This window comes from Ascaphus truei, unplaced genomic scaffold (assembly GCF_040206685.1).
Source record: "Ascaphus truei isolate aAscTru1 unplaced genomic scaffold, aAscTru1.hap1 HAP1_SCAFFOLD_325, whole genome shotgun sequence".
NCBI classification, from domain to species: Eukaryota; Metazoa; Chordata; class Amphibia; order Anura; family Ascaphidae; genus Ascaphus; species Ascaphus truei.
The window spans coordinates 312968-385056 of NW_027456235.1; the positions used below are offsets into that span (position 1 = coordinate 312968).

General features: G+C 42.5%; 2 protein-coding genes and 10 non-coding genes across 12 annotated transcripts; 10 read left to right on the forward strand and 2 right to left on the reverse strand.

Annotated features, from left to right (window-relative positions):
- Positions 1 to 6771: 6771 nt before the first annotated feature.
- LOC142483392 (olfactory receptor 5G29-like) lies at positions 6772 to 7701 on the reverse strand. The gene has a single exon (XM_075583469.1). It carries the CDS (start codon positions 7699 to 7701, stop codon positions 6772 to 6774), a length of 930 nt encoding a protein of 309 aa, XP_075439584.1.
- A 14674-nt stretch (positions 7702 to 22375) lies between these two features.
- On the forward strand, positions 22376 to 22516 carry LOC142483396 (U4 spliceosomal RNA). Its single transcript, XR_012797334.1, has one exon. It is a non-coding gene; the product is annotated as a U4 spliceosomal RNA (small nuclear RNA).
- A 1850-nt stretch (positions 22517 to 24366) lies between these two features.
- LOC142483397 (U4 spliceosomal RNA) lies at positions 24367 to 24506 on the forward strand. Its single transcript, XR_012797335.1, has one exon. It is a non-coding gene; the product is annotated as a U4 spliceosomal RNA (small nuclear RNA).
- A 1854-nt stretch (positions 24507 to 26360) lies between these two features.
- On the forward strand, positions 26361 to 26500 carry LOC142483398 (U4 spliceosomal RNA). Its single transcript, XR_012797336.1, has one exon. It is a non-coding gene; the product is annotated as a U4 spliceosomal RNA (small nuclear RNA).
- Positions 26501 to 28349: 1849 nt separating this feature from the next.
- On the forward strand, positions 28350 to 28493 carry LOC142483399 (U4 spliceosomal RNA). Its single transcript, XR_012797337.1, has one exon. It is a non-coding gene; the product is annotated as a U4 spliceosomal RNA (small nuclear RNA).
- A 9797-nt stretch (positions 28494 to 38290) lies between these two features.
- LOC142483395 (uncharacterized) lies at positions 38291 to 46477 on the reverse strand. The gene is made up of 5 exons (XM_075583472.1): positions 46175 to 46477; positions 40141 to 40245; positions 39645 to 39734; positions 39044 to 39106; positions 38291 to 38946 (listed from the first exon to the last, which is right to left on the reverse strand). Exons 1-5 carry the CDS (start codon positions 46263 to 46265, stop codon positions 38513 to 38515), a joined length of 783 nt encoding a protein of 260 aa, XP_075439587.1. The 5' UTR covers positions 46266 to 46477; the 3' UTR covers positions 38291 to 38512.
- A 10485-nt stretch (positions 46478 to 56962) lies between these two features.
- TRNAV-CAC (transfer RNA valine (anticodon CAC)) lies at positions 56963 to 57035 on the forward strand. Its single transcript has one exon. It is a non-coding gene; the product is annotated as a tRNA-Val (tRNA).
- Positions 57036 to 59970: 2935 nt separating this feature from the next.
- Positions 59971 to 60043, forward strand: TRNAV-CAC (transfer RNA valine (anticodon CAC)). Its single transcript has one exon. It is a non-coding gene; the product is annotated as a tRNA-Val (tRNA).
- Positions 60044 to 62978: 2935 nt separating this feature from the next.
- Positions 62979 to 63051, forward strand: TRNAV-CAC (transfer RNA valine (anticodon CAC)). The gene has a single exon. It is a non-coding gene; the product is annotated as a tRNA-Val (tRNA).
- A 2935-nt stretch (positions 63052 to 65986) lies between these two features.
- TRNAV-CAC (transfer RNA valine (anticodon CAC)) lies at positions 65987 to 66059 on the forward strand. Its single transcript has one exon. It is a non-coding gene; the product is annotated as a tRNA-Val (tRNA).
- A 2935-nt stretch (positions 66060 to 68994) lies between these two features.
- Positions 68995 to 69067, forward strand: TRNAV-CAC (transfer RNA valine (anticodon CAC)). The gene has a single exon. It is a non-coding gene; the product is annotated as a tRNA-Val (tRNA).
- Positions 69068 to 72007: 2940 nt separating this feature from the next.
- On the forward strand, positions 72008 to 72080 carry TRNAV-CAC (transfer RNA valine (anticodon CAC)). Its single transcript has one exon. It is a non-coding gene; the product is annotated as a tRNA-Val (tRNA).
- The last annotated feature ends 9 nt before the right edge of the window (positions 72081 to 72089 follow it).

Sequence of the window (72089 nt, forward strand, 5' to 3'; positions counted from 1 at the left end):
ATAAACCATCAGTAGCCAGTGTAGCCCAATGCAGGAGAGTGCCAATCCGGAGCACCCCATCACCCTTGTGGGTATGGCCCAGAGTTGCAGCTAGGTTATTCACTTCCAACTGAAGTGTTCCACCGTGGCTGGTCTGCTGGACAACATGGCAACTATGATCATTATGAGCCCTCAGTTACAGGGAATGTTTCAGGTATAAATGGCTTGCCCAATTACATGTTGTTGGCCAATGACCTAAGACGGCTTGTATGTTTTTACGCTGCCCCGGTAACCCAAAGCCACACTCAAGCAGAGCAGGAGGCTCTTGCTGCCCCACCCCATAAAAACAAAGATACTCCCAGGGTAACAGAGTAACCCCAACCTGGTGTGCCGGGGGAGACCACAGAAAAAAACCAAGGAGAGCCCAACCTGGTTATCCCCCCCATTCCTGACGATGTGACAAGGGGTGACGGAATGGAGAAGAGCTGCATTTTCATAGAGACCTGGCAGTCTGACCCGAGCTAAGTGGGCATGCGGCAATGTGCTACTGAGTCTGCCTCTGAGCTTGGGGAAGATAGGCTCCTGTTAAAGCAAGGGCTCCTGTATAGGGAACAGATACATGATAAACAGGTGTCTGTCAGTTTATCATCCGCCAGATATATTTGGTCAACTTCTGTGCTTGGCCCGTGAGATTCTGCTAGCAGCCCGCCTCCTGCAGACTTTTTACTGGCAAGGAGTAGAACAGGTGGTAGCAACCTTCTGATGCACCAGTGACATTTGCCAGTGACTAGGCAGGCATGGACATCGAGCGAATGCACCGTTGAGGCCGCTTTTGGCGATTGGTAAACCCTTCCCCAACCCTTCCAGTGGGTTGCAATATTGTGTTGCACCTTATGATCCTGAGTCAGTCAGGGAAGAGGCGCATTCTGACCACAGTAGATCCTCACTGGTCAGGGGCCACATGGCGGTCCGATGGCACCCTGAAGCAGATGCTAGGAGTGTGCATTGAAAGAAAAGGAAGGGACTCAGAGACTAATCTACAGCACCTAGTCTTCTCCCCATTTCAGCCTCTGTACCTGTATGGGTAAATCTGTTCCATGAGGGCTAAGAGGGGGATACCACCACGAGTGATACCTCAGTGGTTAAGAATGTTATGTAGCTGAGTGAGTGGTTAAAGGATCTCATGTGGTTTGCACAGGATAACTTCAGGGCGACTCAGAACATGTAAAAGCGCTGATATTACCTGAATGCCCATATCCAAGAGTTCATCCAAGGCAGCAGATCTTGGTTCTGAAGTCCACTAACCAGATCAAGTACTAGAAGATCCAGATCCATCGACAATAACTAATTGGTAGCCCTAGATGAGGAACAGATTAGGTAACAGACCTACTACTAAAACATGTTCAAAGCATATTATTCAATGCCTAGCTAAGCATCGGGAGATCAAGCAAGCCAGGCTCTGCCCAATCTACTTGGAGAAGCCCAGGAGGGGGTATATGTGGATGAGGAGGGGATAGGGAGCCTGTTCACTGTTCACCAACAGGCACAAGTGAGAGAGATATTAGGGCTGTACCAGGACCTGATTACAGACAAGCTGTACAGGACCCACCTCTTTGATCATTCGATCAAAACCAGCAATGATTAGCCCCTCCGTAAAGCTGTCTATTAGGTTTCTGCCATGGTACAACAAAGTATCGAGAAAGATACTGAGGACATTCTGGTTCTAGGGGTCCCTGGGCATCGCCAGTAGTCCTGGTTCCCACAAAAGATGCAACCAACCCGTTCTCTGTGAACTAATGGCAGACCATAATTGATGTGCTCCCCATGCCCACCATGGATGAGCTCCTAGATGAGCTTATAGGGGCCAAGTACCTGATGAACCTTGGATCTCAGCCAGGGGTTCTGGAAGATCCCCCTGATCCCAGAGGCGCAGAAAAAGTCAGCGCCTAGCATCCCAAATGGCTTATACGAGTTCTCCCTAATGACATTTTGGATGATGAATGCTCTGGCCACTTTCCAGTGCATTGTAAATAAGATGCTGAAAGGGAGGCAGGGGTATGCCAGAACATATTTGGATAACCTGGAGGTGTCTAGATGGATTTTGGAAGAGCACCTGCTGCATGTAACTGTGGAACTAGACTGGATCAGGGAGGCTAAGTTGACCCGCAAAGCCACCAAATGCCAGCTCAACATGTCCAAGGTCCTCTACTTAGAACACCGTGTGGGCAGAGGGCAGTTCAGGCCAGTGCCATTTAAAGTAGAGACCATCCTCTGGTAGCCGAGGATGGCCAACTACAATAGGAAGTTCCCTCACCCCCTGTTACAGTGCCCTAGCCGAGCCCTTTACTGACAACATAGAAAAGGCTCCCCCGAACTTTGACTATGTCGCTGGCGTTATCACACCTGTTGTGGAAGCCCCCGATTGTCATGGAAGACCAGAACTTTTAACACATAAATTCCCAGATCCTTTGATTGAGCAAAACGTGAGATAAAATAAATTGTGATTTATTTACAGATGAGTAGAAGAGAGAAGGAGCACAGCTAGCTACAGCCAAGATGCAAAAACATGAATAAGGGCAACTCCAGGCAAAGGAAAAATTATATTATCCTTTATTAGACAGCTTAGCAATGGTATAGGACAATGCACCATTAGGTCCCCATTCTACCCTGGGAAGATTATTTCTGCTATTATGTAATTGTTCCTGGATATTGGATTTACTTCAAAGAGCTTATGTTTTTGTGAGCTTACTGTGGTGATGCACCAATATACCACATAACCTATGATTTATTTACAGAATGAACATACACAGCTTGATCTACGAAATATTGGTCAGTTTAATTTTGCCAAGTTACAACAGATCCAATCCTGATCATTCTTCCTGTAATTATACAGGTAAATAAGAATTTTAACCCAGGGAGTTTTAGGACCTGCTAACGGTCATGCCTTAATTGTCTAGCAGGCTTAAGACGCTTTGGCCAAAGGATTGAACTAAATGACCCTTTTTCAAGAGAATATATAGATATTGCACTGTGTATTTTTGTCACATTGGAAGTAGCTCTGGGCATCTTTGTCTGTTTTTTGTTGTATACATTTAGCCACGCACACTAGCAAGCCTTTGGACACATATACATATATATATATATATATATATATATATATTATGTGTTAATGTTTGGGGTTTCTCAGAGCTTGTTGGGTATCTGTGTGTTTGTGTGCTGTTCTTCAATTTAAGAATTCCCTGGGTCTTATAGTGATCAACTTGCCATCCAAACAAGTCTGGTTTGGAAGTGGGAACGAATGATAAAAAAACCCTAATTTAAAATAGCTGTATTCTACAATGGTTAATGTGTTCAAGGAGAACATTTTAAAGGAGGCCTGTCTGTAACAGGGAGGACGTGTGCCGGCTATTGGTCTGACTCCTTTGTCAGGATTTGGGTTCTATGCCACGTAGGGTGTCTTATGTCTTGGCTCTGGTTGGCTGGGGCTATAAGCGAGTTAGTGGGACGTGGCTGTTCAGATTGGGCTACGTCGGTGGAGTCCGAATCCCCTTAGCACCCTCATACGGTTTTACCTCCTTCTAGGTGTATCTGCTGGTCTATTGGATTGGGAGATATAGGGTTCTTGAAAGCCAAGGAGCCAAAGACAAACCCTTTTCTCCTTGTAATCAGCAATGACTTTTAGTAATTTGTCCTTCTGAAACGTAGGCTGGTCCTTCCTATACGCAAGGCCTCAACATATGCAGGTCCTCCCTATACGCAGGTCCTCTCTATACTTGTTTAATTGATTCTGTAGCTTCACTAATGAGTCCTGTGAGCGATCACCCCTTACGGTCTCTGTGTGCTGTGTCTTTCCTTTGTCTATGCCAGTTTGTGCCAGGGTGTGCTCTGACTGATGACTCCTCTGCAGACTGTGCGGTGACATAGCGGGATCACACCACCTCTATATATTCACATTTATTTTGGAACTGTGTTGCCTATTTAGCTGGTATTGAGAGATATCATGTTCTCTTTCAATGCACTTTAATGTGAGTCTAATTATATAGATACCCATCATTGTACCCGGGTACTGTTACTATCTTCTGTGAGGGACCTTTAGTTTCCCGGATGGATAACTCATTTTCTGCGGTACTTAATATTATAGGATTTTTCTTATATTGTGAGGCGTCTACGCTCTCACTGTTATCCAGGGTTTAAATGTTTTTTGGTTAGTACGCCGTTGCCTATGATAAAATAAATGATCATTGTTATTGTTGATACATATCACAAGTGTGCCCAGTTTTTGGAAGATTTCAGTGCCCCGCAATGGGATAGGAGAAAAGAGGAAAAAAATCAGGTGTTGTTTATGGCCTACATGTCTTTGTTTGTGTCCTTGATAGAATAAACTTTTTTTATTTTCTTTGGGAACATTTCTCTGCAATATCATTTTTTCAATGGAAAAGTAGTGCTTGGCCTTTGTCCTCTTTTCTCCTACTACCAATGACAAGCGGATGCACACCACGTACCCCAGGACAAGTGGATGCACACCAAGTACCCCAGGACAAGTGGATGCACACCAAGTACCCCAGGACAAGTGGATGCACACCACGTACCCCAGGACAAGTGGATGCACACCAAGTACCCCAGGACAAGTGGATGCACACCAAGTACCCCAGGACAAGTGGATGCACACCAAGTACCCCTGGACAAGTGGATGCACACCAAGTACCCCAGGACAAGTGGATGCACACCAAGTACCCCAGGACAAGTGGATGCACACCAAGTACCCCAGGACAAGTGGATGCACACCAAGTACCCCAGGACAAGTGGATGCACACCAAGTACCCCAGGACAAGTGGATGCACACCAAGTACCCCAGGACAAGTGGATGCACACCAAGTACCCCAGGACAAGTGGATGCACACCAAGTACCCCAGGACAAGCGGATGCACACCAAGTACCCCAGGACAAGCGGATGCACACCAAGTACCCCAGGACAAGTGGATGCACACCAAGTACCCCAGGACAAGCGGATGCACACCAAGTACCCCAGGACAAGCGGATGCACACCAAGTACCCCAGGACAAGCGGATGCACACCAAGTACCCCAGGACAAGCGGATGCACACCAAGTACCCCAGGACAAGCGGATGCACACCAAGTACCCCAGGACAAGCGGATGCACACCAAGTACCCCAGGACAAGCGGATGCACACCAAGTACCCCAGGACAAGCGGATGCACACCAAGTAGCCCAGAATAAGTGGACTTTCATTTCCAGATGGTGCACATTCATATGAGTCTATCATTACTTATTCATTGATGTGTTTATTCCTCTGGACACCAGAGTGTGTTAAATCCTTACCATAGCAATTTCAGCATGATCTGTGTTTTTGAGCATCACACAAGTGTTTTTTCCCCCGCAATGGGATACTCTGTACTATTATACGTACTTTATCTTCCATGGGGCACCCCTCATTGATACACAGGGGTTTTTTTTAATACACTGGCGACACACTTTATTCGAGCTCGGCTAGTCCCACAAATTCGGGTATACTCGGGTGTATTGAGGTTTGTGACTGTTTTCTGCCCGAGTGCATTGCGTTATTTTCCAGGCAGGGATTGAAACATTTTATTCCCGCTGGCTGCAATACTGCACAGTACATATATATATACTGCATTACAATTCATGAATTTATGCCATCTGGTAGACACGCAAAGCATTGCAGCCTATTAAATCCTAATCATTATCATTTAACAGATCAGCCGCCCGTCAGCCAGGCATGAACCCAGGCTGGGAAGGCAAACGCAACGGGGCTTGTCAGAGGTGAGGAGCGGCGCATTCCAGGTATCTGCCAGGTACATACCGGGTATTTGCTCGAATAAAGTGTGTCGGTGCAGTATATAGTTTATTTACAATTATTCTGATTGTCGTGCCCCCTTTTTGCATTTTTTTCACAACTCAGGTTTTAGCAAAAACCTAAATCAATAACAAGGCACTAAAATATTTTCAGAAACAAAACCGCAAACAAAACAAACACACATATTGTTAAAAAAAACAACAACACACCCGTGGAAGTGCCCACCCTTAATTAATGCGCTTATAAAACAAATGTGAAATAAATGAATATATTATAAGATTAATCATTGTTCATGTAAACTCATATGAACACACAATAAATCTGACATTCATTGGTCATTAAAATGATCATAAACATATAAATGTACACTGTTATGAGTAAAAATTTTAAATATATTATTAATCAGATGATAACATACAATAACTTAACAAGTGGGTACAGTAACATGTTAGCCCCGTCCCCTTTTAACACGCGGCGAAGTGCGTTGGAAAAGTGTCTGCTCTAGCTGATGTGTGTCGCTACAACGCGCTAACTGAAAAAATAATGGCTGCTACATTTGTATCCTCCATTAAAAAGGTTCTCCATTTAAATTATGTACAGTAGTTACATTGTAGGCGAGGTTGAAAAAAGAGACACGTATCCATGAAGTTTAACCTGTGTTACATTTTAATTGGCTGAGATAATGATTCTATGTTTATACTTATAATGATCCAGGTGGTCAGTGAGCTATTTGGCAATTTGATCTCAAACATTTCCTTAACTCCAGATTTCTCTCTGAATCAACAGGCTTCCTGTGTTTAACTTATCTAACATATCCCTGTACTCCTTTCCTTTCTAAAACAATGTCTAACCTTTTCTTAAAGATGTTTACTGTATGTATCTGCCATGGGTGGTAAGTTAAATAAATTCATATTTACTCTCCGAGGAAATGAGACCTGTTTAGCTTTGTTACGCTTGTCATCCAGTCTTGCTAACCAGTTTCCTCAAGGCTGTCCTAATCTCATGGCTCCTCAGGCTGTATATTATGGGATTAAACAACGGGGTCACCACAATATACAGCAAAGATACAAATTTATTGAAATTGGCCGAGTGTCCTCTTGTTGGGACCTGATATATGGTGATCAATGTTCCATAGAATAAGGACACAACTGACAGGTGGGAACTGCAGGTGGAGAAGGCTTTCTGTCTCCCACTGGTGGAAGGGATCCTGAGGATGGTGAGGAAGATACTGACATAAGTTACAATGATGAAGATAAATGAGAATAGGATTATCGGACCAGTGAAAACAAGATCTTCTAATTTCAAAAAGGATGTGTCTGTGCAGGACAATACTAGAAGGGGTTCAAAATCACAGAATACGTGGTCAATGACATTGGAGCCACAGAATTGCAACATACCTAACTGGGTAGTTATACATAGTGCTATTGTGGATACCAAGAACCAAGACCAGAAAACAAGATGATACTGGAGCCTGATGTTCATAATGGAGGTATAACGCAAAGGGTGACAGATGGCCAAGTATCGGTCATAAGACATCACTGTAAGAAGGAAGCTCTCTGTAGTTACGGAGACACCAAAGATATAAAGTTGAGTGATGCAGCCATTGAAAGAAATGGTGGTCCCTTCTTTCAATATACCATGGAGCATGTTGGGGACAATAGTCGCAGAAATCAAGATATCAGTTGCAGATAGATGGCTGAGGAAGAAGTACATGGGAGTGTGGAGTGTATGACTGGTTGACACCAATACGATGATCAGGAGGTTTCCAGTTAATGTCATAATGCAAATCCCGAGAAACAGAAAGAAGATGGGAAACCTGAGGCTCTGAAGATCCTTAAATCCCAGGAGGAGGAATTCTGTAACTCTTGTCTGGTTCTCCACACGCATTGTGATCAAATCCTTCCCCCTTCCTGTAATATGCCAAAGGGAAAGACGTTATAAGGAGTCTGTCCAGTAACGGATAATTGTCATTATAATGGGAACGGAGGAGATACGATAACAGGACCACGAAAAGGGTAATGCTAGGATCACTGACTGGTTAGAACAAGTAAGGTAAATATTATATCACAAAATACAGAGTATGGCAGAAATCTTGTAAAACTATTAAATATTAATAAAATAAAATATTGATTGAGGTCACATTTGAAGGAAACCCCTTTGTGGGATACAAATTTCATGCATAAAAATACCACCACAAATAATGTAACATTTTCTAAGATAAATACAGTTTCCTTAACACTTAAATATTTAATAAAAAAGCTTTCATTAAGAAGACAAAGGTTTCAATGTTGTGTTGGAGCAAAGATTGTGCAAAGAGAGTTATTTTACACTTGTGTGTGTTGGCATCGGAAGGAAACCAGGAGGCCCCCAGTAGTGTAAGGACACTTTGTTGGAATGTGTTATACAGAATACAATGCGCTAATACAAGTACAGGATCAACTTCAAAATGTCTTGTGTGACTGACATGTAATAAGGATAAGATGCAAGATTATATCATTTATTCCACTCAAACTGTCAGTCCCACTCAGTTCATCCCCGGAGGATCGAGTGCTCCAGGAAGGACTCATATCTTCCATCTATCATACTACAAAGAATTCCTCCATTGATTCCATTAAGATACAGTTTTCCAAAATGTCCCATTTCCCCTTCTTCTCAATCTTGGGTCCCAGAGTATATTGACATATTTAAGTGTTTCCAAATAAAATACATGATGTGAATTGTGCTATATTTCATTTGCTTCAGTATATCACACACAAGATGGAGGCACACAGTTTTAGGTGCATAAAAGATTGCTGAGCTTTGACCAAATAACGTTTTGGGGACACAGCCCCTTCCTCAGATAATGGGTAGCATTTATCTGAGGAAGGGACTGTGTCCCTGAAACCTTATGTGGTCTGCTACAAGCATGGAGTCACGTCTGAGCAATCTTTTATGCACCTAAACCTGTGTGCCTCCATCTTTTGTGTGACATACTGTGTGTGAGCCCTCAGTTGGAACATTGGGGCTTGGATGAGTTAGCCAGCACCTAGACTTGTACACGGTTTCCCTTTTTTGGCAATTTGTGTACCTGTACCTATCTATATAGGCAACTTAATTTGCGTTGTTTTTAGGAGAATGTGATAAAATACTGAATATTCTATTTGCTGCATATTTTACAGTTGAAGAATTAAATCAAAATTCATGTGAATGCGACAATCTGCCTGAGGAGACAATGGGGGCTATGCACTAAGCTCCGAGCTTTTGCGCTGGCCTGAAAAAAAATTGCACGTCCGATAAAAAGTGAAGCCGGAGCGCAATTCACTAATGCCTTGAGCCCATTTTCTATCGGACGTGCCAAAAACTGCTTTATCGTGCGTGCAAGGTTTTTCCCTCAGCTAGCGCACTGAAACTTCACGTACGATAGCTGATAGAAAATAAAAGCCACATGTAACATTTGCATGGAGATTTGGCATCTCCATGCAAGGCTATTACAGGTGATTGTACACAAAATAAATACATTTTAATAATAACATGAAACATGAGCAGGGGGTCTCCGGAGCTGAACCACATTGGTTTCAGCCTCTGGACCCCCTACTTCAGGAGATACAGGACCCGTTATGAGGTGCCAGTATCCCCTGCACTTTAAAGCTTCCGCGTCACGTGACCGGAACATTTACATTCTGCAGGGGATACCGGCACCCCATATTGGGGCGTGTATCTCCTGAAGTAGGGGGTCCCCGAGGCTGAAACCAATATGGTTCAGCTCTGGAGACCCCCTGCACATCTACACTACTGTCAAAACACACATATCAATAAACAATAATTCCTTACTGTAGCGGCTATCTGCTATGGTAATGAAGCTGCATTAATGTACATTTTAAGAATAGTGTGTGGGAGCAGGGGGTCCCCTGAGCTGAAACACATTGATTTATGCCTCAGGGACCCCCTGCTTCCTGAGTTACAGGCCCCGGTATGGGGCATCGGAGGCCAGTGTCGCGCCATCTTTATAGCGTCCAAGACGCGACGTGGATGCTATAAAGATGGCGGCGACACTGGCACCGATGCCCCAAACCGGGGCCTGTAGCTCGGGAAGCGGGAAATCTCTGAGGCAGAAATCAATGCGGTTCAGCTCAGGGAACCCCCTGCTCCCGCACATTATTAATAAAAATACATTAAAGCAGCTTCATTACCTTAGTGGCTATCCACTAAGGCAATGAAGGGGTTAAGGCACAATAGCATGTTTATTGGGGACAATTGCCCCCAATAAACAACACACATCCCCCCCGCCCCCTAACACATACAGTACAGGAATGGGCAAAAAGACTATTATCCACATATGGATAATAATGCATTTTCCCATTTAAAAAACATATAAATCACAATAAATACACTAAATACATATTACACTTACCTTTTCTAGGCACACACGGTGAAGGCCGTCCTCATCTTCATCTTCATCCTGCCCATGTCCCTCCGGTGCTGCAAAACATACAAAAAAATCAAAATAGCCAATGTATTGTCCCCTCACCCCTTAATCAACTTAGCGGTCATTAACCGCTATAGTCTTAAGGGGTTAACCCACCCTCACCCACCACTCGGAAGGCATAAACACCCTCCCCTACTACCCACCCCGTGAGGCCTAACCACCCACTACCCACAAGGAGGCCTACCCAACCTGGCTTGGGGACAATACCCACTTCCCCCATCCCCATTAACCACAATAAACAGCTCTATATTAAATAAACACTACATAACCCACCCCCTGTGCCCACCCATAAATACCTGATTTATTCTTTTACATACATAGTTAATACCCCAGGCCCACGGGAGTCCACCGGTGGGCCTGACGGGTGTCCGCAGGCCCCAGTGGCCCACCAAATGGTTTCACACAGGGTCTGGAGGCCTACGGGCGGTCCCCGCCAGGCGCCGTGGTCCACCAGGTGGTCTCCGCGGGTCACCGTGGGCCACAATGGGGTCTCCACGGGTAGGCCCTTGGGTGTCTGAGGGGCCCGGGCAGACCCACAGGTGTCTGAGGGGCCTTAGGTGGTTCCCACGGGGGTCTGGAGGCCCTCGGGTGGTCCCTACGGGTGCGCGGTGCCCCCACAGATGTGGGGACACTGGTTCTTCCCTGCAGGTGTCCCCCGTGAGTCCGCCAGCCTGGTACCCGTGGGCGTCCGAGGAGACCTCAGGTGGTCTCCAGAGGTCCCTGCAGACCTAAGGAACCAACCCTGTATGTAAAAAAATAAATAAACCTGTCCTATATATTTAAATACATAAATACCCCCCCCCCCCAACAAATACAGTACAGTAATGTGCAAAATAACTTTTATCCAGATATGGATAATAGATTATTTGCCAATTATTAAACACATAAATCAGCATAAATAAATTGAGTTCTACTTACCCCCTGGTAATGATGGGCATCCCTTACCCCCTGGTAATGATGGGCATCCGGTCATAAAACGGCCTCCATTGGCAAAAAAAAATATAGCAAATATTTTCAAATGCCAGTTAACCCCTTAATCACCTTAGCGGATAATAACTGCGAAAGTAATTAAGGGGTTAACCACCCTGCCGCCATTCATTTGTACAGTGGGTCATATATCCTTTTTTCTTTGGACACTATTTCCTTTATCTGTTGGTTACTTTTATTAATATTATTATATTATCACGTATATACTTTAGGTGTTTATATTAATTATTTACAGTTATTCACAATACTTAATAGCGCTATTCTTTTTGTGTGTTTTTTCAATATATATATACATTATACATACATACAAGAAAAAAGGATACGTCCAAATGTCTCCACTTAGTGATGATCTGGAGGAGGAGAGAGTCCCAACGATACACTGACCACAGGAACTCCTTGCTGCTTCAAAAGAAAGTGGTGTAGGCACCCACCATATATCTAGAAAAACAAAACACAAAAAAGCGCAAGCTCCATAGTGCGTAACTGTGTACAAATGAGGGTACATTTATTAAGAGAAGTGTCCCAAGGAGATACACTAACAAAAGGTTAAAATAACATATACATTGGAGAGAATCTGTATGGGGCATCATCCACAGGAGTGGGGGAGAGGGACTTTGGTCCGTGATACTGAGCACCTGGTTTGGCTGCTTCTGACTCCTGCCACGAGTCCTGCAGCAATTCAGCGTCTCTGATGCTTAATAGAGCTTCTTTTGACGGTGCAATAATGGAAGCACAAGCAGACCAGCTGGAAAAAGTGCAGAAGAACACAGGACCTCCTCCCACACGACCGCCTGAGATGACGTCACCCCGTGATATATATTTGTTGGGAGAGGAGCTATCATTTTTTTTTTAAAGCTGCTGGTTTAATTTGATTATGAGATTCAGATTTCATGTTTTTATTTATACATGTTTATGTAATCCTTAACCATTTATTTGTATATTGGTGTTATATATATATATATAGAGACCACCTGAGGTCTCCTCGGATGCCCACGGGTATCATGCTGGCAGGCTCATGGGGGACACCTGAGGGGGAAGAACCGGTGCCCCACATCTGTGCGGGCACCACGGACCTGTAGGGACCACCCGAGGGCCCCCAGACCCCTGTGGGAACCACCCAAGGCACCTCAGACACCTGTGTGTCTGACACAGGGCCCCCCAGACACCCGCGGGCCTACCCGTGGAGACCCCATTGTGGCCCACGGTGACCCGCGGAGACCACCTGGTGGACCACGGCACCTGGTGGGGACCACCTCTAAGCCTCCAGACCCTGTGTGAAACCCTTTGCTGGGCCACTGGGGCCGGTGGACACCCGTCAGGCCAACTGGGGACTCCCGTGGCCTGGGGTATTAAACCTGTATGTAAAAGAATAAATCAGGTATTTATGGGGGGGCACAGGGGGGGGTTATGTAGTCTTTATTTAATATAGTGCTGTTTATTGTGGTTAATGGGGGTGGGGGAAGTGGGTATTGTCCCCAAGCCAGGTTGGGTAGGCCTCCTTGTGGGTAGTGGGTGGTTAGGCCTCACGGGGTGGGTAGTGGGGGAGGGTGTTTATGCCTTCCGAGTGGTGGGTGAGGGTGGGTTAACCCCTTAAGACTATAGCGGTTAATGACCGCTAAGTTGATTAAGGGGTGAGGGGACAATACATTGGCTATTTTGATTGTTTTGTATGTTTGCAGCACCGGAGGGACATGGGCAGGATGAAGATGAAGATGAGGATGGCCTTCTTCGTGGGTGCCTGGAAAAGGTAAGTGTAATATGTATTTACTGTATTTATTGTGATTTATATGTATTTTAAATGGGCAAATGTATTATTATCCATATGTGGATAATAGTAATTTTGCCCATTACTGTATTGTATGTGTTAGGGGGCAGGGGGAGGGGGGTGTATTTAGTTAGAAATATTGTTTATTTTTTTGGAGGCACAACATTGGTACCGCAGGCCCGCGGGGACCCCGGGATGGCCGCGGGGACCCCTGAACTCCTGTGGGGACCCCCGCTTGGTCAGCGGGGACACCCGCGGGACCCCCGGACTCCCGCGGAGTCAGCCGGGGACACCCACGGGGTCAGCCGGGGACACCCGCTGGCCTGTTGTATGGGTGTTGCGCCTGTAAAAATGTAAACAAAACATTTTCAAAGTCTAGCTTTTTTATAACATGCCTTTAGCTGGTGAGCTTTTTTCAACGCAACTTTCGCGTATGATAAATTTGCGTAGCTTAGTGAATCCCGCAGAGGGGCAGAATTTAGCGCAAACAGCTGATCGTACGAGCAAAGTTGGACTTTGAAAAATTTCTTGAAAAAAGTCAGTTTTAGAGCGCAAAGTGCCTGTTAGCCCGGCTCTGTGAATCGCGTTTGGCGGAACATCATGTTCTAAGAGCACTTTGCGCTCTTAAAACGACTTATCACAGCTTAGTGCATAGCCCCCAATGACTCCCTGTGACCTTCCACAGAGAGCGGTATATATCTCAGGAGCATTGGAAGTTATATGAAGAAGTGGAAATGTATTTGTTGAATACCATTGATGTACCAAACAAGCTTAAATATAAACAATATAGTCCATATTTACTGAGCGATGTCACTCCATAAGATAGCACTGCTTAGATAATATGCCCCTTTATAACCCATTCAGGGAATTAGGCTGTAAGGGGTCTTCCAGCTGCTAATGTGTAATGGAGCAGCATGTCTTAGTAGACATGGCCATACGAGTGTACAGTACGCAGACTAGTAAGGGTTATATAAAGGTTCTCACTGCCATCCTGATAATTACAGGGCTTCTTATAAACAGGATCCACCTGAAGGTAACATATCCCCCCCCAAGAAAAAAGATAAATGATTGCACCAAACATGTAGGGGCTGGTGCTGCAGTTACATTAAGGGGCAGAAAGAGGAGGGAGATAAGGAAGAATATACACGGTCTATATCTATATCTGTGTGTCTGTTTCTCACCTGTCCGCCTAATACAATGTATTTATGGTTAATACTGCGCTGAGTGGCCACCACCTCATGTCCCTACCCCATATTGTATTACGCTGATGTATATGTTAGCACCTGACCTGTCTAAGTGTCTGTTTTTCAACTGTCCACCTAATACAATTACTCAAACTTCCCCAAACCTCTGGATTACCCCAAATGTATATGATGAAGTTAAACAATGGAGTCACCAAAGCACAAACGGTTACTTCCAATGAATCTTTATTGGGTGGTACCACAAACTCAGCTATCATTGTCCCATAAAATATGAACACAACGATCAGAGGAGAAAGGCCGGGAGAGGAGAACTTCTGTGTCACAGAGGTGAGGGGAATCCTGGAGACGGTGAGAATAACTGATAGATAACTTGCCACAATGAATATATATATATGAAAAGAACATCACAGAAACGTAGGCCATTATAGTTTCCATCTCTACAACCCAAGTGTTTGGGAAAGAAAAGTTCAGAAGTGGTACAATATCACAATAGTAACGATCAATTATCATGGATCCCCAAAACTGACCATGATACCTGTATATGAAAATCACTACAATCCATGGTGCTAAAAATCCTAAAACCCATGGCCTGATATCACTAATGTCCACATATCGGTCATAGGACATCACTGTAAGAAGAGTCCGCACTTCCCCGCGTAATGTTATGTAGAGGTAAAACTGTGAGATGTTATCAATAACAGATATGGAGCCTCCACCTCTCTCTGTGACATGTAGCATGTTAGGGACAATACATGTGGTAAGTATCATGTCAGATGTGGACAGACTTCTAAGTAAGAAGAAGATGGGAGAGTGTAACTGGTGCTCCGATGGCACTAATGCAGTGATCAGGAGATGTCTATGTACTGTCACATAGTGACTAACAAGGGACAGGCAGAAGAAAATGGTCTTCAGGCTGAGACGTCTCTGGAATCCCAGAAGCTGGAGCTCTGTGACTGTATCCAGGTTCTCCTCATCACACATCGCCTGATGGTAGAAAGGGGATACATCCTTATAGTGCGTAATATACTGTTATTGTTACATCTCACATAGAAACAAACAAAGTATATTACTGCAGGTTACAAAGTAGGGGGCTGAGGGGGGAGGGGGAGGGTATTACTTATCTAAGTTTCCAAGTGGAAAAACTGGTGAAGAAAATGGTCCAAACAAACAGTCCCTTATTAAATCCCATTTAATATAGTGATGCTGTTGGCTTTGAAGCATTTGAATTAGTCCTTTGTATTTTTCATATTGTAGCCATCCAAACATACATGGTTACTGTACATTTTACTTTAAGACTAATATAAATATTTGGTTTCAGTGATAATCTAGGTGGGACCATTCTAATAAGTACAAAGCGCAGTGAAATATATATTGTAATGTATTATACCATAAAGTGTATTAAAGATCTATACGTGTTCAACAAAGACCTTAAACTTTAGAAAGGCAGATTTTAATAAACTGAGGACTAATCTACAAGGAATACACTGGGATGATGTTTTTGCAGGGAAAAATGTAGAAGATAAATGGGCAGTCTTTAAAACATTGTTAGAAAAGCACACTCATCATTACCCTTGGGTAATAAAGACGAGACAACGACTATTCTAAAGCTTGCCTTAAACTAGCCCGGTTACATTCTGGGTACATGCTGGGTGTAACTTGGCTAGTTTAAGGCAAGTTGAAGGCATTTCTGCATTGACTAATGACCCATCGGATTAACATAGCAGGGGACCCTGGCAGTCCCATTCAGTTTGAAATGGACTGCCAGAGACCACCACTGTTAATCTGATGGGCCATTAGTCAATGCAGAAATGCCTTAAACAAGACCCAGCATGTACCAAGATTGTACCTGGGTCTTTTTGGCGATTGCCACTGATTTGTGTTAGAATAACCGTCGGCGCTACAGTAAGTATAAAAGAAATAAGTCAAAACCAATGTGGCTAAATAAACAGGTAGGGGAGGAAATGGACAAGAAGAGGAAGGTATTTAGGTACTTGAAGTCAGAAGGGACAGAGGCATTGTATCAGAATTATAAGGAATGTAACAATAATGGCAAAAGGGCAATCAAAATAGATAAAATGGATAATGAAAAAAGGATTGCAATAGAAAGTAAGGTCAACCCTAAAATGTTCTTTAAGTACCTTTATAACAAAAAAATCAGAAAAGAAAATATAGGACCCTTTCAGTGTAAGATGGGCAGGCAGATTATTGGAGATAAGGGAAAGCAGAGGTATTAAACAAATTCTTTGCCTCTGTGTTTACCAGGGAAGAATCAAGTTCAATAGTAGTGCCGCAGGAGGAAGCCACAACCTCCATATTAATGAACAATTGGTAACTAAGGACTAAGTTCATAGGCGGCTTGATCAAATTAAAGTAAATAAGGCACCTGGCCCCGATGACATACATACAAGAGTTCTCAAGGAGTTAACTTCAGTAATAGCTAAATCATTACATTTTATATTCAAGGACTCCATTTCCACAGTCTCAGTACCAAAAGACTGGCGTAAAGCAGATGTGGTGCCTATATTTATAAAGCGAGCTGGATCATAACCGGGAATTACAGACCTGTAAGCCTGACTTCAATAGTGGGGAAATTACTTAAAGGTATAATACGGGATAATATTCAGGAATACCTAATGGAAAACAAAATTATTCGTAATAGTCAGCATGGATTTATGATGGACAGATCATGCTAAACTAACCTTATTTGTTTCTTTTAGGAGATAAGTTGAATTTAGACCAGGCAATTGCAGTTGATGTGCTCTATTTAGAATTTGCAAAGGCTTTTGATATGGTTCAAAAGGTTGGTGTACAAAATAAAGCAAATTGGATGCAGGAAGCAGACATGCACCTTGATTGAAAACTGGTTGAAGATAGACAACAGAGAGTTGTCATAAATTTAACTTTTTAATTTTGGGCTAAGGTTATGAGTGGAGTACCTCGGGGATCAGTACTGGGATCCCTGCTTTTTAAATTTTTTATTAATGACCTTGAGGTTGGCATAGAGAGCAAAGTCTCCATCTAAATTGTGTACGGTAGTAGAATCAGAGCAGGATGTAATTTCTCTCCAGAAGGACTTGGAGAGACTGGAAACTTGGGCAGGTAAATGGCAGATGAGGTTTAATACAGATAAATGTATGGTTATGCATTTGGGAAGCAAGAATAAACAGGTTACTTACAGGTTAAATGGGGATATATTAGGGGAATCCTTGATGGAGAAGGATTTAGGAGTGCTTGTAGACAGCAGGCTTAGCAATAGTGCCCAATAGTCATGCAGTAGCTGCAAAGGCAAACAAGATATTATCTTGCATTAAACGGGCAATGGATGGAAGGGAAGTAACAATAATTATGACCCTCTATAAAGCGCTGGTAAGACCACACCTTGAATATGGAGTACAATTTTGGGCACCACACCTTAGAAAAGACATTATGGAACTAGAGAGTGCAGAGAAGAGCCACTAAATTCATAAAGGGGATGAACAATCTGACTTATGAGGATAGGCTAGCTAAATTAGATTTATTTATATTAGAAAGAGGTGTCTAAGAGGGGAGATGATAACTATATACAAATATATGCGTGGACAGTACAAGGAGCTTTCAAAAGAACTATTCATCCCACAGGCAGTACAAAGGACTCAGGGCCATCCCTTAAGGTTGGAGGACAGGAGATTTCACCAGCAACAAAGGAAAGGGTTCTTTACAGTAATCACAGTTATAATGTGGAATTCATTACCCATGGAAACTGTGATGGCAGATACAATAAATTTGTAAAAAAAAAAAAAAAAAAAAAAAATTGGAGAGGGATATACAAAATAAGTAAACATGAGAAGGATGCTGATCCAGGGATTAATTCGATTGCCAATTCTTGGAGTCAGGAAATAAATTATTTTTCCCCTTATGAGATATAATTGGATGATATTTCACTTGGGGTTTTTTGCCTTCTTTTGGTCAATATACTGTAAGTATATATATATAGGCAGTGTTCGACAAACCTATACATTTGCTCGCCCCGGGCGAGTGGATTTAACCCCCGGGCGAGTAAATATTGGCCCAAGCAGCACACGTTTGGTAGTAGGTGGCGAGTAGATTTTTTTGTGTGGCGAGTAGATTTTTTGGTGATTTGTCAACCACTGTATATAGGATAAAGTATCTGTCGTCTAAATTTACCATTGGTTGAACTTGATAGACGCATGCCTTTTTCAACATCATCTAATATGTAACTATGTAACTATGTAACTATGTTATGACTGTAGCATTGCATAATGTACATTGTATCTAGCAAAAACTACATAACTTATTAATTAAATATACTGTACATGTATTGTATGATCAAAAATTATCATATCAAATGTATCATATTTTAAACAATTAAAAAATTATACTGTATCATATACTTTAAACACACTTAAGGACACACTTGAAACCCCACGTAAATCTTAATATATCTTCCTAGAAATCATGATTAATCCAGTGTTTTACTAACCTCTATAAAAAATAGCTAGGTTAATTTTAACAATCTGAAGTGATACAGAATATTTATTATAGAGACTATTGTTAAAATGAACATTTTTACTTGTAATATTTTCCAGATGGTTAGCCTGAAAAATCATTTCTGAACCTGCGCTGAACAACGTGCGCTGATCTTGGAAGTCTCCATATTATATGGTTTTTAATACAATATACTGAGAATAGATTGTGCCATCATGGACTCAGGGGGACAGAGATAAAGCCAGCTGAGGCCATCTTCATCCCTCTAATAAGACTTCTGTATGTGATGCTCTATGCAACAAGATATTGTCCTTTGAACAAAACAGTAATATGTGACATTAATAGCATTATAAACCCACCTGCTTCATTACAAACACGGAAATAACCTATGAATAGATAACCTATGAATGTCTTGCTGCCCTTTTTCCATCTCACATATTATTTAGAGAACTTGGAGGCACCAGGAAAAGCAATTCTGTTATGTAACCCTTACCTCTTATTAAATAAATCTCAATCTCTTCCTATTCTTGTTAATTTACCTCGATCAAAGCACGGTCAGAGAGTCACCAAGCATCTCACTTAATGGTACTAACTCCCATCCAGAGCCAGGACATGGTGTTCTTCTGGAGAGGAGAAAATGCTTGGCGTATCCATTGCAAATATTCTAATTGGAAAAGCAGAGAATTGATGGTGAAAATGTGGGATTTCTTAGATACTTTTAGCCCTTAAAAGTTCTGCCAACTGGTTCTCTGGGAATACATTTTGGTAAAAACAACGATAATGTATTTTGGAAAGTTTTGCACATGTGTATGTACAATCTCCAGCACTAGGTAGAATATCTTAACTTACCACAATTCCACGTCGGTGTTACAGGACAGCAGAGGTTACCGTTCAAACATCTCACATTTCAATCCTAATGTGTGGCAGATTTCCCTACAATGCTGGAACAATGTTCACATGGGAAGAGTAGAGGAAATGAAACAATGTTACAGGTAGCCTTTAGTTGGTCAGTGTAACTGCTGGGTCTTCTGCTCCCATATGGAGAGTGGTGGAAATGCTCACAAGGCTCACATATTTATATTCTTTTATTACAGTGTAGAGATTCTGTATGGGACCACGTGGATCTCTGCACTGAATCCCATAATGGCCAATTACAGATGAATCCATACACACGTTTGTACGGAGTTATTATCGTAATGTAAGTGGGGACGAGGGACATTATTTGTGCTAACATAATTATGATAAAAACATTCATATCTCACGATGATTAACCCATATGAGATTTGCACTTTGATTAACCCCCTGATAAAACCAACACATCAATGGATATTAGTAATAAAAACATGACATCATTTTTGTTGGAAAAGTTTTGTTATATTAATATTAATTTAACCCATATGGGGTATGGTGACCATTCTGAGACATTGCGAGGGATTGGCCCAAATATTGGAATTCCAATAATCCTTTATACTATTATAAACAGGCAGCACTCTATAGTGGTGGTAAGTATCTATACATTGATAATGAACACGTCAGTCTTTATATGTACGATGAGTATTTGTACACTGCTTAAGAACATGCTGCTCTATATAGTTATAGAGAGTATCTCTACCCAGTCCTAATGAACATGCTGTGTTATATCATGATTATTTCCCTCTTTTTGGGGCTGAGCACATAACGCATTACGCATTAAACATGTCCATGTCATTGGGTCACATTAGTCCTATGTGGGACTGACCCTTTTAATACTTTCATTGTGATTAGGACACTTGGGTGACTCTTTAACCCAGTCACAATATTGCTATTACAGACTCCTTTTCATGCTACTATGTGCTTCTTTATACTGGCCCTCCCTCTATACTAGCTTACTCTATTCTCTGTGCAATATCTCATTATTATCGCTGCCTGCCTGCGACCTCTGCCTGTGACCCCGTTTAAGTCTTTGCTTCTGCCTCACTGTTCCGGCCACAGAGATTCACTCCTACAACAGCTCTCCTTTATAAGGCCCCGTGACAGTCACTTCGCTCGTTCAGGGGAGCTAAGCCTTTAATCAGTGAAACGGGTTAGCATAAATACTGTAGGTCACTTTGCTTCACGTAGTCAGGATTCTCTAGACGGCCTATCCACACGGGTCCCCCACATTTGACAAGGCCAAGGAGGACATACTGTAGATCTCTACCTCTGATCTTTTGAAAAGCTCTGCCATCTCCTTCAGCTTCCCGAGGTCGATTGGGTGAAGTTTAAGTTACCCCAGCTGAGCATGAAGATGGCCGAGGCATTACCGGGAGATTGACATCGAGGAGAACAGAGTTATTCGTATAAGCTAGAGTTTGAGTGTCTGCAGAGAGAGTTCGAAGACACCAACATAGAGTTTGTGAACCACATGATCCATTACCTGAAGCAGTGGGTTGCCAGCAATGAGGCTTTTACTGCTGAGATGTTAACCCAAGGTATGATGTTTGGTCTTCGACTGCATGCCTGCCACTGCCAAGTGAGCAGTCTACATGGCCGATGGGTTTCTTCTGGCTCGCCCCTACCTCCACTGGCTGAAACCGAGGACCTCGAGCTCTGATTTGTGAGGCAGCTGCATGACTGAGCCACCACAACCCGAAAAGACATCCCGGCTTAACCACTGTGCACAATGTTTCACATGTTCCCAACTACTGAGTTCTAGCATGACCGAAAGTGCTATGAGTGCAAGGCATGTGAGGATTGACTGCCCAGCCACAACTTGATTAGCCAATTCAAGTCCAGGAGCCACATTTGCTAACTCATACCAATCGCGTATGTTGGGGGTTCAATGTGCCATGAACCATCTGTAGCCAGCGCAGCCAACTGCAGGAGAGGGTCAATCTGGAACACCCTTGTGGTTGTGGCCCAGAGTGACATCTAGGTTGTCCACATCCAACCGTAGACCTGGGCTGTACCACCCAGGCCAGTCTGTTGGACAACATGGCAACTATGACCACTGTGAGCCCCCAGCCGAACGCGCTAACCAATTGCACCCACAGAGACCTTGTGTGTTTTGTCGAAAGTGGTTCTAATAATGTTCATAATTCACGAACCATGTTGATGATATATTTCCCTACCAAACCTACAATGAATGAGTCCATACTATCTGCATGACGAGTGTGTATATCTGATATGATCTCGTTGGTGTTTAGAGGGGGTTACCCACCCGGGTACTGAAGATTTACATGTATAAAAGCAAGTACATGCCATATCCCTGAGCTACTGAAGTTGCTCATTTGATCTGTATGGATTTTATTTTTGAAGTCTAAATGTGTGACTTTCACATTTGACATGAATATCACTGCGAGAAAACATTTCTTTTTCATATGAGATCATGTTTTCGAGCAACTTCCAGTAGGTTTGAAATAGCAATATTCAAACATAATTGTTATTTCACAGTCAGGTCACTGGTAAGAGAGGAGAGATCATGTATTTGGTCCCAAATACACCTCTGGCTGAAGCGTTTGCATGCAGATACACTGCAAGTGGTTGTTTGTGGAACTGCAAGAGAGTCTTTCTAGTTCACAGTTGAATTACTATATTAACTCCCACAATCCATAGCACTGAACCAGCTCCTGCATTTGCTAGCCACCAGTGTAATGAGGGCTTCTTGTGAGCTGGTGGTTACTAAGCCAGTACAAAGTTAACTTTGCGCAGTGGCAGTATCATAGCCAATGAGGTTTATCCGAGGTGTGATTATTGCTAGTTGAAAACTTTTCCCAATACCCCGCTGTGATGACTTGCTATATAGTCAGCATTAGCAATTTTTGACAGTCTCACGAGAGACTGATCTTTGTGTCTAAATATAGATCATGCTGTTCTTTAGGAAACTGTGTAAAGCTGGAACCAGGCAAGATGATAATCTACCCCTATGATAAAAGTATCACTAACAAGAGAATAAAATGCCCTTATGGAGTATGACGCATGGAAAAGATTAGCCAAACATTTGTGGAAGACTGTACGGATTACCGCGCTCCTCCTCCCTTTACAAGGGTAACTGCTGCTGGTAAAACCAAAACAAATCCTGCTCTCCTACCAATTTGGGCTCAAATATACTAGTGTCATGTTTACATTTGCAAGGTACGTCTGTTTGACAAAGGAGTCATTTGGTTGCATCTTTTGACCAAAACATGATTCCAGCCTGCCCACCTCATCAAGGTCTTGAGCAAGAACCTAAACGGAATATATGTCATTTCTTAATGTCCTGTGGACTAAACTTTGTGAGATACGTGAAAATGCCCTGAAGACTGGCATACAAATGAAAAATGTAGGAGGAGCCCATGGAATAAGTATGCATTGTAAAATAATTCAATAATAATTGTTATTGCGCAGTCAGGCTTTCAGGTCAAACCAATGAAACATATACCTAATGATGAAATTAGTGTCATGTATAAGGATATGTTAGAGTACTGAGTGTTATCACAAGATTGCAGGTATTAACTGTTAACGCATCTTTCTATCTATAAATTGACATATCTATCACATGTGAGGCAATCTTAGGTGTGAAATAATTGGACGCTCTCAATGACCACACTCGACCTATTGTCCCCAGATGTTTCCAATCCCATCTTGGTTTGCAGATAATCCTGTGCTCTTCACTAGGATCCATCTATCACCAAATGTTTCTATTTCCACCACAACAGAAGCAGTATTCATATAGTTCTTGTTCTGGCATCCCGTTTCTCAAGCAACTTCACTTAATAGATACCAACACTGATGCATAGAAAAAGAAGTCTTTTGTTTAGTGCATGAAACGACAATTAGTCATCAGACATTCTATTTTAAAATCTCATTAAATGTCTTGAAGGAGATAAGTGGGTATAATATAATCAGGGATGTGAATGTTTTCGGGGTTTTCCAGGCTACTTGATTCCATGGGCAGAACTAGTCAAGAAAAGAGCTGTCGGGTGGAAAACAGACGTCCTTGGGTGGGCTTGAACCACCAACCTTTCGGTTAACAGCCGAACGCGCTAACCAATTGCGCCACAGAGACCTTGTGTGTTTTGTCGAAAGTGGTTCTAATAATGTTCATAATTCACGAACCATGTTGATGATATATTTCCCTACCAAACCTACCCTGAATGAGTCCATACTATCTGCATGATGAGTGTGTATATCTGATATGATCTCGTTGGTGTTAAGAGGGGGCTACCCACCCGGGTACTGAAGATTTACATGTATAAAAGCAAGTACATGCCATGTCCCTGAGCTACTGAAGTTGCTCATTTGATCTGTATGGATTTTATTTTTGAAGTCTAAATGTGTGACTTTCACATTTGACATGAATATCACTGCGAGAAAACATTTCTTTTTCATATGAGATCATGTTTTCGAGCAACTTCCAGTAGGTTTGAAATAGCAATATTCAAACATAATTGTTATTTCACAGTCAGGTCACTGGTAAGAGAGGAGAGATCATGTATTTGGTCCCAAATACACCTCTGGCTGAAGCGTTTGCATGCAGATACACTGCAAGTGGTTGTTTGTGGAACTGCAAGAGAGTCTTTCTAGTTCACAGTTGAATTACTATATTAACTCCCACAATCCATAGCACTGAACCAGCTCCTGCATTTGGCTAGCCACCAGTGTAATGAGGGCTTCTTGTGAGCTGGTGGTTACTAAGCCAGTAGAAAGTTAACTTTGCGCAGTGGCAGTATCATAGCCCATGAGGTTAATCTGGGCGTGATTATTGCTAGTTGAAAACTTTTCCCAATACCCCGCTGTGATGACTTGCAATATAGTCAGCACTAGCAATTTTTGACAGTCTCACGAGAGACTGATCTTTGTGTCTAAATATAGATCATGCTGTTCTTTAGGAAACTGTGTAAAGCTTGAACCAGGCAAGATGATAATCTACCCCTATGATGCAAAGTATCACTAACAAGAGAATAAAATGCCCTTATGGAGTATGACGCATGGAAAAGATTAGCCAAACATTTGTGGAAGACTGTATGGATTACCGCGCTCCTCCTCCCTTTACAAGGGTAACTGCTGCTGGTAAAACCAAAACAAATCCTGCTCTCCTACCAATTTGGGCTCAAATCTACTAGTGTCATGTTTACATTTGCAAGGTACGTCTGTTTGACAAAGGAGTCATTTGGTTGCATCTTTTGACCAAAACATGATTCCAGCCTGCCCACCTCATCAAGGTCTTGAGCAAGAACCTAAACGGAATATATGTCATTTCTTAATGTCCTGTGGACTAAACTTTGTGAGATACGTGAAAATGCCCTGAAGACTGGCATACAAATGAAAAATGTAGGAGGAGCCCATGGAATAAGTATGCATTGTAAAATAATTCAATAATAATTGTTATTGCGCAGTCAGGCTTTCAGGTCAAACCAATGAAACATATACCTAATGATGAAATTAGTGTCATGTATAAGGATATGTTAGAGTACTGAGTGTTATCACAGGATTGCAGGTATTAACTATTAACGCATCTTTCTATCTATAAATTGACATATCTATCACATGTGAGGCAATCTTAGGTGTGAAATAATTGGACGCTCTCAATGACCACACTCGACCTATTGTCCCCAGATGTTTCCAATCCCATCTTGGTTTGCAGATCATCCTGTGCTCTTCACTAGGATTCATCTATCACCAAATGTTTCTATTTCCACCACAACAAAAGCAGTATTAATATAGTTCTTGTTCTGGCATCACGTTTCTCAAGCAACTTCACTTAATAGATACCAACATTGATGCATAGAAAAAGAAGTCTTTTGTTTGGTGCATGAAACGACAATTAGTCATCAGACATTCTATTTTAAAATATCTTAATAAATGTCTTGAAGGAGATAAGTGGGTATAATATAATCAGGGATGTGAATGTTTTCGGGGTTTTCCCGGCTACTTAATTCCATGGGCAGAACTAGTCAAGAAAAGAGCTGTCGGGTGGAAAACAGACGTCCCTGGGTGGGCTTGAACCACCAACCTTTCGGTTAACAGCCGAATGCGCTAACCAATTGCACCCACAGAGACCTTGTGTGTTTTGTCGAAAGTGGTTCTAATAATGTTCATAATTCACGAACCATGTTGATGATATATTTCCCTACCAAACCTACAATGAATGAGTCCATACTATCTGCATGACGAGTGTGTATATCTGATATGATCTCGTTGGTGTTTAGAGGGGGTTACCCACCCGGGTACTGAAGATTTACATGTATAAAAGCAAGTACATGCCATATCCCTGAGCTAATGAAGTTGCTCATTTGATCTGTATGGATTTTATTTTTGAAGTCTAAATGTGTGACTTTCACATTTGACATGAATATCACTGCGAGAAAACATTTCTTTTTCATATGAGATCATGTTTTCGAGCAACTTCCAGTAGGTTTGAAATAGCAATATTCAAACATAATTGTTATTTCACAGTCAGGTCACTGGTAAGAGAGGAGAGATCATGTATTTGGTCCCAAATACACCTCTGGCTGAAGCGTTTGCATGCAGATACACTGCAAGTGGTTGTTTGTGGAACTGCAAGAGAGTCTTTCTAGTTCACAGTTGAATTACTATATTAACTCCCACAATCCATAGCACTGAACCAGCTCCTGCATTTGGCTAGCCACCAGTGTAATGAGGGCTTCTTGTGAGCTGGTGGTTACTAAGCCAGTAGAAAGTTAACTTTGCGCAGTGGCAGTATCATAGCCCATGAGGTTAATCTGGGCGTGATTATTGCTAGTTGAAAACTTTTCCCAATACCCCGCTGTGATGACTTGCAATATAGTCAGCACTAGCAATTTTTGACAGTCTCACGAGAGACTGATCTTTGTGTCTAAATATAGATCATGCTGTTCTTTAGGAAACTGTGTAAAGCTGGAACCAGGCAAGATGATAATCTACCCCTATGATGCAAAGTATCACTAACAAGAGAATAAAATGCCCTTATGGAGTATGACGCATGGAAAAGATTAGCCAAACATTTGTGGAAGACTGTATGGATTACCGCGCTCCTCCTCCCTTTACAAGGGTAACTGCTGCTGGTAAAACCAAAACAAATCCTGCTCTCCTACCAATTTGGGCTCAAATCTACTAGTGTCATGATTACATTTGCAAGGTACGTCTGTTTGACAAAGGAGTCATTTGGTTGCATCTTTTGACCAAAATATGATTCCAGCCTGCCCACCTCATCAAGGTCTTGAGCAAGAACCTAAACGGAATATATGTCATTTCTTAATGTCCTGTGGACTAAACTTTGTGAGATACGTGAAAATGCCCTGAAGACTGGCATACAAATGAAAAATATAGGAGGAGCCCATGGAATAAGTATGCATTGTAAAATAATTCAATAATAATTGTTATTGCGCAGTCAGGCTTTCAGGTCAAACCAATGAAACATATACCTAATGATGAAATTAGTGTCATGTATAAGGATATGTTAGAGTACTGAGTGTTATCACAGGATTGCAGGTATTAACTATTAACGCATCTTTCTATCTATAAATTGACATATCTATCGCATGTGAGGCAATCTTAGGTGGGAAATAATTGTACGCTCTCAATGACCACACTCGACCTATTGTCCCCAGATGTTTCCAATCCCATCTTGGTTTGCAGATAATCCTGTGCTCTTCACTAGGATTCATCTATCACCAAATGTTTCTATTTCCACCACAACAAAAGCAGTATTAATTAAGTTCTTGTTCTGGCATCCCGTTTCTCAAGCAACTTCACTTAATAGATACCAACACTGATGCATAGAAAAAGAAGTCTTTTGTTTGGTGCATGAAACGACAATTAGTCATCAGACATTCTATTTTAAAATCTTATTAAATGTCTTGAAGGAGATAAGTGGGTATAATATAATCAGGGATGTGAATGTTTTCGGGGTTTTCCCGGCTACTTAATTCCATGGGCAGAACTAGTCAAGAAAAGAGCTGTCGAGTTTAAAACAGACATCCCTGGGTGGGCTTGAACCACCAACCTTTGGGTTAACAGCCGAACGCGCTAACCAATTGCACCCACAGAGACCTTGTGTGTTTTGTCGAAAGTGGTTCTAATAATGTTCATAATTCACGAACCATGTTGATGATATATTTCCCTACCAAACCTACCCTGAATGAGTCCATACTATCTGCATGATGAGTGTGTATATCTGATATGATCTCGTTGGTGTTAAGAGGGGGCTACCCACCCGGGTACTGAAGATTTACATGTATAAAAGCAAGTACATGCCATGTCCCTGAGCTACTGAAGTTGCTCATTTGATCTGTATGGATTTTATTTTTGAAGTCTAAATGTGTGACTTTCACATTTGACATGAATATCACTGCGAGAAAACATTTCTTTTTCATATGAGATCATGTTTTCGAGCAACTTCCAGTAGGTTTGAAATAGCAATATTCAATCATAATTGTTATTTCACAGTCAGGTCACTGGTAAGAGAGGAGAGATCATGTATTTGGTCCCAAATACACCTCTGGCTGAAGCGTTTGCATGCAGATACACTGCAAGTGGTTGTTTGTGGAACTGCAAGAGAGTCTTTCTAGTTCACAGTTAATTACCATATTAACTCCCACAATCCATAGCACTGAACCAGCTCCTGCATTTACCATTACCAGTGTAATGAGGGCTTCTTGTGGGCTGGTGGTTACTAACCCACTAGAAAGTTAATTTTACGCAGTGTTAGTGTTGTAGCCAATGAAGTTAATTTAATGTGTGGTTATTGCTAGTTGAAAAAAACTTTTCCCAATAGCCTGCTGTGATGACTTGAAATATAGTCAGCTTTAGCAATTTTTTACAGTCTCACGAGAGACTGATCTAAAGTAGTTCTATGGTTGTGTGAAAATGAAAGTACACCCTCTTTGAATTCTATGGTTTTACATTTCAGGACATAATAAAAATCATTAGCAGTTCTTAAATTAGTTAAAACCTCAGATGAATAACAACACATGAGATATTACACCGTGTCAGCAAACCGGATTTTTAATTATATCCACTAGATGGCATGCTCTGCCCTTTTTATGTTTCTATGTTAATTATTATTGAGTAGTCCATATATATATAGCCTAGCCGTCTGTCTGCTATTTCTTTTTCTGGGCCTTTCCTCTGTCAGTCCTGTTAGTGCAGGCAGTGGAAAGGTTAATTCCTTCTTTAGGCCTGTATGTGTATTTCAGCCTTGAATAATATATCAGTATTCAAGGGCAGGCCTAGCAACTCTGAGGATGTAAATCTGAGGGGTGGATATTTGTTGGAACGCCCCCTGGTGTGTGGGCCAATCTGTATCCAGCTCTGGCTTGCTATGAGTCAGAGTTAGAGACACTCCCCAAAGATATTCAAATTGGGCCATCCTCCGAAAAGTGTTAGTTAGTCAGTTGAGAGTTGATACTGAAGAAAAGAAGAAGAAATTAGTTAGGACAGAGAAAGTCTCTCCCTCCCCCCCATGCTGGGTTGGGGAGGGAATTATGCTATCTAGCCAGGGATCTGATCTAGATAGAGAGAGAATGTATCTGCTGTTAAAGATCATGTGAAGTCTGCCATTCTCTATCCTGGAGCTGACTGCTAATAAATACAGAAAAGACATGCTGTGTGTGAGTTCCTGTATCTGTGATGATGGAGTGTCAGTGGGGGTCCATCCCTTGAATATCACCCAGGGTATCCTTACTGGCTGTAGGCACTGCACCAGAGAAATATCAAGGTAACCTGTCTCTACTGTCCCTGTCCTGGCTCTCCCCACACCATCGCGGAGCCCTCAGCCCTCCTGTTCACCAACAGGTCACAGTCCAAAGCCACCTAAGAGTAGCCAGAAGGGAGCATACCCCCAATCTCAGTTAGGGGGGTACCCAAAAAGGGTTACATATATAATCAGGGACTATTTGTTCTACCGATTATCATTTATTTTTTATCTAGAATCCATTCAGTCTGCATGCCAGAGCTGGGAGTCATTACTTTACCTTTAATCTGGCAAAAGGGGTATCACACCCTCCATTGATTCCAGCATGACTTCAATATTCATTGGTCTACAGTCAGTGATGTTTATGTTTATATATACCACCAGGCCAGTCGGCTATATCTCCTTCCTATATATATGGGAGGGTCCTTTTCTGTTTGTATCTGCAACAGTCACTAAGGACTGGCACATCTATTATATGTTGTGGATTTACCAGAGATCTTTATCTCACACCTCGTATGCCCAGTATTATATATATATATATCAGAAAGCTATCAATCCAGTTGGGGGAATCACGATATTCACTGGTTGATAGTATATCAGTATTTTCTGACATACAGCTATGTATTATTGGCATTGGTACTTTGTCATTCCATTCTACTGTATTTATATATGCAACAAGGACATCATCTACTATTTCTACTTGTATCACTATGCTTGGAGATGTAATACCATCGATTTTATTTCAAACAGATAGCCTTATTTCACTAGTTGGTACGTCTTTATGTGTTCTGGGACCTGTATTACTCTAGATAGGCTTATAGACAGTAGTTTATGCCCAGTTATAGCACATAGTTTTTGAGGAGGTCCATGCTATAGCAGCTCCTATTATGTATTACCACTGTATATGTACATGCATGTTCGTTTTTAAATCATTATTCTAATTCATCACATTACTCTAATAGTGATTTCATCATATAAACCATTGGAGGTTGCAGTACATCAGCACCTACTGGTAATAAGGGCTATGAGATAAGTACACAGGAAAAGATAACTACAAGTATATTTTAATCAATTACATTTTAATTACACACCAGAAATCAATTACTCACACTATAAATAATGTAATAGCAGCACGTAACCGACAGGAACCTGATGAAGGAAAGTATTTCCGAAACGTGTAGTTCCCGGTCGGTACGTGCATCCATTTTGGACTCTGAAGGCCACCATTGCCCCACCGAGTCCTCCTTGTTGCGGTCCTGCAGTCGGACGTGGAATTAGGAAGGAACTGCGACGGAGCACTCCAGGCGGCTACAGTAGCTGGAGAGAAGTTTTTTTAAATGTCCACCATCTTTACTTGGACGGTGTGAGGAACATCCTTGACGGGACACTCCGGTTGGCCATACAGCTAGAACCCCCCACCACAGGTCTGAAGACAGACTGTCCTCCAGAGGTGGCATATTATATGCCTTGATGTGAAAGGGCTCACACATGGCCGTGTGAGTATTGTCTTATATACCCATTGACTGTTTGAGATCAGTGCCCTTGCATTATTTATTTATTCCACCATTTACAACAGTTGTGTGTTCTAATACTCTTTTTATATATATTCAACATATGCGCTTTGCTACTACAACCTATCTGCGATACGTACTGCCTTCTGGGATGCGAGTATGGCAGCTGCTAAGCGGCTTCAATGCTCACGCGCTCAAGTCGCACCGGCACAGATAAAACCGCAGAAGCGAGGACAGTCTCTGGCTACATCTGTAAGTGCAGGTCGATTTCTGTTTCTCTTCAACCTCAGTAGTCAGTATAGATTTTATTAGGTTGTGTTCATCAGTGGGGTTATTTAAACAACATTTTACCCACATCAAGGTCAGAGAAGGAGGTCAGTATGATCAGTATTGCAGCCTGACCTTCCCACAAAAGATTCCATCCAGGGGAAATTACAGAATGAGAGGGAATAAAGCTAAGCAACGTGTTGGGTGCTCTTTACAAGCCGTAGCTGCTATAGCAAGGTAAAGTGCTGCATTGAATCTCAACCACCCCAGTGTATATCTGTGTTGCCCCAAAGGCAGAAAGCTTGATGGGGCTTCCCAAAAGCTTTTCCCTTCTGCACAGGACCAGCGTGCTAAGGGTTAACATTTGCTTGTACTTTGTGGAACGTCAAACCCCTCACCCCCCCCACTGGAATGTCAATGAGCCAAGAGGACACAAATAACTTTGTTCACAGCTGCATTGAATCTCAACCACCCCAGTGTACATCTGCTTTGCCCAAAAGGCGGACAGCCTTTCGCACAGCCAAAGGGTGTTAGCCATTTGCTGCCGTTCACTAATTTTGGTGATGTTAAAGTGATTATTAAGCTGCTCTATTTCAATCTGAAACTCACCAGCCCTTTATCCCCTGTACCCAATTTTCCAACTCTATCGGTCCATGAAATGTCTGTGAAATGACTGTATAACCTTGTTCTTTTAATCCGAAAAAAGGAAGGTGCTAGAAAAGCGCTGATATAATATAAACACAAAAATAGTGCGTGTGCTCAAAATATATTAAAATCAAGAGCACAAAGAAACTGAAACATATGAGACAGGCAGCCGAGTAATACTGACTGAACAAAGCCAGAATCACAATACAACAAGAACAAATACAAGAGAATATAAACCGATTTTATAGAATTTTATTGGCGTCCTCGTGGGGTTCCGGGTTCCGTAGTCACGTGTTTCCCGTCGCTGCTTTGACCTCACCGCTCAACGCGTTTCGTGTCGACTGGACAATTCTTCAGGGGGGAGCCCCACGAGGATGCCAATTTACTCACTAACACTGCTAGCTATTTTTTCATCTTGGCTGCTGGACCCTTTTTTGCTTTTAAACCATAAGAGGCATTATTAAGTGGTGGGATTTTAATTTGGCTGCTTGATCTTATTTTGCCTATTAACCATCTGAGGCATTGTTTAGTCGTGGGTATTTATACCCTGTCTGGAGTAAGGGCTCTGACCTGTAGATCCATTGCGATCTGTTTCTATTATGTGGAAGTTATATATGTTTTTATGGTTTAAAATATAATATATGATTTTGTGATTAAATTAAATCCTTTTATTTTCCTTCTCACGCCCCTTTTTTGTTTGTATGTTTATGGTATTGCCCCGCTGATCACGGGAACTGGGAGCAGCAGGAGGAAAGGCTTTGATTTGGAGAGAAGATTAAAAGGGAATGCGCACACTGAGAACTTTTTTTATCAGAGATATATACATATGGCCCCAGCAGGCAACAGTAGAAGCAATGAACAAAAGTCAATTGTAATAAGTCAAAAGTGTATTTGAAAAATATTTAAGCAGCTATACATGGAACCCAATAGCAGGGTATGGAGACAACCTCTCCTGTAGAGACAACCACACCAAGGAGAGAGAGGGGTGGGAGGGAAAACAGTGGGAAAAGAATAAAAACACAAAAGGGGAGAAAACAATATATACGTTCAATACACATAATGGATGAGGGTAATAAATAATAGGGGGGGAACGTTAACGTTTCAGGGCCATAGACGCCTCTTCTTCAAGCCCATTCCCACAGATATTTCTGTGGTACTTCCCTAATTACACCACCTCCACTCAAATATATCTCAATGGAAACAGCCCAGGAAGAGCACAATATGCTAATACAAAAGAAAAGATGGTTCTAAGCACTTAAACCCGGCCCTTTCTGAGGGATCACTGGCAAGCCAACAATTAGCATAAACCAAACTATAGCTAGTGAGAGCCCAAGCATCAGACAGCTAGAGGTAGTGAGAGCCCAAGCATCAGGCAGCTAGAGGTAGTGAGAGCCCAGGCATCAGGCAGCTAGAGGTAGTGAGAGCCCAAGCATCAGGCAGCTAGAGGTAGTGAGAGCCCAAGCATCAGGCAGCTAGAGGTAGTGAGAGCCCAAGCATCAGACAGCTAGAGGTAGTGAGAGCCCAAGCATCAGGCAGCTAGAGGTAGTGAGAGCCCAAGCATCAGGCAGCTAGAGGTAGTGAGAGCCCAAGCATCAGGCAGCCAGAGGTAGTGAGAGCCCAAGCATCAGACTGCTAGAGGTAGTGAGAGCCCAAGCATCAGATAGCTAGACGTAGTGAGAGCCCAAGCATCAGGCAGCTAGAGGTAATGAGAGCCCAAGCATCAGGCAGCTAGAGGTAGTGAGAGCCCAAGCATCAGGCAGCTAGACGTAGTGAGAGCCCAATCATCAGACAGCTAGACGTAGTGAGAGCCCAAGCATCAGGCAGCTAGAGGTAGTGAGAGCCCAAGCATCAGGCAGCTAGAGGTAGTGAGAGCCCAAGCACCAGGCAGCTAGAGGTAGTGAGAGCCCAAGCATCAGGCAGCTAGAGGTAGTGAGAGCCCAAGCATCCAACAGCTAGAGGTAGTGAAAGCCCAAGCATCAGGCAGCTAGAGGCAGTGAGAGCGCAAGCATCAGACAGCTACAGGCAGTGAGAGCCCAAGCATCAGGCAGCTAGAGGTAGTGAGAGCCCAAGCATCAGGCAGCTAGAGGCAGTGACAGCCCAAGCATCAGGCAGCTAGAGGTAGTGAGAGCCCAAGCATCAGGCAGCTAGAGGCAGTGAGAGCCCAAGCATCAGGCAGCTAGAGGCAGTGACAGCTCAAGCATCAGGCAGCTACAGGCAGTGAGAGCCCAAGCATCAGGCAGCTAGAGGTAGTGAGAGCCCAAGCATCAGGCAGCTAGAGGTAGTGAGAGCCCAAGCATCAGGCAGCTAGAGGTAGTGAGAGCCCAAGCATCAGGCAGCTAGAGGTAGACAAAATGAAGAAAAACTGCCGTATACAAATCCTCTGCTGTAATAGGCGTCAGTGGGTCCCTGACAGGGACTGTTGCAGACCACCCCAGGTTATATATACCCCAGGATATATATATATATATATATCCAATGAGGAAAGCACAGGCACCATAGCGTTATTCCATAAAAATAAACACTTTATTGAATAAATTCCAACTACTCACAAATGTAGCTGGTAAATGCGCAATATGGACAGATTAAGGATCATTTCTAAGGTTCCAAATGGAGACCGGCATCAGTAACACCGCTTCCTGGCTGGGCCGGAGACGTGTTTCCCCTTCTGGTCACCCAGGGTGTCTGTATTGTGCCTGTTGGACACTCCACGCCATTGATATGGGGGAACCAGGGAGCCAAGGAACTCAATTTGTGTACTCAGTTCCGGAAGACGTGTATGCTCACCACGTGACTCCATTTGGTACCCTAGGAATTATCCTTAATCTGTCCCCATTGCACATTAACCAGCTACATTTGTGAGTAGTTGGATTTTTTTGTAGTCAATAAATTGTTTATTGTTATGGAATCATGCTATGGAGCCTGCACTCTCCTTCTTTGTTTTGTATATTGCGTGGTGGATTTGGTGTTGTTCTGCAGAGAGCTGCCTGGAGTCTCCAGTTTTTATTTTATTTTTACCTGGATTCCAGTATTTTATTTCACCATTTTTGGTTCATTTTCAGTCCGTTTTTGGTCATTTGTATTTGGTTATCCCATTGCTGCGACCCCTCCCCTCCCCCATTTCCTCCTTCTGTATCACTGTCCTTTTGTCCCCTGGTTTTCTGCAGCTGTTCATGTCCATGCTTTTTTTGTTCTTTTTTTTGTGTGGTTTAGGTGGGGTATGTCTTCATTCATCACTTCCACGCTTATTTTGAGGTTAGTCCATTGGTAGCGAGTTAATATTTTAGACCATTTGAGCTATATTGTCTCCCTTCATTATTTATTATAACATAATTTTTACTAGATACCCATTTATATCTCCAAACACCTGTTATTTTGCACGGTCATTTTTGTGTGTGTGTGTATGTATTCGACAAATACGGTCCACTGGACGCCCGGGGCGACTGCATTTTACCCCCTGGTGAGTTGTTTCGGAGGAGCAGCATTTTGGCATTCTCCTCCTCCAACTGCACTTAAAATGCCACATGAGCAGTGTCAGCCCCCTGCCTCCCCCCCTTAGCCTCATCCTACAGGAGCGTGGGAGGGGTGGGGCACCGTCAGACAGGAGCGTTGCGGGGCCTGAGGGGAGAGTGCTCCTGATGGCAACATGAGGCAGAGGACATGAGGCGGAGTCAGCAGCAATGGGGACTGGACCAGGTACCGGGGGAAGGGGGACACACGCATACACCACCGCACCCCCCCCTGCAGAGCCGAGGTAGCTATCCCGGGCCGGGTGGCTGCGGTGGGCCGAGCCCCAGCCATCCCAGTGCTGTGTCCACCCCGGTCCCCGTTTCAGCCCGCATGTGGGAGATGGGAGCGGGGATGTTCCCTCAGGTCCCCGCTTCCCCCCGGTCCCCGTGTCAGCCCGCGGGGCGGGAGATGGGAGTGGAGATGTCCCCCCCTGTCCCTGTGTCAAACCGCGGGGTGGGAGATGGGAGCAGGGATGTCCCCCCAGGTCCCCGCTTCCCCCCGGTCCCACGGAGCAGGAGATGGGCGGGGGGGGGAGCGTGGTGGTGGTGGTGCTGATCGCGGCCTTTCCTCTCTCCCCCCCTCCCCCTCCCGGTGTGTGGAGAGAGTGTGTGTGTGTGTGTGTGTGTGTGTGTGTGTGTGTGTGTGTGTGTGTGTGTGTATATGGGAGAATGTGTGTGTATGGGAGTGTGTGTGTGACACCAGAGGTCCCCCACCAATCAGTCACCCCCTCCCCAACCAGTAGCCCAGTCAGTCACCCCCCCAGTCAGTCACCCCCCAGTCAGTCACCCCCCCAGTCATTCAGTCTCCCCCCCAGTCAGTCACCCCCCCAGTCAGTCAGTCACCCCCCAGTCAGTCACCCTCCCAGTCAGTCAGCCACCCCCCAGTCAGTCAGTCACCCCCGTCAGTCAGTCACCCCCCAGTCAGTCAGTCACCCCAGTCAGTCAGTCACCCCCCCCAGTCAGTCAGTCACACCCCCCAGTCAGTCAGTCACCCCCCCCAGTCAGCCTCTCTCTCTCCCTGGTCTCCCCCGTCTCTCTCTCCCTGGTCTCCCCCGTCTCCCCTCTCTCTGGTCTCTCCCATCTCCCCTCTCTCTGGTCTCCCCCATCTCCAATCTCTCTGGTCTCCCCTGTCTCTCTCTCCCCTCTCTCTTTCTCTCTCCTCTCTCTCGCCTCTCTCTCTCCTCTCTCTTTCTCCCTCTCCTCTCTTTCTCTCTCCCCTCTCTGTCTCTCTCCCCTCTCTGTCTCTCTCCACTCTCTCTGTCTCCTCTCTCTTTCTCTCTCTCTCTCTCTCTGTCTCCCCTCTCTGTCTCTATCTTTCTCCCCTCTCTGTCTCTGTCTCTCTCCCCTCTCTGTCTCTCTCCCCTCTCTGTCTCTCTCTCGCCTCTCTCTCTGTCTCCCCTCTCTTTCTCTCTCTCTGTCTCCCCTCTCTCTCTCTGTCTCTCTCCTCTCTCTCTGTTTCTCTCCTCTCTCTCTCTCCCCTCTCTCTCGCTATGTCTCTCTCCCCTCTCTCCCCTCTCTGTATCTGGATATCTTATTTACCCTATATATCTTAACTGTCCTATACTACACCGGAATAACCTATACTGCTTTCTTCCAGATTTGACTCTCAAGCTTCAGACGGGAGACATCAGAATCCCCCCTAAACCAGAAGACAGGTAGGGAACGCCTCCCCTCCAACTTATAACATTGCGGGAATGAAGTACCTGGGCATTGAGGGACTGCGGATCAGGTAAGATCCCAGCTGGGACCAGGGCTAATTGTAGTATAATGTAATACAATAAATAAACTTATGTCAAAAACAAAAGTTGTTCTTACTAGGAATTTACTCAATTTATTTATTTTTTAAAGCAGGGTGGGACTAGGGGCGGGACAAGGTGGCGAGTAGATTTTTTTGTTCGGCGAGTCAATTTTTGGGTGATTTGTCACCCACTATATATATATATATATATATATATATATACAGTGTTCGACAAACCTATACATTTGCTCGCCCCGGGCGAGTGGATTTAACCCCCGGGCGAGTAAATATTGGCCCAAGCAGCACACGTTTGGTACTAGGTGGCGAGTAGATTTTTTTGTGTGGCGAGTAGATTTTTTGGTGATTTGTCAACCACTGTATATATATATATATATATAGCGCAACAAAAGAAAAAATTGGCGCCAACCTAACACTATATAAATGACCTCTATAAAAATATACCTATACTATGCACAGTGGAATATATAAAAAATATAAATAAAAAATTATAGAAGACTAATGCAATAAAACAATAAAAGCATACAAAATAAAACAGAAAATAAAATGTCCAGAAAGATGTATATATAAAAGAGTATACAAATCCCAAAATATTCCAATTGCTATCCAAAAGAGTCTCTGCAGCCCGAGTGAAGGGAACACCACTTCCTTGAGGATATCTACAAAAACACAGAAAAAACAGGCGCACTCATAGCGTAAAATTGTATGACAATAAGTTTATGGAATGAAGGGTTTAAAAGTACACACTCACAAACATAGCTGGATATAAAGCATTTTTGAGTAAAACTCAGCCCGTTCAGACGCAGGAACCCAGTGAGAAGGACTTTGATGTAGTGTCCGTGGTAAATCCTGCTGCAGTAGCCCCTCTGTGTCCTTGCAGGGACCGGAAGTGCCTCGCCGGAGTTATCCCCGGCTCCTGACCCAGCTCCCGATGCATTTTTACCAGCCGTCCAGCCGCCCAGCCGCCCAGCCCGCTTTCCTTTGTGAACTCTCTCCGGCTAACATCTCACTGACGTCATCGAGCTCACGCTAGATTTGGGTCAGTGCACTCATTGTGTAACGCCGGAGCAAGGAGAAGGCGGCGTCCCTCGTGGGGGCACTCAAAATGAAAAGTTGTTTAATCCACGATATACATCAGGCAGTCACAGAAACTCTAGCAGAGTTTTTGTGTATACTGTATATATATATAAATAAAGCAGAAAATAGCCGTGTTAGTCCAGTTGCGATAGTGCAGAATAAATGAGTTCTTCAGTATTCGGTGATACCTTTTTTATTGGACTAACAATTTATGTCATAGGACAAGCTTTCGAGAGTTCTCCTCTCTTCTTCAGGTCGAGCAAGAACATATATAGAGGGATAGGTCAGCTTGTATATTCAGGTATAGAGATAGTTTTTTCTTTACATATACAGTAGAGATACGTATCTCTGTTTTATATAGGGAGACAGCTCAGTGTCTATATTAGCTGTACCAGTATGTTATGTCTTCCCACAGGCTTGAGCGCAGACCCCCCCTTCCTGCAGATCGCTCATGCCCCCTGATCCGAGGGCTCTCCAACGACTCCAAGGCCCGTTGCCAGCAAACAAAATCACCAGCCCCCCTGGGTTATTCCCATAATTGAAGTAAAGCTCGTTCCCATGGAGGCCCAATAGCGTCTCATTGGTGCAGCGCCAGCTCAGGGCCTTGGCTCCACAGGGTAGGAACTGAATTGCCAGGTTTGGTTGGGGTTTGCTAAACACTCCCAGGCAAAGCCCTGCCCTTACACTCAGGAGCTGGGCCCCTGGCAGCCAGCGAAAAAGTCGGGTGAAAGACAGGGGGAAGCATGTGGCGGCTGTTATCTCTAGGCGGCCTGATGAGGAGGAGCGCACATCAGCACATTTATTGTGGGCCTCATTATATATGAGGAAGGAGCCTGCATTGGAGAGAGGGAGAGGGTAGTTACAGATGGGACTCAGCACTATATAGCCCTAGAGGTGTCAGATTAGACACCATTGCTCTCACACACTCACCCAGAGCCACGGCCCTTTGTTGTTCCTCTTTCAGCACCTCTATCTCGGTGGCCATAGCAGAGTCTGCAAGAGATACTCATTGTCACTATACACGGTAGAACCTTCTTCCTTTTGTATGTCCTTTGGTGGTTCTGACCATTTAACCCATTAAATCTGTCACTGTCATTGGTTCATTTTCCTCCTATGTTGGACTGACCCTGCAGTTCGTTAAACATCTCACTTTCATTAGATTACTATCTCTAATCTATAGTTATCTTTCATTAGATTACTTTGTCCCTATCGGGGAACCCCCCAAACATGTCATTACTTCACTTTACTCCTACATCGGACTGACCATTTAACCCATTAAATCAGTCACTGTCATTGGTTCAATTTACTCCTATATTGGTCTGACCCTGTAGTTCATTAAACATTTCACTTTCATTAGATTACTTTGCCCCTATCTGGGAACCCCCTAAACATGTCACTGTCATTAGTTCACTTTGCTCCTTCATGGGACTGACCCTTTAACTAATTAAACTTGTTACTGTCATTAAGTCACTTTGCTTACAGTACAAAAGACTGACTAAGTGTAACTATATAGTCCTAGAGGTATACGTACACTTGGTCAAGCCAACCACCAGTAGGCCAAGGATCAGTGCCAGGCTGATGGCCAGCGCGGTGAGCAGAGTGTTGCGCCGCCAATGCCATCCTGTAAACAAATGAGGGTTAAACATATGACTACCGATCCCTGATCCCTATCTCCCCAACTCCCACTTTCTGCACCCTAATAATCAGTGGTCGACAAATCACCAAAAAATCTACTCGCCGAACAAAAAAATCTACTCGCCACCTAGTACCACACGTATGCTGCTTGGGCCAATAGGAGCTCGCCACAATGTTAAATCCACTCGCCCGGGGCGTGCAAATGTATAGGTTTGTCGAACACTGCTAATAATAATGACTGAAAGGAATTCAATGCTTAAGTAAGAATGGAAACTCCATTTGTTCCATCTATCACTCCCTTTTGGCGACCCTGACCAGCAGTCTTAGCTCCACCCCTTTACCTTTGATTGGAGAAGCCAGCCCCCAGTGTCCTCTTGGCCCTATCCCCTTACCTCTGATTGGTGGGGCCCGCCTCCAGCGCAATCTTCGTTCTGCCCTTTGACTCCCTGTCACTGGCTCATATATACTCTCCTCCTGAAGATATATATCGCTGTGCTCTTAGGGGAGGAAAACAGGGAGTCAGAGTCTGTATGTATGTACAGTACCATATATATATATATATATATATAATTTCACAATTGGCTTTATTGTCTGTCCAAAATGTGACTGTTTGATAGATCGGAGATATTACCATGCTGCGGTGACAATTGGGTAGTGTTTGAATTGAGCTGAAGTTTTGTCAAAACTATGGAGGGAAAATAAATCAGGTGCCAAATAAGTGGGAATCTGGGCCTCTTGCAAAATGGATGTATAGCCAAGTGTAGAAGTGTCTTTGAAGACTTGTGGAGAAGAGGGAGTATGTTCCTGGGCAAATAGCGAGCACCCATTCTAGTGTTTGAGAAAGGGAGACCACAATGATAAAGTCCCACTTACTGTAGCTGATGTGCCAATGGTGATAGTCTGGTGTTTCTTCAGGGTACAGTATATGAGAGCAGCAAAAAAAATGATAGGAAGGAGCATCCTTTGGGAATGATCCTGTGCTAAATGATTAAAAGTGAATCAATTTAAAGAAAATAATTACCCAAATGTCTCAATGGTGATATGAGTGAAGAGTCGTGTTTGTATCTCTCTTCACTCATATCACTGTTGAGACATTTGTGACAATGTTTTTCCTGCTGGTTATATTAGTAGGCATTTACTTGTTTCAGTATGTCTGTGAACAGTAACATGGTTGTATTTTGATGATAGATTCTGGGCACTTTCTTTGCTCATTTCTACTTGTAGAAGAGGCTGGAATTATGGAAATGCCCGTACAGAATTAGAGGTAGATAAGAAGGTGAGCGAAGTCTTAGGCTGCATCCATAGATGCACCGACAGCGCTCCTCCGCGCTGACGCTGAGGCTCCTCTGCTCAATCAGGAGCTATTACATGGACTAGCAGGTGAGCCAGTATGCACAATCGGAGGCGGGGCACTGACGTCACTGGGCCAATAGCCCGTGAAGCGCCGACGTCAATGTCACGGCGCCAACGTCATGGCGCCAATGTCGTCACGCTGCTTCGCTCCGATTGGGTGTTTCAGCCGACAGCGCGCTCGGGAACAATTTTAGCAGTTGGCTGAAAATCCCAGCGCTTTAGCGTGCATGCTGACGCTCGCGGAAGCCCCTTCTGAAGACATCCTCATTGAGGATGTCAAGGCTCATCGCGGAGCGCCCGCACTGCTCAACGCTGTCGGTGCTTCTATGGACGCAGCCTTATGCTCAAATGCTTTTGCTAAGACGTGGATTTTAATGAAGAGTGTCCTAGTCACTTAAAGTATATAAACATACACACATAGATAAACACACACACAGTGTATATATATATATATATATATATATATATATATATATATATATATATATATATGCGCAAATATAGCTGTATGCTCATCTGCATGTCTTAGGCAGGTCTGCAACCCCGCCTTTCCCCATTATCACCCAGCATAGAGCACTTCCACTGCAGCAGGGGATTCTGGGAAATGACATGCAAATGAGTACACAGTGTCACTATTTGCCTCAATAACCATTTTTAACATGGTTCCCTATAGGCTTAAGCTTGCTGCATTGTCACAGCTTTGAGCACAGCCAGGGTTAAGGTGCATACCCAGAAAACCACCCACAGACAGCTGTTTCGACCTTTTTTTTTTTTTTTTTTAAATGTTTATTCACATTCACGTATTTTACAATAAGTAAATAAGTAGCAATCTTTCAAAAACAAATACTTTCATACAATCACAGATTAACACTTTTCAGAAAATACTTTTCATAATAAAACAAAAAATATCTAGTACTACAACTTTCACTTTACAAAACCATACTCATATATTTCCTTATCCCATCCTTAAAAAAGACTTTTCAAACCTCCTGCCTTAATCATTTCTCTATACATAGTTTTACAGTTCAGAAAAAAACAAAACAAATCTATCATTTATAACGCCTCTTGTATATTCAAGCAAAAACATCCAAATATTCCTCCAAATCCACCCTATACAAAATCAAACTCTCCTCTACTTATAACCACCATACTTAAATAAAGTTTTTGCATAATTATCAGGGTATTTTCTTTGTAACCCTTCAAAGTACACTCCAAACTCCTTGCTAGAAGACTGTGCCCTTTTACAGCTGTTTCGACCTTGATGGTTCTCATCAGTGTGGGGTTGATTTTACTGGGAATGCAATAGAGGCTATGGGATAGGCTAAACCATAATACTGAGTTAAGTTATGGTGAGTAAAAAAAGTGACAAAAACCCTCCACAGGAAAGCAAATATGCAAATATAGCTGTATGCTATATATAACATCGGTATCAGACTGAACGGTGGCTCTCTTGAACCCTTGTTACAGAAGGCATTACATTGGACTAACTATTGCCTCGTTATTATCTACTATTGCCTTGTTCCTTATTAGCTTCCCGTGGCTGCCATTACTCATATTGCTACATATACGTGATGTCACGCATTATCGGATCTGCCTTATACTACACAAATTGTTATTGGGCAGTTTAAGTATGTTACATGTGTGCGTCAGTGCTTGCAGCTGTTTTCTCTGTGTTTCATAGAGACTGCTGTGTTTCACTTCATCGTGTTTTTTTCATGCTGCATTTCTGCATACAGCTTCTCTCTGCCATCACATGGGTTTATATTTACTCATCTCGTGCATTTTAAGGACTGGGATAAGCACTTTTGGGATTTGCAGGACCCTTGGTATATTTGTGTATTTTACTAGGGCTCATTATCAGTTCAAGTTAGCCTTATAGCTTCTATCGCATGACCGGCCGGTCTAACAGGTGGTAGGCAAATTGTTTGCCTTATCACTCTGAGGTTATTGTGTTATACATGTGGCTTTGGACCACACTTAGGAGGCATTGAGACTGTTTTATTATATGTTTTTTGTGGCATGTTCTTTAATACGTTTTTTATATTTTGTGTATACCTGAGTGCTTGATGTGGGATACTTTTCTTTTTCTTGTTTGCATTTAATATTATCCCCAGCACCGTCAGTACCTTATTATTTTATAGGTTTACTTACTGATTTTGGTCCCATTATATTTAGGACAGTTGCTGGCTGTTTGTGTTGTGTATATTTATGTATGTATGTATGTATGTATGTATGTATGTATGTATGTATGTATGTATGTATGTATGTATGTATGTATGTATGTATATAAATGTACATAGCGCTTCACAGTAGTAATACATGTGGTAATCAAATAAATAACAGATAATATAAATAACAGATCATGGGAATAAGTGCTTTAGACATAAAAGTAACATTAAGGAAGAGGAGTCCCTGCCCCGAGGAGCTTACAGTCTAATTGGTAGGTAGGGAGAACGTACAGAGACAGTAGGAGGGAGTTCTGGTAAGTGCATCTGCAGGGGGCCAAGCTATATGTATCATGTGTTCAGAATATCCACAGTGCTATTCATATGCTTCTTTAAGTAAGTGTGTCTTAAGGTGGGTCTTAAAGGTGGATAGAGAGGGTGCTAGTCGGGTACTGAGGGGAAGGGCATTCCAGAGGTGTGGGGCAGTCAGTGAAAAAGGTTTAAGGCGGGAGAGGGCTTTAGATACAAAGGGGGTAGAAAGAAGACATCCTTGAGAAGAACGCAAGAGTCTGGATGGTGCATAACGAGAAATTAGGGCTGAGATGTAAGGAGGGGCAGAAGAGTGTAAAGCTTTAAAAGTGAGGAGAAGAATGGAGTGTGAGATGCGGGATTTGATCGGAAGCCAGGAGAGGGATTTCATGAGGGGAGATGCTGAGACAGATCTAGGAAAGAGTAGAGTGATTCTGGCAGCAGCATTTAGGATAGATTGTAGGGGAGACAGGTGAGAGGCAGGAAGGCCGGACAGCAGGAGGTTACAGAAATCAAGATGGGAGAGAATGAGGGCCTGAGTCAGAGTTTTAGCAGTCGAGCAACAGAGGAAAGGGCGTATCTTTGTTATATTGCGGAGGAAAAAGCGACAGGTTTTAGAAATGTTTTGAATGTGAGGAGCGAATGTGAGAGAAGAGTCGAGTGTGCCCCTAGGCAGCGTGCTTGGGCTACTGGGTGAATGATCGTAGTTCCAACAGTAATGTGGAAGGAGGTAGTAGGGCCAGATTTGGGAGGAAGTATGAGGAGCTCTGTTTTAGCCATGTTGAGTTTAAGGCGGCGGAGGGCCATCCAGGATGATATAGCAGAGAGACATTCAGAAACTTTGGTTTGTACAGCAGGTGTAAGGTCAGGTGTTGAAAAGTATATTTGTGTGTCGCCAGCATAGAGGTGATAATTAAACCCAAAAGATGTTATTAGGATGTTCTGACGTATGGATTACACCTTTTCCTTAAAATAGTCAGCAAAGTCCTGAGCAGAGATGGAGGAAGGAGAGGCAGCTGAGGGTGGTTTGAGTAGAGAGTCAAAGACAGAGAACAGTCGGTGTGGGTTAGACTTGTGCATGTTGATTAGTGAAGAAAAGTAGGCTTGTTTAGCTTGCGAGAGGGCAGAGTAGAAACAGGATAGCATACATTTGTAGTGAAAGAGGTCTGCGAGAGTATGAGATTTCCTCCAGAGGCGTTCAGAGGAACGAGTGGAGGAACGCAGCATTCGCATGTGGGAATTTAGCCAGGGTCTAGGGTTAGAAGGGCGAGGGCGGCAGAGAGAAAGCGGGGCATATATATATATATATACATACAGTGTATATATTTATATATATATATTATTTTATTTTTCCGTGCTTATCCATGTAAGGAACCTGCAGTTGGCAATAACAATTGGCCATACATATGTGAAAAGCAGAAAGCTTCTCCCATTGGGCTAACAATATATGAGGAAAAAGCTTGTATGACAAAGGAGGCCTTTGATCAAATCATGACAAGCTGGCAAATTAACATTGGGTAAGCCTTAATAGCAGGTCCCTATGCTAAATGCATACAAATTCTAGGGATGTAAGTGAAATATGCATATTTCACATAAATCACTAGACTTTTTATGCATTTATGGGAGCGCAGAGGTTCACTTTCTATATATTAATATGTGTATATGTGTGTATATATATATATATATACATACATACATATATACATATATATATACATACATACATATATATATATATATATATATATATATATATATATATATATATATATATATATATATATATATACATACAGTACATATAATAATAGCAGGTCCCTATGCTAAATGCATACAAATTCTAGGGATGTAAGTGAAATATGCATATTTCACATAAATCACTAGACTTTTTATGCATTTATGGGAGCGCAGAGGTTCACTTTCTATATATTAATATGTGTATATGTGTGTATATATATATATACATACATATATACATATATATATATATATATATATATATATATATATATATATATATATATATATATATATATATATATATATATATATATATATATATATATATATATATATAGTACATATAATGTGTGAGAGGGAGTGGCTCAGTGAGTGACGACACTGACTGGCACTGAGAGTTTGAAGCAGGGGAGCCTGGTTCAATTCCTGGTGTCGGCACCTTGTGATCTTGGGCAAGTCACTTTATCTCCCTGTGCCTCAGGCACCAAAAACATAGACTGTAAGCTCCATGGGAAATGCAAAATGTCTCTGTAAAGCGCTGCGTAAAACTAGCAGCGCTATACAAGAACATATTATTATTATGTGTATACATATGCATGCATACATACTGTACATAAATACATACACATTATAAATATTTACTGCTAGGTATGCACACAGATATATTTACAGTATTCTCTCGCACGCACACAGATATAACTGTTTATATACACACATATATATATATATGTTTGTATATAGCAGTTTATATGTTTTGTCCCCTTCACGTTCTCTATGTCCATGACATTAGATTGCCAGCTCAGTTGGCAAGTCACTTTTGTATCAGTCAGTCACATTGTTGCCCCAGTGTGGTAATTACCTGACAGGCTTCTCTGCTTCAGGGGCGGTTCTGGGCTCCAGTCCGGGGGCTGGTAATCCACATTGCCATACATGTTACTACTATATGACATCGCAAAGCATAGTATATTTTATACTGTGTCTCATGTGGAGAGACAGACAGACAGAGAGAGACAAGAGAGAGAAGACTATATATAATGTGTTTCTAAATATTAATATAGACAAATGATCGGTATAATAAATTAGTATATACTGTAAATACTGTATATATGATGTATAAAGAGGGAAAGAGAGACAGCATATACTGCTTGTGTGTGTGTGTGTGTGTGTGTGTATATATATATATATATATATATATATATATATATATATATATATATATATATATATATATATATATATATATATATATATCTGTCACTGACATTGTCCTATGAAAGAGGACGAGAGATGGAGAGGGACAGCAGGAGATATTGGCATTATCACACAGGATGCAGAGGGAGGAAACGGTGTAATGTACCGAAAATACATATATATATATATATATACATGTATACGCACACCAAAATAGAGGCCTAGTAGCAACTGTAGCTGGAAGTGTCTTGCACTCAAAGTAAAGTGCTGCTTAGGACCTATGTAGCCATTATTACAGGCAGAAACAAAATGAGCATTTATTGAAATAGGTTAAAATTCTGGAGGCATACAGCTGTGCTCACAAAACCCTATTAACTAATAGAGTTTATAGAAACAAGGTATACCTCCTGAAGAAGCGTCATATGACGCGAAACGCATAGAGGTGACGTCATCACGCAGTGAGGAGCGGACGTGACGACGGAAGCCCAGCCAGCTGCGGACACTCACCAGCCCTGCACGGGGTGTATTTCTATTCATATGTAAGCAGGAACATCTTTTCGCACCCTGAATTTTTCCATCTATAGTTCTGAGGGGGTTGTGACTTGGGAATACTCCTTTAGTGCATAGACCGTGTGGGTCATAGATCTATCAGGATCTTTTTATTATATCATGTAATATATATGTGTGATTTTTTATGTAATATTGAGTCAATTTATTAAGTTGTTCAATTTTGACTGATGGTTTTCTCTTTTCTGTGCACCCTTTCCAAACTATTCTGCACATTTTTAAAGTTCACAAAATCTTTTGCTGAATGTATCTGTAATAATTTGTGTGATAAAAAGCTGCCAACTTTACTGAGGTAACCAGAAGTTGCCGCCACCGTGGCAAAGATCACTGAAATTAAGCCAACATGCACTTTTCTTTCTCTACAATAATCTGCATATTTGAGAATATATGCAAATGTCCCCTCTTTGCTGGATTACACCTGCATGTAGAATTGTAGGGAGAGATGGTAACAGGGGACAGGGATAGATGGAGAGAGACGAGGGCACTGTGACAGAATATATACAGCACTAGCTGATATACCGGGCGTTGCCCAGGATTTAATTTTCCTGCTCCCCCTCTCTCTCTGCTCCAACCCTCTCTCTGCTCTCCCCATTCATCTCTCTCTCTCTCTGCTCTCCCCATTCCTCTCTCTCTCTCTGCTCTCCCCATTCCTCTCTATCCCTCTCTCTGTTTCTCCCCATTCCTCTCTCCCTCTCTCTCTCTCTCCCCATTCCTCCCTCTCCCTCCCTCTCCCTCTCTCTCTCTCCCCATTCCTCCCTCTCCCTCTCTCTCTCTACCCATTCCTCTCTCTCTCCCCATTCCTCTCTCTCCCTCTCTCCCCATTCCTCTCTCTCCCTCTCTCCCCATTCCTCTCTCTCTGCTCTCCCCATTCCTCTCTCTCTCTCTGCTCTCCCCATTCCTCTCTATCCCTCTCTCTGTTTCTCCCCATTCCTCTCTCTCCCTCTCTCTCTCTCCCCATTCCTCCCTCTCCCTCCCTCTCCCTCTCTCTCTCCCCATTCCTCCCTCTCTCTCTCTACCCATTCCTCTCTCTCTCCCCATTCCTCTCTCTCCCTCTCTCCCCATTCCTCTCTCTCCCTCTCTCCCCATTCCTCTCTCTCCCTCTCTCCCCATTCCTCTCTCTCCCACTCTCCCCATTCCCCTCTCCTCTCCCTCCATTTCACTCTCCCTCTCTCCCCATTCCCCTTTCCCTCTATCCCCATTCCCCTCTCCCTCTCTCCCCATTCCCCTCTCTCTCTCCCCCCTCTCCCTCTCTCCCCTCTCCCTCTCTCCCCATTCCCCTCTCCCTCTCTCCCCATTCCCCTCTCTCTCCCCATTCCCCTCTCTCTCCCCTCTCCCTCTCTTCCTCTCCCTCTCTCCCTCTCCTCTCTCCCTCTCCTCTCTCCCTTTCTCCCTCTCCCCCTCCCCATTTCCCCCTCCCCATCTCTCTCTCTCTCTCCCAATTCCCCTGGGGGGGGGGGGGTGGCCGGGAGGGTTGTGATCCCCCCCCCCCTCAGAGCTCTGGGAGGGTTGTGCGGCTGCGGCGGCTGAGTTTGGGTGCGGTGTGTGACGGGGGGTGGGTGGCAGAAGCTGACTCCCTCTCTCTGTTTCTCCCCATTCCTCTCTCTCCCTCTCTCTCTCCCCATTCCTCCCTCTCCCTCTCTCTCTCTACCCATTCTTCTCTCTCTCCCCATTCCTCTCTCTCCCTCTCCCTCTCTCCCCATTCCTCTCTCTCCCACTCTCCCCATTCCCCTCTCCCTCTCTCCCCATTCCCCTCTCCCTCTCTCCCCATTCCCCTCTCCCTCTCTCCCCATTCCCCTCTCCCTCTCTCCCCATTCCCCTCTCTCTCTCCCCTCTCCCTCTCTCCCCTCTCTCCCCTCTCTCCCCTCTCCATCTCTCCCCTCTCCCTCTGTCCCCTCTCCCTCTCTCCCCATTCCCCTCTCCCTCTCCCTCTCTCCCCATTCCCCTCTCTCTCTCCCCTCTCCCTCTCTCCCTCTCTCCCTCTCTCCCTCTCTCCCCTCTCCCTCTCTCCCCATTCCCCTCTCTCCCCCATTCCCCTCTCCCTCTCTCCCCATTCCCCTCTCTCTCCCCTCTCCCTCTATCCCTCTCCTCTCTCCCTTTCTCCCTCTCTCCCTCTCCCCATTCCCCCCTCCCCATTTCCCCCTCCCCATTTCCCCCTCCCCATTTCCCCCTCCCCATTTCTCTCTCTCTCTCTCTCTCTCTCTCTCTCTCTCTCTCTCTCTCTCTCTCTCTCTCTCTCTCTCTCTCTCTCTCTCTCTCTCTCTCTCTCTATTCCCCTCTCTCTCTATTCCCCTCTCTCTCTATTCCCCTCTCTCTCTATTCCCCTCTCTCTCTATTCCTCTCTCTCTATTCCCCTCTCTCTATTTCCCTCTCTCTATTCCCCTCTCTCTCTCTCCATTCCCCCCCCTCTCCCTCTCTCTCCATTCCCCTCTCTCTCTCTCCATTCCCCCCCCTCTCCCTCTCTCTCCATTCCCCTCTCTCTCTCTCTCTCTCTCCCCAATTCCCCTGGGGGGGGGGCGGCCGGGAGGGTTGTGATTCCCCCCCCCCCTCAGAGCTCTGGGAGGGTTGTGCGGCTGCGGCGGCTGAGTTTGGGTGCGGTGTGTGACGGGGGGGGTGGCAGAAGCTGACTCCCTCTCTCTGTTTCTCCCCATTCCTCTCTCTCCCTCTCTCTCTCTCCCCATTCCTCCCTCTCCCTCTCTCTCTCTACCCATTCCTCTCTATCTCCCATTCCTCTCTCTCCCTCTCCCTCTCTCCCCATTCCTCTCTCTCCCACTCTCCCCATTCCCCTCTCCCTCTCCCTCCATTTCACTCTACCTCTCTCCCCATTCCCCTTTCCCTCTATCCCCATTCCCCTCTCCTCTCTCCCCATTCCCCTCTCCCTCTCTCCCCATTCCCATCCCCTTTTCTCCCCATTCCCCTCTCCCTCTCCCCCCCATTCCCCTCTCCCCCCTCTCCCTCTCTCCCCTCTCCCTCTCTCCCCTCTCCCTCTCTCCCCTCTCCCTCTCCCTTTCTCCCCTCTCCCTCTCTCCCCTCTCCCTCTCTCCCCTCTCCCTCTCTCCCCTCTCCCCATTCCCCTCTCCCTCTCTCCCCATTCCCGCCGGGAGGGTTGTGATTCCCCCCCCCACCCCCCCCTTCAGAGCTCTGGGAGGGTTGTGCGGCTGCGGCGGCTGAGTTTGGGTGCGGTGTGTGACGGGGGGTGGGTGGCAGAAGCTGACTTACTATGGGGCGGGCGGGCTTTTACTTGGCGGGCGGGAGGGATGAGTTATATATATATATATATATATATATATATATATATATATATACATACAGCATTGTAATTACCTAGTCCTCACTGAGGCTCTGCATCCTGCAGTACTAGCTGCCCCGGTCCCGTGATGTGAGGGGAACAAGGTCTTGTTCTGGAAACCCGGACCTGCAGAAGAATGCAATAACCATCATACAGTGACCCAAAGAGCATGCAGTTAACTCCCCACTAAGCAGTCTAATTTATTCAGAGGCAAACCCTAAACCTCTCACTAAACCTTACAAAATAAGCAACTTCTCGGAGAATGTCTCCAAAAGATACTGACAAACACTAGGCCATACATACTTTTAGCTTGCTGGTAAGCAAGTTTTTTTCAGTATTGGCTTGTCCTGTCCTTCAATGTCATGGAACAGGACCTGCACCAAGTGAAGAAATATCATTAGTGGTAGGTTATGTCTCTGTATCACAATAACACTATATATCATGGACGCTGAATGGAACGAGAGTGATTGTCAAACTTGTTTACGCCACCTCAGAGAGCCGAGAGGCAGCATAGGCAAGGGCAGTGAAAGTGAATACATTACAGTTTACAATGTTTGAAAACACTCCCAAGGTAAACTATTAAATATAATTAGTTCAGTTGGGTCATACAGTATGTGGACATAACGAGGTCCCTCTGGTCCCACTTTTAACTTGAAATGAGTTCCCGTGACACCACTCCTCCATGTGGTAACTACTGCCCGGGTATGCCCAGGCACGTCCCGGGGGCTCCAGTTGAGGGATGTTCTGAAGGGTGTCAGTGAAAAAGGGTCTGAGTGAGGAGGGTAGGCTCAGTAACAGTAACACTGCAGATGGGACCAAAGCAGGAGTGTTCAAAATATGTCAAAGTACCAAGGCCATGTAGAAAGCAGCAAAAATATATACCATGTGGATTTGGATGTTTGAAATAAGCGATATTCAGAGACAGTGATTTTTTACAGTGGTTCCACATTATAGGAACCGTTTGGTCCGGCTGGCATGTCTGAATGGTCCGCTGCCATTTTAAGATCATTTGAAAATTGTACCATAAACAGAAGAATTTACAATGCATCTCAGACACTATTAGAGAGGGTGGGGGTTCCTAATGATTTCACAATATAATTATAGGGATCTTTGACCAATAAAAACGGTTGAAAAACACTGTCCTAAAATAACTTGACTCTGATAGTAAGGGAGTGTGTAACATCCAACACCATCATGATGGTGCACCACAACCCAAAACGTAAAAAATGTGTCAGAAGCTACTATACAATCCACATCCCATCTTGACAGTCAAAATTATTCACTGTTCTGTAGTGACAGACTCCCGACAGAATGGACGAGGTCAAGGAGGGACAGAAGACAAAGTAAGCCTGAGAATTTTTTGTGCAAATTTGGGTGGAGTGTTAACGATGAGCATGAGCAACTAAAAGGACACAAACATTGACTTGCATGGAGGCTGATGAAAGTCATTCATGAAAGCTAAATTCCTTGGGGTGGATCAGCCTCAAAAACTCGCCAAAGAACCATGTCAGCGGATCAATAAATGTTCAACGCTAGTAACAATGTGCTTACAGCACAAACATTGCACCCTCACACAAGACAAAGTAAAGGGATACAATGGGTGATCTGTGGCGCCAGACCCTGTCACACTCTGAAAACTACTTGGTCTCTGTCACTCTCTGTCGTCCCTGGGATAGTGGTGGATGTTAGGAAGAAGGAGCAGGTTGCACAAGTGGGGAGCTGGGTAGAGAAACAACAGAGTCACTTCTCCAAGCAGAGGTGGACCGTGAAATCCGCTTGGGTGGGGTGTGCAGTGATGAAGGAGAGGCAGTGGGTGATCAACATCTCCTTCAGGGGGTAGTACAGGTGGTGGCTCTTTGACGATGAACCGTATCATTATCACGTCTGGAGAGACGTGACACAGAGGTTTGCTAACACAGCCTCTCCCAAACGACATTGTGCTTGTTCCACACATTTTGCAGAAGACCACTCATCCCCAAGTGTCCTCCACACCTGCCCCTATGCACTGCTGCATGACAAATCGTACACTTGACCACCTTAGAGGGGCTCAATGAGCTATGGCAGGGGGAAATTAAGTATTCCACATCATACTTTTGGCTACTCTGGGCCTATCTGTGGCTATCCCTGTGATGCCTGCAAGCCAGGAGAGGGTTCTGGAATGCCATAAGGGTACGCCTGGGGATATACACCTTGGCGTCAATGAGAGGTACGTCCGCATTCCTCCGCCTCACTTTCTCTATTCCTCCGCAACTCATCGCTAAGCTCATCGGAAGAATCACCATCATGACCAATGTACCCCCCTCATCTTCTCCTAATTCCACTGGGGGACACCCTGAACCAGACGGTACAGCAGTCACAACCTCCTCACTTCTAGAAGAGCAACCTGCTAACCTACCCACTCCTCCTGCTGCTTGCAGTTCCACCTCCTGAATCCCCACATACCCACCTGTTGAAGCTTCCAGTACACAACAAGGAGCAGCAATAGAGGTGCTGGGCGTAGCACACGGGGGGTGCATCTGAAACCAGATCCAGGATCACAATGTAAAAACCTGTTGTTGGTGATGACCTCCTCACTAGTCTGACAGGAGGATGGACATGGGAAGAGCCCCACACTGCCCTGGCTTCTCCAGCCACCACTCATAAAAATAAAATAAATGAAATTAATGTAAAAACGAAGAAAATAATATTTGTATAAAATATTTAACAAAAATATTTAAATATATATATATTTCTGTATTTGTCATGGAACGAGAACTACATTTCTGACTCACCCCCCTCTCTCCTTTGCAGCTTCTGCCTGTCAGATCTTATTCCCAGCTGAATGGAGTTTGCACACACATACTGTGCCTGTGTAACTCGCAACAATGTTGCATTTCTTGCCTCCGGGCATGGAATCAGTGAGCTGCTACTGCAGTTTCTGAGATCCTCACCAGAATGGGCTAGTCTGCCCCCCCCTCCTGTTTGTTCAGAGATAGTCTGCCCCTAGACTATTCCCTTTACCCACACTGCCCCTCACTTCCTTTTTCACCCTGGAGACAGTGAGTAAAGAACCCCTTCTCTGTTCATCCCCCATGGTGAGGCCATCTCTTTTTACCGGTTTCTAACTAATAATCACCACTACACACCATTCACAAGAACCTGTATTCTGCTGCCTTTTCCCAATAAAGTGGAGGAAATATTACAGGGCTTGGAGTGATTTAAAAGGGAACTAAGTTAATGCTATCGGGAGCCATTCACACATCAAACGTGACCCTGGCTTCAGAAAAGTATTATGTGTTGTTTCTGTGTGATTCCTTGTGTCTCGCTATCACCCTCTCACTACAGCCAGCTCCTGTGTCTCACCCCCTCACAAATTGCTGTGCAGATAAGTGGGCACGGCCACGTGGCAATGTGACCGTGTCACGTGCCATGCTGTTGTAGTTCTGGCTGAGATGAATCCGCCAGGGGGTTGTTTAAATTCCGCATAACCGAGTCACATAGGGGAATTTTAACTAATCAGCACAGATTGAAAATAGAAAAATCCGTACACGCATGTTACCCTACGGAATGGATTTTAGGGGTCCAGCCTTGTATTTATACTTATTAGTTGCTCCCCAGGATGACATACCTGACAATGGGATAGAAAGGGGAGGGCAGAATTGGAGGATCCCATACACTTTAACCCTTTAACCAATTAACCCTTTAACCTCATACTAGCTGTGACAGCTGTCTAATAGCTATACAGGGAAAGCATGGGTGTAGCTACTGAGTCCAGCGGTTAACTGGTTAATCTCAGCTAGAGAACAGTCTGAGGTAATTGACCAGCTTTCTCCTAGCTCGTTAGCAGGACTTATATACCCTGGATCGCTGTAGAGAGACCATGCTGCACTGGGGCTTCCCTACACCCCCCCCCCCACCCTAGCCTATTTTCTGGGAACTATGCAACTTTACTGTACCTAATATCTGCCGAGGCAGCTCAGAGGCAGGAGCACCTGAAATAGAAAAAAGGGTATTTAAATCTTAACAGCAAGAACTGGTGGTTACAGGAGATCCAAGCAGAGATTCTGCAAAGTGTATGTATCAAGGCACCTGGAGGCTTTAATGCTGATTGATGCAACATCAAAGTGCCTCTCTGCACCAGTTTTGCTCCAGAATGAGAGAGTGAATGTGCGCGTGCGTTTCTATATGTATTAATGATATATAAATAATATATATAAGTGTATATGTGGATGCACAGCGTAGTGTGGCTCAAGTGTGTGTGCATATCTGTGACAGAAGGTGTTAATCATGGTATTATTTACCTGCGCCTGCGCGGTGCTCGCCTGGAGGGAGGAAAGACAAATTGTTACACACAGCACAACACAAAAACCACTTTTCTACGTGTAACCTGCGTACATCCCCCAAACTGCATTAAACTCAAACACTGTATCTCTGCAGATAGTGGTAAAGATGGGTGAATTTTTTTTAAATGAGTTTTAGTGACAATATTGTAATTGTCATCTACAGATAGTACAAGATCGAGAAAGACTAGGGAGTCGGGACTGGTATTGAATGTAAATGTTAGACCCATCTCATTTGAATCAAACACTGCAAGTAAATTCAAGTAAAACATTCTCTTTGCCATCCCAAATAATGATCAGATCTACAGTTGGGTGAAAAAGAAAATACACCCTCTTTGAATTGTGTGGTTTTACATATCAGGACATAATAACCATCTCTGTTCCTTAGCAGGTCTTACAATTAGGTAAATACAATCTCAGATGAACAACAACACATGACATATTACACCGTGTCATGATTTAATTAACAAAAATAAAGCCAAAATGGAGAAGCCATGTGTGAAAAATTAAGTATATCTTATGATTCAATAGTTTGTAGAACCACCTTTAGCAGCAGCAATAACTTGAAGTAATCATTTTCTGTATGACTTTATCAGTCTCTCACATCGTTGTGAAGGAATTTTGGCCCACTCTTCTTTACAACATTGCTGCATTGAGGTTTGTGGGCATTTGTTTATGCACAGCTCTCTTAAAGTCCAGCCACAGCATATCAATCGGGTTGAGGTCTGGACTTTGATTGGGCCATTGCAACACCTTGATTCTTTTCTTTTCAGACATTCTGTTGTAGATTTGCTGGTGTGCTTGGGATCATTGTCCTGTTGCATGACCCAATTTCACCCAAGCTTTAGCTGTCGGACAGATGGCTTCACATTTGACTCTAGAATACTTTGATATACAGTTCATGGTCGACTCAATGACTGCAAGGTTCCCAGGTCCTGTGGCTGCAAAAAAAGCCCAAATCATCACCCCTCCACCACCGTGCTTGACAGTTGGTATGAAGTGTTTGTGCTGATATGTTGTGTTTGGTTTTTGACAAATGTGGCGCTGTGCATTATGGCCAAACATCTCCACTTTGGTCTCGTCTGTCCAAAGGACATTGTTCCCGGAAGTCTCGTGGTTTGTTCATATGCACATTTGCAAACCTAAGCCGTGCTGCCATGTTCTTTTTAGAGAAAAGAGGCTTTCTCCTGGCAACCCTTCCAAACAAACCATACTTGTTCAGTCTTTTTAAAATTGGACTGTCATGAACTTTAACATTTAACATGCTAACTGAGGCCTGTAGAGTCTGAGATGTAACTCTTGGGTTTTTTGCAATTTCTCTTAGCATTGCACGGTCTGACCTTGGGGTGAATTTGCTGGGACGTCCACTCCTGGGAAGATTGGCAACTGCCTTGAATGTTTTCAACTTTTGAATAATCTTTCTCACTGTAGAATGATGGCTTTTAAATTGTTTGGAAATGGCCTTATAACCCTTCCCAGATTGATGGGCAGCAACAATTGCTTCTCTAAGATCATTGCTGATGTCTTTCCTCCTCTTCTCTCAAATTAAGTGAGATCTGATGGGGAACATGAAGCAGATAAAAGTGAAGAGGCTCATTGTGATGGTAGTGGGTAACCAGGCACTCAATAAAGGTCAAGCCCATGAATTGTTATCCCTGATCCGTATATAAGGGTTCAAGAGTGTCAGCTCTTGAGCCCAGTAACTGTACATGAAAAACTTGTAATTTGCGACAATAAAGATTTTGTGTGTTTTTGCCTTTCCAGGGATGCCAACAAGCAGGGGTTGCAAGGGCATGAGTTTGTGATAACCACTACACTACAGAAACTAGCTGTAGTAAAGTTTGTGTGTCTCAGTACTAACCCTCACCCTATTTCTATTATACATTGTTATCTCCCTCAGAGTATAATAGTTTCACCATTATACAATGCCTTAATATTCTTTTTTTTTTTTGTTAGACACAATAGTATTACAAATATAAATATATTTCCAGAGCTGCAATGCTGTAGGCGAACGTGATAACCACTACACTACAGAAACTAGCTGTAGTAAAGTTTGTGTGTCTCAGTACTAACCCTCACCCTATTTCTATTATACATTGTAATCTCCCTCAGAGTATAATAGTTTCACCATTATACAATGCCTTAATATTCTTTTTTTTTGTTGTTAGGCACAATAGTATTACAAATATAAATATATTTCCAGAGCTGCAATGCTGTAGTAAACACTACTTCTCTCGTTTTCAGACAGATCTGTAGGAGAATGAGATCAATACACCACATAGTAGTTTCTGTAGTGTAGTGGTTATCACGTTCGCCTCACACGCGAAAGGTCCCCGGTTCGAAACCGGGCAGAAACATCATTTCATTTTTTTTATGTGCATCCAAAAAGATTTTGTTCATTTTATTTTAACAAGTGAACATAATCTGCAAAGTTTACTCTGACATAGGTAACACATGTTTCTCCCAAGAAAAATGCTGACCAGGAATTTGTATTGGACACAACGGTCTCTACATTTTTCTCATCATTTTATTCTAACTTTGTAGTTTATTTCACTAACAATGGTGAAAAGACCTGTCTGATACATGTGACTGTGCTCACAAGTGATATTTTAATTTGCTGTACACTGTAAAGTTTTAAGATCTCTTGCCTTCTTATACAGAACGGGAACTTTATTGGGCAGGGAAGTACGTAGAAGGGGGACACATAGGAGAACACCCCAATGTTTTTTCAGGAGTTTCTGAATTTGGTAGGAGGACTGATTATACTTTGTGATGGACCTTGGACAACCAAATCCAAGATTATTGTCCCCAGATCTCCTGGGCTCCATTTCCTTGTTTTTATTCTTGTTATCCTTGTTGTCCTTGTTATTTTTGGCATAGGTCTTTGGCTTAGATTGAAGTAGTAGTGTATCTCTATCTTTCACTGCAACTTTTTGGAAAGCTTCCTGAACTCGATCCTTGTCATATCCTTAGCTATTAATCTGTTGGTCAGAGTCAGAGACTGTGCGCAAAAATCCTGATACAATGTACAATTTCTCTTAAGGCGATGAAATTGCACTAGTGGTATATTGTTTATCAACCTGGCATGATGATTGCTTTTCGCATGGATATAGCTATTCACCGCCACAGATTTAAAATCAGTTTTAGTGACAATATTGTAATTGTCATCTACAGATAGTACAAGATCGAGAAAGACTAGGGAGTCGGGACTGGTATTGAATGTAAATGTTAGACCAATCTCATTTGAATCAAACACTGCAAGTAAATTCAAGTAAAACATTCTCTTTGCCATCCCAAATAATGATCAGATCTACAGTTGGGTGAAAAAGAAAATACACCCTCTTTGAATTGTGTAGTTTTACATATCAGGACATAATAAGCATCTCTGTTCCTTAGCAGGTCTTACAATTAGGTAAATACAACCTCAGATGAACAACAACACATGACATATTACACCGTGTCATGATTTATTTAACAAAAATAAAGCCAAAATGGAGAAGCCATGTGTGAAAAACTAAGTATATCTTATGATTCAATAGTTTGTAGAACCACCTTTAGCAGCAGCAATAACTTGAAGTAATCATTTTCTGTATGACTTTATCAGTCTCTCACATCGTTGTGGAGGAATTTTGGCCCACTCTTCTTTACAACATTGCTGCATTGAGGTTTGTGGGCATTTGTTTATGCACAGCTCTCTTAAAGTCCAGCCACAGCATATCAATCGGGTTGAGGTCTGGACTTTGATTGGGCCATTGCAACACCTTGATTCTTTTCTTTTCAGACATTCTGTTGTAGATTTGCTGGTGTGCTTGGGATCATTGTCCTGTTGCATGACCCAATTTCACCCAAGCTTTAGCTGTCGGACAGATGGCTTCACATTTGACTCTAGAATACTTTGATATACAGTTCATGGTCGACTCAATGACTGCAAGGTTCCCAGGTCCTGTGGCTGCAAAAAAAGCCCAAATCATCACCCCTCCACCACCGTGCTTGACAGTTGGTATGAAGTGTTTGTGCTGATATGTTGTGTTTGGTTTTTGACAAATGTGGCGCTGTGCATTATGGCCAAACATCTCCACTTTGGTCTCGTCTGTCCAAAGGACATTGTTCCCGGAAGTCTCGTGGTTTGTTCATATGCACATTTGCAAACCTAAGCCGTGCTGCCATGTTCTTTTTAGAGAAAAGAGGCTTTCTCCTGGCAACCCTTCCAAACAAACCATACTTGTTCAGTCTTTTTAAAATTGGACTGTCATGAACTTTAACATTTAACATGCTAACTGAGGCCTGTAGAGTCTGAGATGTAACTCTTGGGTTTTTTGCAATTTCTCTTAGCATTGCACGGTCTGACCTTGGGGTGAATTTGCTGGGACGTCCACTCCTGGGAAGATTGGCAACTGCCTTGAATGTTTTCAACTTTTGAATAATCTTTCTCACTGTAGAATGATGGCTTTTAAATTGTTTGGAAATGGCCTTATAACCCTTCCCAGATTGATGGGCAGCAACAATTGCTTCTCTAAGATCATTGCTGATGTCTTTCCTCCTCTTCTCTCAAATTAAGTGAGATCTGATGGGGAACATGAAGCAGATAAAAGTGAAGAGGCTCATTGTGATGGTAGTGGGTAACCAGGCACTCAATAAAGGTCAAGCCCATGAATTGTTATCCCTGATCCGTATATAAGGGTTCAAGAGTGTCAGCTCTTGAGCCCAGTAACTGTACATGAAAAACTTGTAATTTGCGACAATAAAGATTTTGTGTGTTTTTGCCTTTCCAGGGATGCCAACAAGCAGGGGTTGCAAGGGCATGAGTTTGTGATAACCACTACACTACAGAAACTAGCTGTAGTAAAGTTTGTGTGTCTCAGTACTAACCCTCACCCTATTTCTATTATACATTGTTATCTCCCTCAGAGTATAATAGTTTCACCATTATACAATGCCTTAATATTCTTTTTTTTTTTTGTTAGACACAATAGTATTACAAATATAAATATATTTCCAGAGCTGCAATGCTGTAGGCGAACGTGATAACCACTACACTACAGAAACTAGCTGTAGTAAAGTTTGTGTGTCTCAGTACTAACCCTCACCCTATTTCTATTATACATTGTTATCTCCCTCAGAGTATAATAGTTTCACCATTATACAATGCCTTAATATTCTTTTTTTTTGTTGTTAGGCACAATAGTATTACAAATATAAATATATTTCCAGAGCTGCAATGCTGTAGTAAACACTACTTCTCTCGTTTTCAGACAGATCTGTAGGAGAATGAGATCAATACACCACATAGTAGTTTCTGTAGTGTAGTGGTTATCACGTTCGCCTCACACGCGAAAGGTCCCCGGTTCGAAACCGGGCAGAAACATCATTTCATTTTTTTTATGTGCATCCAAAAAGATTTTGTTCATTTTATTTTAACAAGTGAACATAATCTGCAAAGTTTACTCTGACATAGGTAACACATGTTTCTCCCAAGAAAAATGCTGACCAGGAATTTGTATTGGACACAACGGTCTCTACATTTTTCTCATCATTTTATTCTAACTTTGTAGTTTATTTCACTAACAATGGTGAAAAGACCTGTCTGATACATGTGACTGTGCTCACAAGTGATATTTTAATTTGCTGTACACTGTAAAGTTTTAAGATCTCTTGCCTTCTTATACAGAACGGGAACTTTATTGGGCAGGGAAGTACGTAGAAGGGGGACACATAGGAGAACACCCCAATGTTTTTTCAGGAGTTTCTGAATTTGGTAGGAGGACTGATTATACTTTGTGATGGACCTTGGACAACCAAATCCAAGATTATTGTCCCCAGATCTCCTGGGCTCCATTTCCTTGTTTTTATTCTTGTTATCCTTGTTGTCCTTGTTATTTTTGGCATAGGTCTTTGGCTTAGATTGAAGTAGTAGTGTATCTCTATCTTTCACTGCAACTTTTTGGAAAGCTTCCTGAACTCGATCCTTGTCATATCCTTAGCTATTAATCTGTTGGTCAGAGTCAGAGACTGTGCGCAAAAATCCTGATACAATGTACAATTTCTCTTAAGGCGATGAAATTGCACTAGTGGTATATTGTTTATCAACCTGGCATGATGATTGCTTTTCGCATGGATATAGCTATTCACCGCCACAGATTTAAAATCAGTTTTAGTGACAATATTGTAATTGTCATCTACAGATAGTACAAGATCGAGAAAGACTAGGGAGTCGGGACTGGTATTGAATGTAAATGTTAGACCAATCTCATTTGAATCAAACACTGCAAGTAAATTCAAGTAAAACATTCTCTTTGCCATCCCAAATAATGATCAGATCTACAGTTGGGTGAAAAAGAAAATACACCCTCTTTGAATTGTGTAGTTTTACATATCAGGACATAATAAGCATCTCTGTTCCTTAGCAGGTCTTACAATTAGGTAAATACAACCTCAGATGAACAACAACACATGACATATTACACCGTGTCATGATTTATTTAACAAAAATAAAGCCAAAATGGAGAAGCCATGTGTGAAAAACTAAGTATATCTTATGATTCAATAGTTTGTAGAACCACCTTTAGCAGCAGCAATAACTTGAAGTAATCATTTTCTGTATGACTTTATCAGTCTCTCACATCGTTGTGGAGGAATTTTGGCCCACTCTTCTTTACAACATTGCTGCATTGAGGTTTGTGGGCATTTGTTTATGCACAGCTCTCTTAAAGTCCAGCCACAGCATATCAATCGGGTTGAGGTCTGGACTTTGATTGGGCCATTGCAACACCTTGATTCTTTTCTTTTCAGACATTCTGTTGTAGATTTGCTGGTGTGCTTGGGATCATTGTCCTGTTGCATGACCCAATTTCACCCAAGCTTTAGCTGTCGGACAGATGGCTTCACATTTGACTCTAGAATACTTTGATATACAGTTCATGGTCGACTCAATGACTGCAAGGTTCCCAGGTCCTGTGGCTGCAAAAAAAGCCCAAATCATCACCCCTCCACCACCGTGCTTGACAGTTGGTATGAAGTGTTTGTGCTGATATGTTGTGTTTGGTTTTTGACAAATGTGGCGCTGTGCATTATGGCCAAACATCTCCACTTTGGTCTCGTCTGTCCAAAGGACATTGTTCCCGGAAGTCTCGTGGTTTGTTCATATGCACATTTGCAAACCTAAGCCGTGCTGCCATGTTCTTTTTAGAGAAAAGAGGCTTTCTCCTGGCAACCCTTCCAAACAAACCATACTTGTTCAGTCTTTTTAAAATTGGACTGTCATGAACTTTAACATTTAACATGCTAACTGAGGCCTGTAGAGTCTGAGATGTAACTCTTGGGTTTTTTGCAATTTCTCTTAGCATTGCACGGTCTGACCTTGGGGTGAATTTGCTGGGACGTCCACTCCTGGGAAGATTGGCAACTGCCTTGAATGTTTTCAACTTTTGAATAATCTTTCTCACTGTAGAATGATGGCTTTTAAATTGTTTGGAAATGGCCTTATAACCCTTCCCAGATTGATGGGCAGCAACAATTGCTTCTCTAAGATCATTGCTGATGTCTTTCCTCCTCTTCTCTCAAATTAAGTGAGATCTGATGGGGAACATGAAGCAGATAAAAGTGAAGAGGCTCATTGTGATGGTAGTGGGTAACCAGGCACTCAATAAAGGTCAAGCCCATGAATTGTTATCCCTGATCCGTATATAAGGGTTCAAGAGTGTCAGCTCTTGAGCCCAGTAACTGTACATGAAAAACTTGTAATTTGCGACAATAAAGATTTTGTGTGTTTTTGCCTTTCCAGGGATGCCAACAAGCAGGGGTTGCAAGGGCATGAGTTTGTGATAACCACTACACTACAGAAACTAGCTGTAGTAAAGTTTGTGTGTCTCAGTACTAACCCTCACCCTATTTCTATTATACATTGTTATCTCCCTCAGAGTATAATAGTTTCACCATTATACAATGCCTTAATATTCTTTTTTTTTTTTGTTAGACACAATAGTATTACAAATATAAATATATTTCCAGAGCTGCAATGCTGTAGGCGAACGTGATAACCACTACACTACAGAAACTAGCTGTAGTAAAGTTTGTGTGTCTCAGTACTAACCCTCACCCTATTTCTATTATACATTGTTATCTCCCTCAGAGTATAATAGTTTCACCATTATACAATGCCTTAATATTCTTTTTTTTTGTTGTTAGGCACAATAGTATTACAAATATAAATATATTTCCAGAGCTGCAATGCTGTAGTAAACACTACTTCTCTCGTTTTCAGACAGATCTGTAGGAGAATGAGATCAATACACCACATAGTAGTTTCTGTAGTGTAGTGGTTATCACGTTCGCCTCACACGCGAAAGGTCCCCGGTTCGAAACCGGGCAGAAACATCATTTCATTTTTTTTATGTGCATCCAAAAAGATTTTGTTCATTTTATTTTAACAAGTGAACATAATCTGCAAAGTTTACTCTGACATAGGTAACACATGTTTCTCCCAAGAAAAATGCTGACCAGGAATTTGTATTGGACACAACGGTCTCTACATTTTTCTCATCATTTTATTCTAACTTTGTAGTTTATTTCACTAACAATGGTGAAAAGACCTGTCTGATACATGTGACTGTGCTCACAAGTGATATTTTAATTTGCTGTACACTGTAAAGTTTTAAGATCTCTTGCCTTCTTATACAGAACGGGAACTTTATTGGGCAGGGAAGTACGTAGAAGGGGGACACATAGGAGAACACCCCAATGTTTTTTCAGGAGTTTCTGAATTTGGTAGGAGGACTGATTATACTTTGTGATGGACCTTGGACAACCAAATCCAAGATTATTGTCCCCAGATCTCCTGGGCTCCATTTCCTTGTTTTTATTCTTGTTATCCTTGTTGTCCTTGTTATTTTTGGCATAGGTCTTTGGCTTAGATTGAAGTAGTAGTGTATCTCTATCTTTCACTGCAACTTTTTGGAAAGCTTCCTGAACTCGATCCTTGTCATATCCTTAGCTATTAATCTGTTGGTCAGAGTCAGAGACTGTGCGCAAAAATCCTGATACAATGTACAATTTCTCTTAAGGCGATGAAATTGCACTAGTGGTATATTGTTTATCAACCTGGCATGATGATTGCTTTTCGCATGGATATAGCTATTCACCGCCACAGATTTAAAATCAGTTTTAGTGACAATATTGTAATTGTCATCTACAGATAGTACAAGATCGAGAAAGACTAGGGAGTCGGGACTGGTATTGAATGTAAATGTTAGACCAATCTCATTTGAATCAAACACTGCAAGTAAATTCAAGTAAAACATTCTCTTTGCCATCCCAAATAATGATCAGATCTACAGTTGGGTGAAAAAGAAAATACACCCTCTTTGAATTGTGTAGTTTTACATATCAGGACATAATAAGCATCTCTGTTCCTTAGCAGGTCTTACAATTAGGTAAATACAACCTCAGATGAACAACAACACATGACATATTACACCGTGTCATGATTTATTTAACAAAAATAAAGCCAAAATGGAGAAGCCATGTGTGAAAAACTAAGTATATCTTATGATTCAATAGTTTGTAGAACCACCTTTAGCAGCAGCAATAACTTGAAGTAATCATTTTCTGTATGACTTTATCAGTCTCTCACATCGTTGTGGAGGAATTTTGGCCCACTCTTCTTTACAACATTGCTGCATTGAGGTTTGTGGGCATTTGTTTATGCACAGCTCTCTTAAAGTCCAGCCACAGCATATCAATCGGGTTGAGGTCTGGACTTTGATTGGGCCATTGCAACACCTTGATTCTTTTCTTTTCAGACATTCTGTTGTAGATTTGCTGGTGTGCTTGGGATCATTGTCCTGTTGCATGACCCAATTTCACCCAAGCTTTAGCTGTCGGACAGATGGCTTCACATTTGACTCTAGAATACTTTGATATACAGTTCATGGTCGACTCAATGACTGCAAGGTTCCCAGGTCCTGTGGCTGCAAAAAAAGCCCAAATCATCACCCCTCCACCACCGTGCTTGACAGTTGGTATGAAGTGTTTGTGCTGATATGTTGTGTTTGGTTTTTGACAAATGTGGCGCTGTGCATTATGGCCAAACATCTCCACTTTGGTCTCGTCTGTCCAAAGGACATTGTTCCCGGAAGTCTCGTGGTTTGTTCATATGCACATTTGCAAACCTAAGCCGTGCTGCCATGTTCTTTTTAGAGAAAAGAGGCTTTCTCCTGGCAACCCTTCCAAACAAACCATACTTGTTCAGTCTTTTTAAAATTGGACTGTCATGAACTTTAACATTTAACATGCTAACTGAGGCCTGTAGAGTCTGAGATGTAACTCTTGGGTTTTTTGCAATTTCTCTTAGCATTGCACGGTCTGACCTTGGGGTGAATTTGCTGGGACGTCCACTCCTGGGAAGATTGGCAACTGCCTTGAATGTTTTCAACTTTTGAATAATCTTTCTCACTGTAGAATGATGGCTTTTAAATTGTTTGGAAATGGCCTTATAACCCTTCCCAGATTGATGGGCAGCAACAATTGCTTCTCTAAGATCATTGCTGATGTCTTTCCTCCTCTTCTCTCAAATTAAGTGAGATCTGATGGGGAACATGAAGCAGATAAAAGTGAAGAGGCTCATTGTGATGGTAGTGGGTAACCAGGCACTCAATAAAGGTCAAGCCCATGAATTGTTATCCCTGATCCGTATATAAGGGTTCAAGAGTGTCAGCTCTTGAGCCCAGTAACTGTACATGAAAAACTTGTAATTTGCGACAATAAAGATTTTGTGTGTTTTTGCCTTTCCAGGGATGCCAACAAGCAGGGGTTGCAAGGGCATGAGTTTGTGATAACCACTACACTACAGAAACTAGCTGTAGTAAAGTTTGTGTGTCTCAGTACTAACCCTCACCCTATTTCTATTATACATTGTTATCTCCCTCAGAGTATAATAGTTTCACCATTATACAATGCCTTAATATTCTTTTTTTTTTTTGTTAGACACAATAGTATTACAAATATAAATATATTTCCAGAGCTGCAATGCTGTAGGCGAACGTGATAACCACTACACTACAGAAACTAGCTGTAGTAAAGTTTGTGTGTCTCAGTACTAACCCTCACCCTATTTCTATTATACATTGTTATCTCCCTCAGAGTATAATAGTTTCACCATTATACAATGCCTTAATATTCTTTTTTTTTGTTGTTAGGCACAATAGTATTACAAATATAAATATATTTCCAGAGCTGCAATGCTGTAGTAAACACTACTTCTCTCGTTTTCAGACAGATCTGTAGGAGAATGAGATCAATACACCACATAGTAGTTTCTGTAGTGTAGTGGTTATCACGTTCGCCTCACACGCGAAAGGTCCCCGGTTCGAAACCGGGCAGAAACATCATTTCATTTTTTTTATGTGCATCCAAAAAGATTTTGTTCATTTTATTTTAACAAGTGAACATAATCTGCAAAGTTTACTCTGACATAGGTAACACATGTTTCTCCCAAGAAAAATGCTGACCAGGAATTTGTATTGGACACAACGGTCTCTACATTTTTCTCATCATTTTATTCTAACTTTGTAGTTTATTTCACTAACAATGGTGAAAAGACCTGTCTGATACATGTGACTGTGCTCACAAGTGATATTTTAATTTGCTGTACACTGTAAAGTTTTAAGATCTCTTGCCTTCTTATACAGAACGGGAACTTTATTGGGCAGGGAAGTACGTAGAAGGGGGACACATAGGAGAACACCCCAATGTTTTTTCAGGAGTTTCTGAATTTGGTAGGAGGACTGATTATACTTTGTGATGGACCTTGGACAACCAAATCCAAGATTATTGTCCCCAGATCTCCTGGGCTCCATTTCCTTGTTTTTATTCTTGTTATCCTTGTTGTCCTTGTTATTTTTGGCATAGGTCTTTGGCTTAGATTGAAGTAGTAGTGTATCTCTATCTTTCACTGCAACTTTTTGGAAAGCTTCCTGAACTCGATCCTTGTCATATCCTTAGCTATTAATCTGTTGGTCAGAGTCAGAGACTGTGCGCAAAAATCCTGATACAATGTACAATTTCTCTTAAGGCGATGAAATTGCACTAGTGGTATATTGTTTATCAACCTGGCATGATGATTGCTTTTCGCATGGATATAGCTATTCACCGCCACAGATTTAAAATCAGTTTTAGTGACAATATTGTAATTGTCATCTACAGATAGTACAAGATCGAGAAAGACTAGGGAGTCGGGACTGGTATTGAATGTAAATGTTAGACCAATCTCATTTGAATCAAACACTGCAAGTAAATTCAAGTAAAACATTCTCTTTGCCATCCCAAATAATGATCAGATCTACAGTTGGGTGAAAAAGAAAATACACCCTCTTTGAATTGTGTAGTTTTACATATCAGGACATAATAAGCATCTCTGTTCCTTAGCAGGTCTTACAATTAGGTAAATACAACCTCAGATGAACAACAACACATGACATATTACACCGTGTCATGATTTATTTAACAAAAATAAAGCCAAAATGGAGAAGCCATGTGTGAAAAACTAAGTATATCTTATGATTCAATAGTTTGTAGAACCACCTTTAGCAGCAGCAATAACTTGAAGTAATCATTTTCTGTATGACTTTATCAGTCTCTCACATCGTTGTGGAGGAATTTTGGCCCACTCTTCTTTACAACATTGCTGCATTGAGGTTTGTGGGCATTTGTTTATGCACAGCTCTCTTAAAGTCCAGCCACAGCATATCAATCGGGTTGAGGTCTGGACTTTGATTGGGCCATTGCAACACCTTGATTCTTTTCTTTTCAGACATTCTGTTGTAGATTTGCTGGTGTGCTTGGGATCATTGTCCTGTTGCATGACCCAATTTCACCCAAGCTTTAGCTGTCGGACAGATGGCTTCACATTTGACTCTAGAATACTTTGATATACAGTTCATGGTCGACTCAATGACTGCAAGGTTCCCAGGTCCTGTGGCTGCAAAAAAAGCCCAAATCATCACCCCTCCACCACCGTGCTTGACAGTTGGTATGAAGTGTTTGTGCTGATATGTTGTGTTTGGTTTTTGACAAATGTGGCGCTGTGCATTATGGCCAAACATCTCCACTTTGGTCTCGTCTGTCCAAAGGACATTGTTCCCGGAAGTCTCGTGGTTTGTTCATATGCACATTTGCAAACCTAAGCCGTGCTGCCATGTTCTTTTTAGAGAAAAGAGGCTTTCTCCTGGCAACCCTTCCAAACAAACCATACTTGTTCAGTCTTTTTAAAATTGGACTGTCATGAACTTTAACATTTAACATGCTAACTGAGGCCTGTAGAGTCTGAGATGTAACTCTTGGGTTTTTTGCAATTTCTCTTAGCATTGCACGGTCTGACCTTGGGGTGAATTTGCTGGGACGTCCACTCCTGGGAAGATTGGCAACTGCCTTGAATGTTTTCAACTTTTGAATAATCTTTCTCACTGTAGAATGATGGCTTTTAAATTGTTTGGAAATGGCCTTATAACCCTTCCCAGATTGATGGGCAGCAACAATTGCTTCTCTAAGATCATTGCTGATGTCTTTCCTCCTCTTCTCTCAAATTAAGTGAGATCTGATGGGGAACATGAAGCAGATAAAAGTGAAGAGGCTCATTGTGATGGTAGTGGGTAACCAGGCACTCAATAAAGGTCAAGCCCATGAATTGTTATCCCTGATCCGTATATAAGGGTTCAAGAGTGTCAGCTCTTGAGCCCAGTAACTGTACATGAAAAACTTGTAATTTGCGACAATAAAGATTTTGTGTGTTTTTGCCTTTCCAGGGATGCCAACAAGCAGGGGTTGCAAGGGCATGAGTTTGTGATAACCACTACACTACAGAAACTAGCTGTAGTAAAGTTTGTGTGTCTCAGTACTAACCCTCACCCTATTTCTATTATACATTGTTATCTCCCTCAGAGTATAATAGTTTCACCATTATACAATGCCTTAATATTCTTTTTTTTTTTTGTTAGACACAATAGTATTACAAATATAAATATATTTCCAGAGCTGCAATGCTGTAGGCGAACGTGATAACCACTACACTACAGAAACTAGCTGTAGTAAAGTTTGTGTGTCTCAGTACTAACCCTCACCCTATTTCTATTATACATTGTAATCTCCCTCAGAGTATAATAGTTTCACCATTATACAATGCCTTAATATTCTTTTTTTTTGTTGTTAGGCACAATAGTATTACAAATATAAATATATTTCCAGAGCTGCAATGCTGTAGTAAACACTACTTCTCTCGTTTTCAGACAGATCTGTAGGAGAATGAGATCAATACACCACATAGTAGTTTCTGTAGTGTAGTGGTTATCACGTTCGCCTCACACGCGAAAGGTCCCCGGTTCGAAACCGGGCAGAAACATCATTTCATTTTTTTTATGTGCATCCAAAAAGATTTTGTTCATTTTATTTTAACAAGTGAACATAATCTGCAAAGTTTACTCTGACATAGGTAACACATGTTTCTCCCAAGAAAAATGCTGACCAGGAATTTGTATTGGACACAACGGTCTCTACATTTTTCTCATCATTTTATTCTAACTTTGTAGTTTATTTCACTAACAATGGTGAAAAGACCTGTCTGATACATGTGACTGTGCTCACAAGTGATATTTTAATTTGCTGTACACTGTAAAGTTTTAAGATCTCTTGCCTTCTTATACAGAACGGGAACTTTATTGGGCAGGGAAGTACGTAGAAGGGGGACACATAGGAGAACACCCCAATGTTTTTTCAGGAGTTTCTGAATTTGGTAGGAGGACTGATTATACTTTGTGATGGACCTTGGACAACCAAATCCAAGATTATTGTCCCCAGATCTCCTGGGCTCCATTTCCTTGTTTTTATTCTTGTTATCCTTGTTGTCCTTGTTATTTTTGGCATAGGTCTTTGGCTTAGATTGAAGTAGTAGTGTACTGTATCTCTATCTTTCACTGCAACTTTTTGGAAAGCTTCCTGAACTCGATCCTTGTCATATCCTTAGCTATTAATCTGTTGGTCAGAGTCAGAGACTGTGCGCAAAAATCCTGATACAATGTACAATTTCTCTTAAGGCGATGAAATTGCACTAGTGGTATATTGTTTATCAACCTGGCATGATGATTGCTTTTCGCATGGATATAGCTATTCACCGCCACAGATTTAAAATCAGTTTTAGTGACAATATTGTAATTGTCATCTACAGATAGTACAAGATCGAGAAAGACTAGGGAGTCGGGACTGGTATTGAATGTAAATGTTAGACCAATCTCATTTGAATCAAACACTGCAAGTAAATTCAAGTAAAACATTCTCTTTGCCATCCCAAATAATGATCAGATCTACAGTTGGGTGAAAAAGAAAATACACCCTCTTTGAATTGTGTAGTTTTACATATCAGGACATAATAAGCATCTCTGTTCCTTAGCAGGTCTTACAATTAGGTAAATACAACCTCAGATGAACAACAACACATGACATATTACACCGTGTCATGATTTATTTAACAAAAATAAAGCCAAAATGGAGAAGCCATGTGTGAAAAACTAAGTATATCTTATGATTCAATAGTTTGTAGAACCACCTTTAGCAGCAGCAATAACTTGAAGTAATCATTTTCTGTATGACTTTATCAGTCTCTCACATCGTTGTGGAGGAATTTTGGCCCACTCTTCTTTACAACATTGCTGCATTGAGGTTTGTGGGCATTTGTTTATGCACAGCTCTCTTAAAGTCCAGCCACAGCATATCAATCGGGTTGAGGTCTGGACTTTGATTGGGCCATTGCAACACCTTGATTCTTTTCTTTTCAGACATTCTGTTGTAGATTTGCTGGTGTGCTTGGGATCATTGTCCTGTTGCATGACCCAATTTCACCCAAGCTTTAGCTGTCGGACAGATGGCTTCACATTTGACTCTAGAATACTTTGATATACAGTTCATGGTCGACTCAATGACTGCAAGGTTCCCAGGTCCTGTGGCTGCAAAAAAAGCCCAAATCATCACCCCTCCACCACTGTGCTTGACAGTTGGTATGAAGTGTTTGTGCTGATATGTTGTGTTTGGTTTTTGACAAATGTGGCGCTGTGCATTATGGCCAAACATCTCCACTTTGGACTCGTCTGTCCAAAGGACATTGTTCCCGGAAGTCTCGTGGTTTGTTCATATGCACATTTGCAAACCTAAGCCGTGCTGCCATGTTCTTTTTAGAGAAAAGAGGCTTTCTCCTGGCAACCCTTCCAAACAAACCATACTTGTTCAGTCTTTTTAAAATTGGACGGTCATGAACTTTAACATTTAACATGCTAACTGAGGCCTGTAGAGTCTGAGATGTAACTCTTGGGTTTTTTGCAATTTCTCTTAGCATTGCACGGTCTGACCTTGGGGTGAATTTGCTGGGACGTCCACTCCTGGGAAGATTGGCAACTGCCTTGAATGTTTTCAACTTTTGAATAATCTTTCTCACTGTAGAATAATGGCTTTTAAATTGTTTGGAAATGGCCTTATAACCCTTCCCAGATTGATGGGCAGCAACAATTGCTTCTCTAAGATCATTGCTGATGTCTTTCCTCCTCTTCTCTCAAATTAAGTGAGATCTGATGGGGAACATGAAGCAGATAAAAGTGAAGAGGCTCATTGTGATGGTAGTGGGTAACCAGGCACTCAATAAAGGTCAAGCCCATGAATTGTTATCCCTGATCCGTATATAAGGGTTCAAGAGTGTCAGCTCTTGAGCCCAGTAACTGTACATGAAAAACTTGTAATTTGCGACAATAAAGATTTTGTGTGTTTTTGCCTTTCCAGGGATGCCAACAAGCAGGGGTTGCAAGGGCATGAGTTTGTGATAACCACTACACTACAGAAACTAGCTGTAGTAAAGTTTGTGTGTCTCAGTACTAACCCTCACCCTATTTCTATTATACATTGTTATCTCCCTCAGAGTATAATAGTTTCACCATTATACAATGCCTTAATATTCTTTTTTTTTTTTGTTAGACACAATAGTATTACAAATATAAATATATTTCCAGAGCTGCAATGCTGTAGGCGAACGTGATAACCACTACACTACAGAAACTAGCTGTAGTAAAGTTTGTGTGTCTCAGTACTAACCCTCACCCTATTTCTATTATACATTGTTATCTCCCTCAGAGTATAATAGTTTCACCATTATACAATGCCTTAATATTCTTTTTTTTTGTTGTTAGGCACAATAGTATTACAAATATAAATATATTTCCAGAGCTGCAATGCTGTAGTAAACACTACTTCTCTCGTTTTCAGACAGATCTGTAGGAGAAAGAGATCAATACACCACATAGTAGTTTCTGTAGTGTAGTGGTTATCACGTTCGCCTCACACGCGAAAGGTCCCCGGTTCGAAACCGGGCAGAAACATCATTTCAT

What these genes read in the sequence shown, in the direction of transcription:
- LOC142483392 (XM_075583469.1), bottom strand. Translation starts at nt 7,701, where the DNA reads ATGCGTGTGGAGAACCAGACAAGAGTTACAGAATTCCTCCTCCTGGGA.
- LOC142483395 (XM_075583472.1), bottom strand. Translation starts at nt 46,265, where the DNA reads ATGTCATATAGTAGTAACATGTATGGCAATGTGGATTACCAGCCCCCG. An exon ending in GCGGGCCCCACCAATCAGAG is followed by an intron (nt 39,735 to 40,140) that starts GTAAGGGGATAG and finishes ATTTGTTTACAG; the next exon opens with GATGGCATTGGCGGCGCAAC. An exon ending in ACAAAGGGCCGTGGCTCTGG is followed by an intron (nt 38,947 to 39,043) that starts GTGAGTGTGTGA and finishes TCTCCAATGCAG; the next exon opens with GCTCCTTCCTCATATATAAT.